This window comes from Emydura macquarii, unplaced genomic scaffold (genome assembly GCF_026122565.2).
Source record: "Emydura macquarii macquarii isolate MOO-44397 ecotype Brisbane River unplaced genomic scaffold, CSIRO-AGI_Emac_v2 contig_3671, whole genome shotgun sequence".
Classification (NCBI taxonomy): Eukaryota; Metazoa; Chordata; order Testudines; family Chelidae; genus Emydura; species Emydura macquarii.
In genome coordinates, this window is record NW_027133808.1 from 3,371,091 (window position 1) to 3,443,179 (window position 72,089).

At 39.2% G+C, this 72,089-nt stretch overlaps 1 long non-coding RNA gene across 3 annotated transcripts; it reads right to left on the bottom strand.

The window, feature by feature from the left end:
• Positions 1–12,190: 12,190 nt before the first annotated feature.
• Positions 12,191–49,427, bottom strand: LOC137145866 (uncharacterized). 3 transcript variants are annotated; one of them, XR_010917769.1, is made up of 4 exons: positions 49,289–49,427; positions 46,403–46,468; positions 21,874–22,100; positions 12,191–12,879 (listed from the first exon to the last, which is right to left on the bottom strand). It is a non-coding gene; the product is annotated as an uncharacterized lncRNA (long non-coding RNA). The 3 variants fall into 3 exon arrangements; XR_010917768.1 differs by lacking the exon at positions 49,289–49,427 and adding an exon at positions 16,842–16,891 and having other exon boundaries at positions 46,403–47,012; XR_010917767.1 differs by lacking the exon at positions 49,289–49,427 and having other exon boundaries at positions 46,403–47,012.
• Positions 49,428–72,089: the final 22,662 nt, after the last annotated feature.

The following is a 72,089-nucleotide window of genomic DNA, read 5'->3' on the forward strand; positions in this document are numbered from 1 at the left end:
GCTCTTTGGCAGCTTTTATTTATGCACTGGCCCTGCTTGAGTGAGAAATTCAGCCCATGCCTACGTAGATTCCACATACAAATTTTTTTCAGAAATGAAAAGACACAGAACCACCACCTTTAGCCACCATTACAAGTTTCTAGGACGTTCTAGATGAGTCTGGAGCTGTTCATTCTTTTACAGAAAATATTTCCTCTTCAAGGTCTTTAAATATGTTCACTTTAAGAAAACAAATACCGATGGATAGAAGCCAATGTTCTTATTTCCTTTCCAAATTCAAAACAATAAAATGTATTTCTCCTGATACCTTTATACAACTGGAATAAGATCAGTAACAAAACTGCTGTTGTCTATGTTGATTTTTTTTTTTAAGAGGCCCTTTTTATTTTAATTTTCACTTCTTTTTTAAGCTTTAAATTAAACCACAGATTGGTCCCTCCTATACCCCAAATCATCTTCCATCACCCAAAAGTCCATGACCATAAAACATTGGTCTCTTTTATTCTCAGCTAAACAGGTAGAGCCATATGCTCAATTGTTGTAAATTGTACTTAATGCTTTGGAGTCAATGGAGCAACACTGATTCACACCAGCTGAGGATCTGCCCATTGTTATTTTAATAGTCTTTTTATGAAAAACATAGGGCCAAAATTCTGCTGCTAACATGGAGCTATGACATGGAACTACCATATCAGCATTACAGCTACTACTGTACTCTGTACTCTGTACTACTACTGCTCATACTGTCCTGGGATTCCCCCATTTTCTCTGCTGTGAATTCCTCAGCTGTCTCTTTCCTATTGGCAAGGGATGAGACCACCCTGACTAATTACAAACTAAATACTGGTGTTGGGGGACAGACTGTTCTTACTTTCCCACTACTGGCACAGAGGGGAAGGGAAGTCTCACCCTGACCTTAAAAAAAATAGGATGGGAACAGAGAAGAGAGATACAGCTGTTAAATCTTTATTTAATTATATAGGTAGGAATTGTGATCCTTTTCACTTATTACTTAGAGTGTACTTTTACTTGTATTTGCAGAACCAATAGATCTGTTTCAAAGACAGATAAGCCAAATCAGTGGGGGATACTAATTTTGAGGGGAGGAATCGAACAAAGGTGTTTTCTACAGATAAGCCAAATTAGTATCTCAGTGGGGGATATTAATGGAGGAGGGAAATTAACAATGGAGTTTTCTACAGATCATTTAGGATGAGGGTCAGTATGACAGAAATGCATGAAAAACTCTCTGTTACAGGGAACTCCAAGGAGTAAAAAGTTGTTCCTTTGCTATTTTTTCCTTTAAATTTGAGAGTATGGATAGGCTAAAGCTAGCAGTAGATGGTCCCAGCATTTACCATATCTTTTCCTCAGCTGCTTTTTCGCTCTCTAGTCCCCTTTCTCCTTCTCTGATATAAACATATCTATTTCTCTGCGTCAGGAACTGGATTTGTTTGGAAGGAGGAAATCAACTTGAAGGATGGGCTTTTAATAAAATAAACTCCTCCTACCAAAAGGGTTAAGCCAATGATTAGTCAAGTAATATAGTTCTGTCCCTGTTAGCATTCTTTCTGAGCTAGTGCTTTTTGTCTCATGAAGTACAAAATGCATTCGAACACTACATAAAAAAAATTGTTCCTTTGTTTGCAATAGAACATATTCATATAAAGCCTAGATGATATTAGACTATTGGAGTATTGAGTATTAAATATTAGAGTTATCATGTTTTTATGTCAGAACAAAAAAGGAGTTTTAACATTTTTATTTTAAAAAATCATTAATTTCTAAGGCAATCACAGAACTTCAACAGTATTAAGAGCTATTGTTATTGGTTGCAAGTGATATATGTTATTAAAATGTCAACCAACTGAGAGAGCATGCACATGTGCTTTGTAATAACATGAAACTAGAATGTTAGATTTGATCTAGATATGAAAATTGAAGTGGAGAATAGAGATGAACAAATAATTGATTTTTCAGTTCTGAAAAAAATGAAAAATCTGTGCAAATATTTGGTTCTGTTCCAAAATATTTGGAATTTCTCAGCAAAATGGAAAAGTTCATTTAGGTCCAGCAAACCACATGTATGCACCTCTGTCCCCCTATGACCTTTTGTAAAGTGATTAAGGTACCTGCTGGACATGTGAGAGACCCAGATTTGAAACCCTACTCTGGAGCAAGCATGAAACTCAGATCTCCCGCCTCCAGGGGAGCAGGATATAGTCCATTCTGTGGGGTTGCCCTCAAACTCTGTGGAATTGTAGTTCACATTGTGTAAATATTCATTGGACCAAAGAGAGAGAGAACAACTCTATAGCCTGACAATAAAGTCACTCAACTGGCAAGTAGAAGATGTAGCTTCAAATCTTCTTGCTGCCTGATTCAGAAGAGTGACTTGACTCTACATATCCAGCTGAGTGCCTTAATCACCAGGCTATAGAGTAGTTCTCATTCTTTGGCCTGATTAATATTTAAGTATTTATACAAAGTGGAACAGCTTCAACTGGAGCAACTGAGAGCAGACTGCCCCTTGAATGGCCTATAGCTTGGTGGTAAGGCTGATTCCATACGAAGAGAGGGATGCTCTGAGTTCAATGCCTAGCTTTAGATTTGAGTCTCCATCCTGGGTCTCCATCCAAGGAAAGTTACCTTGCCACTGAGATAAAGGAGGCATGGTTTTCAAAACTAACCCTGAAAATCTTTTCCTCAGCCAAAACTATTGGGTCAAATTTGTGAATAGTTTCAGTTCAGTCAAAATTGCATTTTCCAGTGAATAAACAGTTTATTCAAAAAATTCACCCAGCTCTAGTGGAGAACTCCTTATCTTCCTTTGGTGTAGGAATAGCTATATCTATCTTCCACATTGGGGAAGATTCTAGGCCTAAACAGGGGAAGATTGTTAACCTAAATTTCCCTTAGTGGTTTTAACCGCCATTGCTATTTCCAGATACAAAAACCACCTGCCCTCTGGTTCCAGCAGCAGAAAGCAAGAGATAGGGATATAGATTTTGAAAAATCAGCTCAGACCACTAGTTCATCTAAATCTAGTCCATCATGTCTTCAGCAGTAGCCAAGACCAGTTGCATCTGAAGAAGGTGCAGAAAAATTGGAACTATGGAAAAACCTGCCCATTGTGTAAGTTTCTTCCTAAAAATCACTAGACAGAGGTTGATTGCATTGTGCTTTGAAGCATAATGGTTCATATGACATGTTTTATGTGTTTTCTAGCATGCAGAGAAATTAAAAAATAGGCAAAAGTCTGAGATACATCCTAGTGAATCACAAACAACGTAATATAAACAAACACATTAAGCCAATATTTTCTTTTGGTAAATGAAAAAATAAAAACTGTCAATCCATATAATACTCAGACAATATTGTATAAATTAGATTTTCTGCTCCCAAAGAAATGAGTAAATTAGCTATGAAGGGTCCCATAGCAAACATAACTAATCCCTCTTGTGCATATACAGTAGTTTGTATTACTGTACATATTATAGTATTAATTTTTTAATCCCTTAATATGCTCCACATAGTGTATGCAATAGAACTGAGTGAATAACTCACAACTAATAATGTATTCAATGAATTTCATTTTTTTATCTGCTCACAGAATATTTATGAGCAGAATGTGATTTTCCGGTAATTCACCGCTTATGTTAATACCTTTTCAACTTTGCTGTTCTATGAAATAACTGAATTTTCTAAATTTGAGTTGTGTTGCTTGGTTTTGATTCTTTAGAGAAATAGCATGAGATTGTTTCTATTCCCTGTTCAGATTAGCATGCAGTCTTTTCAGGGGCAAGTTCTTGCATCTCCATATGCAAAATTTTGTTGTTGCAAGTAATTGCATAGATTTGTTTGAAATACGTTTTCCATGATTTCTTTTTCCAGCAAAACTCAATTGTTCAAATGTTTGAGGAAAGTAGAATTTGACTGTTTTGCCCATTTCCCAATATCTGAACTAATATGAATACAAATAGCCATGTTCTACTCTCATTTACACAGAAGTAAATCTGAACTAACTCAGATAAATCAACAGGGATACTTCACATTTATACCAATGTAAATAGGAATAGAATTTGGGCTTACTCATTTCAGTTTTCTTGAGATACAAATTTTTTTTAAGTATACAACTGCATACAGTTATGGAAAAGAAAATTCCCAAGAACACACATGGTATCATTGAACAAATGCATTAGCTTGATGAAAGGTTTTCTGGAAACCACAATCTGTGGTACCTGGTGATGGGTGAACTTCAAAAGGTTTGTTTTGTTTTAGCTAAATATCAAATGCTTACATGAAGCTTTTCTACATTTATTTTAATGCCTCTAATCTGAAAACTGGAGAGGAAATCTAACAAGATTAATACACCCTGATTTCAAGTGGACCAAGAAGCACAAAAACGAATAGTCTCTCATTCAAAAACAGGATTGTCTTTTATTACACTTATATTTCATCCTCGTTATATTACCCTTAGCCTCTTGTTCACCTCAATTTTTAGTTCTCATGGCTCTTCCCGTTGGAACTATTGTAGTGTTCACCTTCTCAATGACATTTCAGCAGTGATGTCCCCATTTGCCAGTGTTTCTCCCTCCACTGCCCTCATGACTGACACTTGTGAGGTAAATGGTGCATTCAGCTGAACTCAGCTAGCTCCAAACATATTTACAGGTTAACTGTAAAAAGCTGTCATGCTGCTGATTTCTTTATCAATCCTCATACCACTAATGGCTGGTTAATAATAGGGATATGGCTTAAAAGTAACTCTCGATTTTTCTGGACTTCTGGGAGCAGGACATGGAGTGTGAGTAAAGGGGGTAGGGGGTTTTCCCTCTGTTTTGTTTTTATTGTTGCTAGTGGCTTTTTTGTTTGTTTGTTTGTTCTGTGTATCCTATTTCATATTTCCATGACTGAGAGCTACTTGGATTCTGTTTCTGAATATGATAGTTTGTGCTATGTGTGAGAAATATTATGCAATGGGTTAATTTGCAAAAGACAGCATCTACCAGTAGCATGGTACAAAATTCCAGACTACTGGTGAAAAGTAAAAAGTTGATAATGTTGCTCAGATTATTTGCTGTGGTGAAAACAGGTTGTTGTTTCCAGATGAACTTTAGATATTTAAATTTTAAATCTTCTAAATATGGCCCCAGTCTTAAATAGCCATGTTTGGCATAGGAACACACAGAGGAACACGAAAGTGAATTATTTTACATATCTTGCTGTTTATTCTTTGGGGCCAGCTCTAGTGCTGCAGGCTGGAAGGTTGCAAGCCTTCCCTCACCTCTGTACACTTTGCACAGGGGCAAGCACAATAGCAGTCCCTGTGCTCAGCTGCTCCCTCTGGACACACTCAGGGCACCAATCACCCTTCCCTCCACAATGGCCATAGAATTGGCAGGCCACACACTGTGGAGCCCAGCCTGCTCTTAGGTGAATGCCCAGCATACGCTTTTCTCCCACAGATCCTGGAGCTCTGAGGATTGTGCCTTTTAAGATACAATCCTTCCCAGAGCTCCTCATGATGCATTGCAGCTCTGTACTGCCCTTCTACCTGGGGCTGTCGCTAAATATCTAGCCCTAGTTGTTTCATTATTTGTAAGTTTACAACAGGTTTTCAGTCTATCGTTAGTTACTTACTTTGAAAACAAGAATAAATGAGAGCTGGCTTTGGTGTTGTTTAGTACAAATGAGTTCATAGGTTGGTGGCCAGTATTGGCACTGCTGTTCCTAGAGAAAATGGCTGGATTATGAAAAAATGGCACTGGCATAGCAGTGTTTGCTCAGCAGGCAGAGCAACTCCGTGTGAAACCACAAACAGAAACATTTTATCTTTAAATCACTATAGGCATACTACTTTGACATCAGTGTATTTTGTGAGATTGAGTTTGTTCCAAATCTGTCCATAACCCCAGTAAAGATAGTAATGCTGAGCTACCATCTATAAGTCAGAATCTCAAGAGACTCATCCACACAATCTGAATGCTACCATTATGAACACACCTGTAAAATGCACTGAAGGACAGCTGGCTTGACAATGTTCCAAAAGCAACATTTGGTACCATGTACTTTTTTGTCATAGATTTTCTATTGCTATTTTTTAAGAAGTGCATGAGCCAAAGCACAATACAGGAACCAGATGATATATTAACCCAGCAGTACAGTAAAATATACAGCACTTTCAATCGATTCAAATGTTAGGTAGTAAAATAAAGAAAAGAAAGAAAAATAAGAAGAAACAGGGAAGGATAGGAGAAGTTACAGAGTAGGAACCTGAGGAAGGGAAGGGATATTTCTCAAATAACTATATAAATATTAGCAAAAATATTGGGCCTTGATATCAGTACAGTATACAATGTTATGATGCTGTAGTGAAATGAAATCCATGTAGACATTAAAGAAGTGTGAAGTGGATCAAGTATTCTTCCTTTTATTCTGAGCTTGAACCCAGTCAAATATTTTACCAGAAAAATTTACCACTAAGGCCTTGACTATATGAGATAAGTTGCCTTGGTGTAGCAAAATCCATCTAGTTAAACTGGTGTCAGCCTCCTAGATAGGCACAGATTAACCCTTTCTTAAAGTAGTTTACAGCAGTACAGTTCTGAATTACATTAAACAGATTTAAAAAATTTTAGGTTCAGATTGGCTGTGGTCTAGTTGGATTTAGGTCGGGCTTCAAAATTAGGCCCAAGCAAATCTCTATCCTTCACTTGCTTGAGTTGATTGATCTAATAAAACCAGTACAACTCTTCTCACTGAGACAAACCCAGGAGTGGTAAACTAGGTCCAGTAATACAAGTACCCAAACTAATGCATCTCACAAACTGAATCCAAAGAGATCTTTTTTGGTGGGCTGAATGCATTCAGTCACCTTCTTTAGTTACCTTCATTTTCACTCAACTTTGCCCTTCTTGGTGCCAGTCAGACCTGAAAAATGAAGAGGAAAAAATATAACAATAAAAGCTGTGCCATGGTATTCTGGCCAAATACGAAATAGTGAAAATCAACTACAGAGAGCTAAGAAGTTAGGACATTTTAAACAAGCATGAACAATTGAGGTGTTCATTTGAACTGTCCTATCTAACCTTTGCAGGTATATCAATCAAACATAAGCATACAAATGTCATCTTTCAGTTCCCTCAACGTCCCAAAGGAAATTTTCTAAACTCAACTAAAAAAGAATGTTTAAAAAAATATATTATATATATGCCGATAAGTTATTTATCGTGCAGAATCGCTGCATCAAATTATGGTATGTCATGATATATCTGAAATCAGCAATTCATTTCAGAAGTACAATGATTAGGGAGAATGACGTGCTTGCAGTCACTGTTGTTTATCTTTTGAGTGCTTGTTGAATAAAGGTCTGCACTATGGACTTAACATAGACTTAAATGCAGCATGTAGAGACCACAATGCCCAGATATACCAGGCCCAAAATATACATAAAAAAGCTGAATGCTTAAAAAGATAATATTAACTTTATTTATTCTTCATGCGTTCCATTTTCCTTCCTCATGGTCCTACCACAAGGATAGGACATCTGTGGCTTAAGAGCAGAGTACAGCTCATTTGTTATGATGTTGCAGCTCTCCGCACTTCTATATGGATATAGGACCATTGCTACAGGAAACATTCAGGGCACATTCAAAGAGCTCTCAGTGTAGGCATTATATCCTGGCACAGGGTATAATGAAGCAGTACAGTCCCCTCCCCCTTATAGACCCAAATACAGCAAACCACATAAGCACAGGCTTAAGTCATCATAATAAAGCATGTGCTTAAGTGTTTTTACTAAAAGGGGTGGACTATACAATAGTAAACGTACTAGCAATACAAACAAGGCTGCAAGCCTACAAAGACTTAATGCATATACTTAACTTCACACACAAGCGCAGTGGAATTACATGCAATGGGATTATTCACGTGTGTAAAGTTAAGCACATGTGTAAATCTTCACAAGACTGGGGCCAAAGATCTGTCTCAAGGATATCTATTGTAATATTTCTGCATCCATGTTCATCTTTTATAATGGAATGTTATGACATCTTCCTGGCCATAACATAAGCTTTTGAAGACAATGTTGGGTTCAGATGAAATGCAGGCCTAAGGATCCCATGAATAAAAAACCTCATATCTAGAGAGTCAAATCCAGGAAAACTAAAAGAATTTATTTGATTTTTTTTTAAATGTCATTGCATTCTAGAAGAAGAATTACATGGGAATCAGTACATACAAAATTATATATCAGATAACAGGTACACATTATACATGAAAATTTCATTTCACACATTAAAAATATCCACTGTGATAATTAAAAAGGTCTAACTAATACACTTTCCCTTAAAGCCATCCAGCATTCATTATAAATCTAAATACTATATAGTAGTAATATTATGAGCACCAGTTTGACTGTCTTGAAAATAATTTGGGCATCTCCAGCATCTAAAATGATGCAACACTGATTTATCATTTATTAAAATTCCAGGATATTTATATTTACACTATATAGTATAGTTAGGCTTCAAAGGATAAAAATTTTATTGACATAAACATTGATTTCACCAGATACATGCAAACCAGTGAAAAAATATGTATATAGATAATTGAAATTTACAAATAAGCTAAGTAAGAAAATGCTGTTTGAGAACTTATTAGAGTTTGATTTAAGGCTGTTTACTTAGTATGTTTTGACATATGATAACAATTTGTGTTTTAATGGATATAAAACTTTAATGTTTTGAATCTCAGTGTTTACTGTCATTTAGTAATTATTGTCTGACCCCTTATGTTTTGACTCCCCCATAATTTCCTGCAACTGTGAACATTTAAATCAATAAAAATTAAAAAAATATCTTTAAAATGAACATTGAATTTAGCCATCAAAATTATAAAAAAATAAAAATTGAATTCTGCCAAGCTTATTTATAGAAGTTTTCTGTTGTGTTATTAATCTGATGTGGTGTTTTCTGTAGGTTAAGGATTATTTCGAGTTCAAATTGCTACATGTGTAATGTGTGCTTTGTTGGTACAACAGGCTTTTTGTTCACAAAAGAGATTATGTTCCATACCCTTAAATTTGAGCTAGAGTCCTGTTACTATGTGGATTCCCAAAATGTATAATAAAGCGTTAAACACTTGAGTCAGACAGCCAGCAAAGAAAGTATGAAATGGGGAATCAGTACCCCAAATTAGTGCATGTAATGGTATTACCGTAAACAATACATGAGTAAGGGTGAAGAATAACTGCAATTAGAGCATCTAAAATGTCGTTTTTGATTCATTCTGTTAGAAATGGGATAAAAATAGCAAAGTCTATATGGCACAAAGTACTGCATTTGCTTTCAATGGGACATTCATGTGCTTCCTGCCATTGATTATCCTTAAGTAGTATTTTAAGATGTCGAGTCCAGACTACAAAACTTGGAGTATACATTTGCAACATTTTCTTAGCAAAGAAATTGCTCAGGAGATGTAAGCTCATTTATTTCGGTTAGGCAGTCTCTGGTTCCTCTCATTTGTTTTTCCCCAGTCATGGACTTTTCTCCTTTTGTAACTATCTAGGAAATATATACAGACACATACAGAAATCCAAATAAGGCACTATGACCCTCAGAGCATGCCAGTGTCAGTTGGCACACTGTTGTCATATTTACCCAAAATATGTCATGTAATGTATCATAACTCACTGATCATTAATGTTTCTCTGTAGTGTATGTATAGGTAACATATGCAAAATTACAAACAATATGTGGCAGGCAGTACACAAGCTTCCTGATTATGAGGCTGGGTCTACATCAGCCCCAGAATTGCTCTAATTTACACCAGATAGCTGGCAAATAACTGCAGAAGGCAATAGCCAAGGATCATAGAAGTACAGAGTAGTCTGGCCATGCCCATTTTTCTTCCTTCCATGTCTCCTATGCCAGGGTGCTGCAGAAGCTGTCACTATCACCTCTATGTCAAATGGGGCCATGGGGACTTCCCCATGGCTTGAGAATCTTCCTCTGGGAGATACAGTAGCTTTTTGGCCCCTTTGTGCTACCAGAACATGCTGAAAAGTTGGTCCATCATGACGAGGGCCTCTCATACTTCTTTAAGATATTGCATCCCACTAAGATAAAGCAGGATGTACATCTGCAAAAAGAGCTGTTTTACATTCTTTATCGTGAATTTTGATTCCCTGAAGAATCTGATAGTTATTGCAAGCCATTGAATGGATAAAGCAAACAGACAAGGTGATAAAAGACAACCTGGCCTTTTGCTGTTCTTTAACAAAAAAGGCTGTGCGAGCTCTGTTCAAATAAAAGAATGCACCTGGAGAATGGGGAACAGTGTGACTGGAAAAAATAAACTGATATCTGAAATTATTTTTTTCTAGTATTGTGAAAAGATAGTCCCAAAAAATCCTACTGGATGACTTCCACTACTATTAGAAGATCACACTTAATAGTTTCCTTAATTAATGTGATTAATATTAGTGGGTGTCCCTGGCATAAAGTGAGATTGGTCAGTTAGTATGAATTAGAAGTGCTAAAGCTGGAGATAGTTGGTTTGCCAGTATTTCATTGTCTAGGTTAATTAATTACATTTGTCAGCATGATCTGCAGTCTTCCAGATTTTTATCTCATTTATTTATTTCGGGAGAATGGCTATCCTGGCTTCCAAATAAGATCTGGGCAATTTTTCCTATTCTAGAGAGTGATAGAAAATTCTGAATTATTTGAGACACTAGAATCTCTGACAAGTTCCAGAGGGTGGATACTTCTTTTTCTTTCTTTTTTTTTGTTTTTTTTTTTAATAACTAAAAAAGTGTGTCTATTGTTTATTAATCATATGTCCCTTTATTTTTTCTTCTGTTTCAGTTTGTGAGTAATGGTTGGGGCATTAGTTGGATGGCATATTTTTGAAAGCATAGAGCTGGCTTAAAAAACATTATTAGGCTTGAGAGGGCAGCTTGTGCCCTATAAGTGTTAGATTTGCTAAGCTGCAAATGAACCTTTTCAGTTCAAACTTTTCATTTCTGGTGTACACCTAATAATTAAACCAACCTGCTACATCATTCAGGACTGTGAAAAATTTTCCACCCTATGTGACATAGTTAGGTTGACCTAACCCTCACTGGAGACACAGCTAGGTAGAAAGAAGAATATTGTACACTGTACTCAATGTAGTGTCAGACGTACCCTCATAGTTTACTTAGGTTGCAAGCCCTTTGAGCAGAGATTGTCTTTCTATTTGCACCTAGAACACTGGGGCCTCAGACCATGACTGGAGCTCCTACGCACAGGCACAATAAGAATAAATAAATAAATAATGAAAATAATAATTGTTAAAGAGATTTAGTTTCTTTCCCAATTTCAGACTCTGTTGAAAGGGCTCTTTGGTTTGCATCACATATGTAATTTTCATCTATTTAATGTATGTCTTAAATTCCTGTCACAAAACCTGTAGAAAGACTGCCTCCTTCTATTTATTAATAAACTCTAAACTGAAGCAACACTTTAATTCTTTTAAAGAATATAAAGTGGAATCTCAAGCCAGGTCTGATCTTAGACACCCATGTTTGCAGCCAGATTTATACTGCTTAGGATAACCATACATCCCATTTTCACCAGGGCAGTCCCTTTTTTAAGCCCTGTCACGACTGTCCGATTTTTTTTTTTTTTTTAGTAAAACTAGGCATTTGCCCTGTTTGCCAAAAAAGTGGGATGTGACCCCTAAAGGGGCATGGAGGAATAAACAGGGGAGGGGGCACAAGCAGCAACACTAGCCTTATGAGGGAGGGAGGTCTTGGATGAGTGGCTCAGACTGGGCCAGCCCTGTGCAGGTGGCAGGGTCAAGCAGCTTGGGGGACTTGGGCTGGGCTAGTCCTGTGAGGGCAGGTGGCTTAGGGACGTCAGGCAGGCAGGCTCCATGCGGGAGGGTGGCTTGGCTAGGCCCCGCACAGGCAGGCAGCTTGGGCCAGCCACACGCGGTGTCCTGTTTTCCTTTTGGGAAAATACAGTCACCTTTATACTGCTGTATTACTTGAGAGGAGTACTGTGCCTATCTCAAGAGCTACATACTTCAAGGCTGTTTCAGCTTTAATGGAAATCAAATCTATTGTAGATGAGGAAGCATAAACATTGGACTAGAAAAATAATGTCCTTACATTTATGCATGGAATGACATCTCTAAACTAGTCCTTAAAAATGTCCACCTTCCAATCTTTCCACAAGATCCACTAGTGTGATGCCTATGATACTGAAAACTGATAATGACTAGGCAAGTGACAAATAAGGATTAGTGTATTATTAATACTTTATTTTATCTTTAAAAAATGAACAATTAGACATTCTCTAATTGTTGCACCTAACTAGTTTATTTAACTATGTTATGTTCAACCTCCTTCCACCTTCCTTCAGTTGATTCATACACCTATTTGTGTCTTGTTTTTAATATAGCCCCAATCTGACACATGCACATAAACTTAATTTTAAGTGCAAGTAGTCTTGTTAGGAATGTTCCTGCCAGTCCTTCTCCTTTCTCAAAGAAAAAGATTGTTCCTTCCTCCCAGTGGCAGGAGAAGGGGGCAGCTGGCAGATGCCATCAGTTGCTGCAGAGCACTCTCTTCAGCTCCTGCTTCCTTTAAAACAGGATATGGCTCCTATGTTATGGTCCCAGTGGGGCCATCTAGATGGGGGAAAGGATTGGGGCCAATGATCTGTTGCAAGGATGTCTGTTGTACTATATCTTCATCCATGCTCATCTTTTATGATGGAATTCACATCTTCCTGGCCATAATGTATACTTCTGAAGGAAATGATGGGTTCAGATGAAACGCAGGTCTAAGGATCCCATGAATGAAAATGTATATATGGAGAGTGAAACCTAGGAAAACAAAAAGAATGAACTTTTTTTTTAAAAATGTCATTGCATTCAGGAAGAAGAGGTACATGGGACTCAATGCATACAAAATGGTATATCAGATAACATGTACTCAGTATACATGAAAGTTTCATTTCACACATTAAAAATATCCACTGTGATAATTAAAAAGGTCTAAATAACACACTTTCCATTATAGTCATCTAAATACCATATATTAATAATATTTTGAGCAAGTGATTGACTGTCTTGAAAATGTTTGGCCATCTCCAGCATCTATACTGAGATGACACTGATTTATCATTTATTAAAATTACATTGTTTGTAGATAGGCTTGGATGGATTACATTTTTATTATAAATATCAATTTCACCATATACGCACAAATTGATGACAAAATATTTATATTATTGTGACGGATTTTGCCTGGGTACAACTTGGAATGTGGGACTACTCAGCCCTCTGGCCCACCAAACTGGACTCCCTCTCATACCGTGATGCTGTGTCAAACCACAAACCTCTGGCAGGTACTGCACTTACACAGACATCCACAGGCAGGAACACACTCAACTGAGATACATGAATACTTTCCCCAACCAATCATGAACCAATAATAGAAAAGCTCCAGCCAATTACCCCAGCTCCCAACCTTGCACCCCAGGATTATATTGTCTTGCCCTGGACAAAAGCCTAACCAGTATAAGTTTATTACATTGTCTGTCCCTCCTTTAATGTGGAGAGGACATACACAAGCCTTTGTAAACTGAACTGAGATTTCCCAAGCATTTCAAGCAAAACACACTGTTTTAGGTAAGGTATAAAACACATTTATTAACTACAGAAAGATTGATTTTAAATTATTATAAGTGGTAGGCATAAAAAATCAGAGACCATTACCAAAGAAAATAAAAGATAAATACACAATCTAAATAAACCTCAGAACACTAGGCAGTATTTAGATTAAGCGGTTTTATCACCCCATTGGATGTCACAGTTTTCAATACACAGGCTTCTCCCTGAAACCTGGGCCCAATCTCCACAGTTCTTTGTCTACTCCGTGTCCTTATTGCATCCAGTGTAGGTGGGGAAGGAGAAAGGAAAAAGCATGAAGTCCCTGTCCCTTTAGTCCATGTGCCTGGAAGACACTAACCCAGACATAACCTGGCGGGCTGTGCTGAGTCACAGGGTTGAGCAATCCCCCTGGTGTTGTCTTGTGCAACTGAGTTATAGAGTTTAGGAATCCGCACTGTATGACCATGTGCAACTGTCATTGAATTGTAAATCCTTTATTTATATTCCCCTGCAGGTTAATGGTCGCTTAACACCCTCCTGCATGCGGATTGCCTCCTTTGTTGTCACTAGCGAATTTATAATGTAGTTCAGTAACAACTATACAGCAAGATCTCATAACTTCATACACTCTAATGATATATATATTTGGACTGAACAATGGGTTTCAGCAGATCATGACTTTTCCTATGATATCCTACATGGCATGCTTTGTATGAAATATCATAACCATATATAAATTAATGATGAATATGGGAGTTACAGGGTGCTGATTTGACTACAGTGTGTCACAATTATATTAAGAAAAAATAAAATATTTTATCTTTTTCTCTAAGTGTTAGGAAAAAAAGATCCAGCTGTCCAGGAACAGCACAAATTTTAAAAGTGCTCTTTAGGGTCACAAACTACCCAGAATAAAGCCAAATTCTGAAAAAGGGCCCCACCATAACTTTTGAAATTCTTACTGGCTTCAACAAGAATTGCAGGTTTTCAGTATCTCTCAGGATCTGATCCACTGATCAAATGTTATGGCTACCCTCCCTGACTCTAAGATCAAAACAGAATCTAGCTACTTATAACTAAGCACTTCCTGCCAGCCAGACATTTTCCTTATCCATTTACTGATCATTTGTTAACAAAATATTTTGCCTTTATTAGTTTTTTTCTTCAGTTTAGAAGTCAACCAACTTTAATGAAAACAGGCCCAGTCATGTTTACATGATAGGTGACCAAGAGAAGTGGTCCACACAAAGAATAGTCAGCATCTCTCTGATGTGGCAGGGTATTTTAGGTTTGGTTTGGTTTGGTTTGGTTTTTTTTTCTGCTGATGTGTGACTAATGCATAATGGAGGTTTCAACATATGAAGAATCTATCAAAGCCATATTGAAATTAGTAAAAAGATTGCCATTAATTTCACTGGATGATGTATGGGGTCTGATCCGGGAATGACTTCAGTGCAGGGTAATCACCCTCCAGTGTCTGGGTTCATTAGGTTTAAGGTAATTTAAGTGCATTAGTGAAAAACTGCTCTCATGCAGCTCAATGTTGAATTTTCATACTAGATGCAATGCTGTAATGTAAGCTCAGAAAATTACGTGGGGCCTTAATCCTGTGAAGTCTTGTGCACATGCTTAACATTATGTGAGAAGTTCCACTGACTTAAAAAAATACTCATGTTTGTAACGATTAATTTATTTTAAAACCCCTTACTAGCTGCCTGAAAAATCACAGTCCCACAATTGAGGAAGAAGGCAGTGCTGGATTTAAAAAATAAATAAAAAAGAACTTGATTTGGAGGGGAAAGGAAGGCAACTATAAATATATATATATATATATATATATAACAAATGGAGCAAGGGGAAGTTGATAGTAATGAGTATAAATTAGAAGTTAGGTATTGTAGAAAAGTGATAAAGGAAGCAAAGGGACACAAGATTAAATCTATGGCTAGCAAAGCTGAGGCCAATAAGAGGATTTTTTAAAAACTATATTAGGAACAAAAAGTATCCTGATGATGGTATTGGTCCAGTACTACATGGAAATGGTAGAATTTTCAATAATAATGCAGAAAAGGCAGAAGTGCTTAATAAATATATCTGTTCTGCATGGGAAAAAACAGATGATCAAATCTCATCACTCTCTTTCCGTTCCACTAGTATTTCTGGAGCATGTTAAACAGAAGCTACTGAAATCAGATATTTTTAAATCATTTAAATAGTTAAATCAGACATTTTTGAAGGTCCACATAACTTTCATCTGAGAATTTTAAAACAGCTGGCTGAGGAGCTCATGGAACTATTAATGCAGATTTTCAATAAGTCTTAGACCACTGGGGGAGAAAGCTAATGCTTTTCAAATTTTTGAAATGGGTAAATGAGATGACCTGGGTAAACATAGGCCTGTCAGCCTGACATTGATCCCAGGTAAGATAATGAAGTAGCTGATATGGGACTCAAAAGGAGGTTAATGTAATTAATGCAAATTAACATGGGTTTATGGAACTAACTAACATGGTATTTTTTATGAGATTACAAGTTTGGTTGCCAAAGGTAATAGTGCTGATGTAATGTACTAAGACTTCTGTAAGGCATTTGACTTGATTCAGCAAAACATTTTGATTAAAAAACTAGAACAATATAAAATTAATATGGCACACATTAAATGGATTAAAAACTGGCTAACTGATTGGTCTCAAAATATAATTGTAAATGAGGAATTGTCATTGAGTAGGTGTGTTGCCAGTGGGATCCTGAAGTGACCAGTTCTTGGTTCTACACTATTTAACATTTTTATGAATGACCTGGAAGAAATCATAAAATTGTCACTGATAAAGTTTGCTGGTGACACAGAAATTGGGGAAGTGGTAAATAATGAAGAGGACAGGTCACTGATGCGGAGCAATCTAGATCACTTGGTAAACTGGACACAGGCAAATAATATGCATTTTAATATGGGTATATGTAAATATATACTTCGAGGAACAAAGAATGTAGGCCATATTTACATGATTGGGGACTTTCTCCAGGGAAGCAGTGACTCTGAAAAGATTTGGACGTTGTGGTGGATAACCAGCTGAAAATTAGCTCCTAATGTGACACTGCAACCAAAAGAGTTAATGCGATCCCAGGATGCATAAACAGGAGAATCTGGGGTAGGAGTACAAAGGTTACTTTACCTTTGTATTTGGCACTGGTGGGACTTCTGCTGGATTACTGTGTCCAATTGCTATGTCCAATTCAAGAAGGATGTTGATAAATTGGAGGGGGTTCAGAGAAGAGCCATGAAAATGAATAAAGGATTAGAAATCATGCCTTTTAGTGATAAACTCCAAGAGCTGAATCTATTTATCTTAACAAAGAAAGAATAAAGGGTGACTTGATTACAGTCTATAAGTATCTACCTGGGGAACAAATATTTAATAATGAGGTCATCCATCTAGATCAGAAAGGTATAACAATGACTGGAAGTTGAAACTAGAGAAATTCAGACTGGAAATGAGGTATAATTTTTGACAGTGAGGATAATTTACCAAACAATTTACCAAACATTGTGGTTAATTCTCCATCACAGACAAATTTTAAATCAAAATTGGATATTTTATTTTTTACCTTTGCAACTGGAGCATTGGGCAGCTTAGTGATTCTTGGCTAGTCGCTTCCCAAACTTCCTGCTTCAGGCCACATGATCAGGAGTAGGAAGTTCGGGTAGCGACTGGCCAAAAGCTGGATGACGCTCCAGTGTAGCACTCCTGCAAGACGGGCTGGACAGAAAAGTTAGATGGGCTGGATTCAGCCTGCGGGCTGTATTTTGCCCATCCCTGGACTAGATGATCACACAATGGTTCCTTCTGGCTTTGGAATCTATTAATCTAAGTATGTGCATAAGTTGAGGAAAATACTGACCATCTTAGCCATACGTGTGCACTGGCAAAAATGATGATATCCTTGTTTGAGGATACCATGCTAGATTGAGCATTAAAAATTTCCCATGAGAAAAAAATCTTTCTTTCCATAGGAAATGTCTGTTTCATCCTCAGGTCCACTGTCACATGGCAGACACACATCTGCTATGTTTCTTTGTAGAGCAAACACAGATATTTTTCTAATGAGAACTGACCATGGAAGAAAATCCACTGTTTGTAAGTGTATGGGAAGCAAGTGGCTACAGATCACAATAAAATACTTTGTTGTGGAAGTACAGGTTTATTTGAGAAACTGTCTGGGCTGTCATTAATGCAATTTATAACTGCTAACATAGAGAGACTATGTATGTGAGCTAACGCAAACAATTTAAAGTCACTTTTCCTGTCTTACATAAATAAACGATGGTGTAGTGCAGTCAGAGACCTCATGCTGTTCTTGTGTACTACAGCAAATTTTCATAATCCAGTGTGCATGGCTTTGCATTGCCTTTGGGAACTTTTTTTTATTGATGTAAGCCTTTTACAAAACTAGCAATGAGCTGAAAAGGCTTCAGAGATTAAAAAAGGAAACAAAGCTGCCACCTCCCAGATAGAGAGTGAACAGCATGGGTGAGCAGCCACATCAGCATGAACCAACCCACATTCAAGTCTGTTGAAACAAACTTTAAAATGTTGCAGATAAGTGTTAACCCACTTCCATGTTTGTGTAGCCCTGCTATACATTGGTGAAGCACTGCTGACATCATGCATTATCGTGCACAAGGAGGAGAAGGTTGACTGTTGGGAACTAGCCATCCAAGAAGAGTATTGATCCTCTGGAGCCACATCCAAAGGCAAGTGGATGCAGGGAGGCAGAATGGAAGCTACATCTGGTAATGAGTTGATACAGTATATTTCCTTTCCTGCAGAACAGGGGAGTTCCAGAAAATTGTGCCTTAACAGGGTGAGCCTAGGAGCCTTGGAGCTGCTACTGCTGGGGCTCTGTGCTGTCCATCACCACCAAACTACTGCCACTGCCTTGAAATTGCCAGCTTTCTGAACTGTCCACCAGCATTAGCTCTGAGAGACAAATCATGCCCAAGGATAGCTTTTAAGATGGTCACATGAACACTTTCTGTTTGAGGCCACAAGAGTATGCAGAAATTCTCTCAAGGACAGTTCTCCTGGCTCCAGTCCTGGCTAGAAACCAGAATTGAAAAACTTTAGCAAAACATGCTAAACCAAACAGTTCAGTTTCAATTTGTCTAGAAATTGGCAATTTTTTGTTAAATGGGAGGGATTGCTTTTTTCCCTCAAGATGATTCTTCCACGACTAATTATTACTGATTATTTTTCAAAAACAATGTACACAAGGGAGTTAGTTATTGACTGATCAATAAAAAAGACTCAAAATTTCTCCATGCCTTTGTGGTGGTGGAAAGGTGTAAAGATGCCACAATGATGGGCAAATCTAATTGCTTGGAATAGATATGTCAAAGCCAAAAAAACCCTCCAAAACCCAGGCATGTCGTGTTTTTTGTGTATTTAAATTCTGCAATCATTTCTTGAGGAACTTAATTTCTTCATGAAAGAAAACATGAAGAGTCAGCAGAAGTGTTTCAATCTGTAATCATCAACCTTTTCACCAGATGTAATTTTCTGGTGAAAAGTTTGTACAAACACACTGTGGAACATCACTTTCCACTGCAGTCCTACTCTTCCAACAAAAACATACTTATGCTTCAGAAAAGGCTGGGCCTGATTCTCCAGTTGCAGTCATTTACACCTGTGTTTGCAAAGTGGGTGTTTGGTGGATGCTACCAAATCAGAATTTTACTCCCATTTTGTACTCACATATGTTAGGACTACAGAAGGGAAGACTCTGGACCATTTGTTCCACTTAAAAGGATGCTCTGTCTGTGTGTTGTCATTTCCGGTGGGAGAATAAGTGAGGAACATATGTGTTTGGCAGCTGAAATAGTATCTTTGATCCAACACCACAAATTTAAATGTGGACCTGTATATGAGTCGAGAAAGTAGATAAATGCTGACTATGCATACAGTGGGGATGTTTAGATACCACAGTGATGAGAACATGATAAATGACCGGAGAGATTAGATTAGCTAGGTCTGGTAACTCATAGTCAAAATCACATGTCAAGATCCACTTTACAGGCTGGGAAGGTTTAGCATTGATTCCCACGACCCTATATTCAGGCAATCATAAGATATCCTTGTGGACTTCTCCAACAGTAGAATTTGTTCCTAAGACTCTTGATTTAAGACTACAGCGTATTCATTAAGTAGGGTACAGTAATCTATAGCAGTGCTTTCAGCTTAGCAGCACCAGAGAGAACAAAAGCAATGAGCTGTTACAATATCTAATTCACATAATATTGAGAGTAGCTGCCTAGAAAGAGTGAACATGAGTTGACGGTAAGTTATATGAGCTCATCCTTGTCAAGGCACCCATTAAAAGACTAAGCCTGGGATGCAATTGGATTAGTGAGATCTTTTGTATAACATCACAGCTAATAAAATAATGACACAAATGCACTACATAATCAAAAGTAAATTGAATTCTGTCAATTTTCTGCTCACTCTCTATTTGCTCTTTATGTACTCTCTTCTAGTAATAGTAGAGATCATATTTTCTTTCTAAGTATCCTTGAGGCAGGAACTTGCAAAGCAATTTCAATATAACTGGGATTTTAGATCCTGAGGCTTTAAATAAGGATGACCTTATGAAAAATAGGGTTATAAAATGTTTAATTAACTACAATTAATTTCAAGTTTAAGGGAAACCCATCTATGAAATGGTCATATTTAAAAAACTGAATAAAGTGAATTTGCATTGTTTTAAAAGGACATAGCCCACAATGGTAGATAGAAAAAGTAGAGCTGGTTAACACTTATTCTATCATTAAATCCAGTCTTCTTTCAGTGAAGGATTCTTCCCTGCAATAGAATTTCTAGGGTGAAATCCTGGCCCTATTGAAGTCAATGGGAGCTTTTCCATTGATTTCAGTGGAGTGAGGATTTCACCCCTACTGCTTCATCCACTCTAGTTTAAGAGTCCAGAATTATAGAATTGGCACCATTTCCATTCAGAGGCAGTTCTAATAAATCTCACAGTGGCGTTGTTTATCCACATACTGGGTCTGATTCACCCAGTTTGAGTTTAACACTGGTGCAACGTCATTGATTTCTAGCACTCTATTCCTAGGGCTATAGCTATACCGACGGCGGCAAATTCGCCACCGTCAGATCGATTTCTCTGGATTGACTGAGCGGTCAGTGCAGACCCGCTCAGTCAATCTAGAAATCAACATACTAAGACGAGCTACAAAAGTAGCATAGCGCTGTGCAGACAGAGCGCAGAAGAAAAGTTCAGCAGTTGACGGGAGTTACGCAAGTTTTTTGCATACTTTGCGTAACTTCTGTCGACTGCTGCCAAATCTCACAGATAAGTGTAGATAGGGCCTGGGTCTGCTTTTTCAGTCTATGTTGCACTCACAAGTTTATTGGCATAATGTCCCTTGGGCAGTCAGTTGGGCATTTGTTCTCAACTTATTCCTCCCTGGGTAAGTGAGTCTTGTGAATCCAATGCAGATGGAATACAGAGGGCCAACTCCTCTCTGGTGTAAATCAATAGAGTTCCATTGAAATCAGTGGCATGCTGAAGTCAAGAGAGCTATACCAGGTGAGGATCTGGCCCAGCCCTTTAACCCTCAGGGCAGTTTGATCCTAGGCAGAGGCCGTCTGGGCACAGGCTCTGACAGTACATGTCTGACCTTGAAACCAAGGGCCCCTCCCAGAACCCCCAAACTGCCTTTTAAAAGCCGGCTGGGGCCCAACAATCAACACTTCCATAATAAACTGATAACTCATACATGTTCTATTGGGCAGGGTGTTTTCCCTTCTGCGCATGGATGCTCAGTGACCTTTTCCTTCCCTTGCTGGGCCTAGTTATGTACACTGTATTACTCTCTTATGCCCTATCATTAAAATATCTCAATTCACAGAATTACTGATAGGCACAATGCTTGCTATCTTGACTTCAATGGGACTATTATAGTAAGTATTATGCATAGCAGGGTTTGTAGGACTCAGCCTTTAGACTAAGCTTCTCTGGGCAAGAGTTATGCCATCATATTTATATAAAGAACCAGAAGTTTCTGGACAACACAGACTCCCTCCTTCTAAATTCTACTCCTGTAAGTAGCCTGCTGGTGACTGAATAGATTTATATCAGGACATGGATGGGATCAAAGCACATTCCCACCTCCAGAGACTGAAGGACTACCTGAATTTTTATCCGGGTACTTATCTGACTGTCAGTGTTCCCAGCTCCAACCCCAATCTTCACAGAACTCAGGACTGCTCGGGGATGTCATCAGAGGCCTGTTGGTCACGGCTGCCACCTTTGGAAACAACAGCATATAACAAATCTTCCAATTCCTCTTGTTCTGTGCTGCCATTTTCCATTGCACAAGCCTGACATTTATTTGGCGAGCTTCCCATGTAAAGAAACTGAAATAAAAAACGTAATAAAAACAACGTATTATTACTAAAATAATTTTGTTCTGATTTAACATTCAATATTTGAATAGAATTAGATATAGAGTTATACATTATTCTAATCGTGTATACAATAGAATAACAGTGCCTACCACAGAGACAGGAGTTTTAAAAACACATAAGAAAAATAAAATTCCACATGCTCTGAAAATACTATACTTACTATGAAACTTTTCTGAGCTTCAGAATGAGATACCTATCTGGAGGTATATAAAAGTTAAGTTGATCTTCGGTTATCTATCTCAGAGTAAAGAATATATTTGATATAGTTTCTGTTTTTCATATTATCTCTTTAATCTTTTGAATTTATACATATAAAGTCACTTCAAAATAATGTTGTTGTAAATCATGGCAACAATAAGCATCAGACTATTGCTTTAACAACACATCAGTAGTGAGACATTGCCTATTTTGGGAAGCAACACGATGACCTAATCCCTACAGTTTCTTTAGCTTAATACCTAAAAAGCTTCTTTAGAGCTTCTTTAGCATAACACCTTCTAAACATACATAGACTAGTTTTATATACCTTGTTTCTTGATACAACCTGCCTTCCCACATATCCTTAATGTGATTGCTTCTTTGTTCTCTTTCAAGGTAAGAGATTTAATTTTTATAGTTCTTTCCTGGGACTTTCAGAGTATGAATGTTCATGTGGTTGAAAAGGTACTCTCATTACTGCGTAAATCATAATTTGAGGTTACTTGCCTCTTATCACTCTTCTTTTGATGTACAGATTCTACTTTTCATTTCCACTGAGTTGTTTTATCAACTGACAGGTGGTCCTGATGTGGTTCACTTCAGCAACCTCGTTCAGGTTTCTAGCTGCCTCTCCAGATGTTTAATTTAATCATTTTGATATGCTTCAGTGACTTTCTAGGCTAGTTCTCCCTAGCTTTGGTACAGATCTCTGCCTCTTCTATCTCTCCTCCTTCCTTCCTTTAGAAAAAGTTTTTTCATCTCTCATCTATGGATTAATTCTCTATCATTAGTTTTAGGATTTTGGGGGATCCCTCACAAGGTTAGTGTGGCGGAGCATCTGCCCCACACTGGCCAGGAAGGGGTTGAGGCCATTGGAGAAGCATCCAATGGGAAGGAGCTGTGGGATAGCCAATCAGGGCCCGGGAGCCCAGTATAAAAGAGAGTTGCTAAGCAGAACAGGAGCAGTCAATCCCAGGAGCTTGGGGAGGAAAGGCTGGCTGCCTGGTAGGCGGAAGGAGGTCAGCACCTGGGACAGAGCGGCGGCTGACTGCTGGAGTTCAGCAGAGAAGATGCCCTGATACAAGTGGCCCAGAGAAGTCTGTCGAGGAGTTGGGGGGAGGCAGTGAAAGCTGGCCGCATGTAGGGTCCCTGAGCTGGGATCCGGAAGAGTGGGTGGGCCTGGGTCCCTCTCCACCTCCCACAAACCACCATTGAAATGGTGGTAGACTGCAGCACCCATTGACGTAAGTGGCAGAATCAGGACTGCAGAATCCCCTGCAGTGGGGGGAGGGGGGGGGATAGATTGTGGCTTGGCTGGAGGTTCGGATCAGGAAGAGGACGTGGTGGGTCCTGACGGTGGCAAGAAGCTACCAGTGAATCCTGAGGAAGTGTGATGGAGCACACCCGTGGATGTGGGCATCTGCCTGAGCTATTCCCCAGACTTCCAGCAGGAGGCACCAGTCTAGCGGTGAGTGCTGCTAATCCGTCACAATTAACTTGGTAAAGCATTCCAATTATTCTGACACGTGGTGTCATGACAACCTATTTCTTGCAATGCTACTTCAAAATATAATCCTACATTATGATCCCAAAAGTATTCATATATTCATAGGCTTTTCAGAATATGAGAGATACTTATGAAAATGGGGATTGGCTCATAAATTTTGGGATGGGACCTACATTGCAATTAGCATCTCTATGTATTGTAAGACTGTTCTTTCATTTGGTTAATCTGTAACCTAAAGGACAATATGTTCCAAACTGTCATTTTGTCATCATTGTGAAAGCTCTTGGGGGAGGGGGGGGAAGCATCATAATGGCTCTGCAACACCTTAATTTTAAGTAGCCTGTAAACTGGATTCTGATGCTAGCTTTTCTTTATTGGATTTCTCTGTTCCTCATGTTACGTATCTGTGAATGCACAACAGGATGTAAGCTGATGCTAACTTCTATTAGTATATTTCTGTACATTTGGCAGTCTTGGATTAAGCTGATTCACTTCCACCTCTTGTAGATGTTGGGTGCTATAGTTAGCCACAACTCTAGGATCAACTAATAACTAGAGTTAAGAATGTCGATGATGTAATTTACTGTATTTAGCACTTATGATGGATCTTTTTTCTTTGAAGTGTCATAAAAATAATAATAGTAATAATAATAAAAGGAGATGGGATATAGCCTGTAGTGACCATCATAATGCAGATGCTGCTGTGAAAATGTTGCTGATTGAAAGGCTATAGATGGGCAACATTTTCATCCTTCTTTTCCAACTCTACCCATATATTGAACCAGAGATACAACAGCATGGTGGTGGGGGGAAGCAGGTGACCTCGTGGCCATAGACACTACTAAAAATCATGGTACCTATGTCTCTGGTGGGAGGGAAGGGATAGAGAGGGGAGTGGAGGGGGCGGGGGAGACCTCATGGTCGGTCCCAGTCTATGCAGTAGGGGGGAAGGGTGGGAGAGAGGTCCTGGCCAATCCTGTTCTCTCTGGTGAGAAGGGATGATGGAGAGTTCCTGACTGGTTCCAGTCTTTCTGGCAATGGCTCCTCCTGGAGCTCTGACCCCCAGAATCCCTCAGACCCAGCTCCCCATTTCGCAGAACCCCAGCCCACCATCACATCCTTCACCTCTTCCTTCACCTCTTCCACTTCTGGGCCCACTCCAGAAGGAGAGCTGGTAGCTTGATGAGGACATACCTGTGCTGTAGGGCAATGTAGGGGAGGACCCCCATATACTTAATTCTCCTCTTAGGAAAATTCTGCTAGTGCCCCTAAGGAGAACTGAACTCAAGCCACATCATTTTTACTTAAACCAGCTGGGAACCCATAATGTCAAAATACCAGAAGAAAATCTGTTCTTATAGCCTGAATCATTAATATTTTGAGAAGTTCCATTGTCTACAATCCATTGTCTACAACCAAGCCCTAAGAAACAACCGCATTTGCTCTGATCCCTCAGACAGAGACAAACACCTACAGGATCTCAATAAAACATTCTTAAACTACAATACCACCTGGGGAGGTGAAGAAACAAATTGACAGAGCCAGACAGGCACCCAGAAGTCACCTACTACAGAACAGATCCAACAAAAACAACAGAACACCGCTCGCCATCACCTAGAGCCCCCAGCTAAAATTTTTCCAACACATCATTAAGGATCTACAATCTATCCTAGCAGATGATCCCTCACTCGCTCAAGCCGTGGGAGGCAGGCCTATCCTTGCTTACAGACAGCTCCACCAACCTGAAGCAAATACTCACCAGCAACCGTACACCATACAACAAGAACACTAACCCAGGAACCTATCCCTGCAACAAACTCCATTGCCAACTCTGCCCGCACATCGACTCTAGTGACACCATCGCGGGTCCTAACCACATCAGCCACACCATCAGGAGCTCATTCACCTGCACATCTACTAATGTAATATGCCATCATGTGGCAGCAATGCCCCTCTGCCATGTACATTGGCCAAACCGGACTGTCACTAAGCAAAAGAATAAATGGACACAAATCAGACATAAAAAAATGGTAACATCCATTTACCAGTCGGAGAGCACTTCAATCTCCGAGGACACTCTGTAGCTGACTTGAAAGTTGACATACTTCTACAAAAAACTTCAGAAACAGACTTCAGCGAGAAACTGCAGAGCTGGTACTCATATGCAAACTTGATACAATCAAACTGGGTCTGAATAGGGACTTGAAATGGTTATCTCATTACAAGAAGTAATTGTCACTGTTCACACATTCTCACCTTCTAATCAACAGTTGTGAACAGACCTCATCTACTCTAACTGAATTGACTTTGTTAGTACTTGCTCTCCCCATTGTTGTTTCTTACCCTTGGACATGCGTATATCTATACCTCCTATCTGTGATTTCCATTTCATGCATCTGACGAAGTGGGTTGCAGCCCACGAAAGCTTATGTCCGCAGACATTTGTTAGTCTTTGAGGTGCTACAGGACTCTGTTTGTTTTTGCAATATTTTGAGACTTTCCCATCACTGTCTATGCCCCACCTAAAACACTGCAGCTGAGAAGAAGAGAAAGTTGAGAACAAGTGTTAGAGGGTAAGTCTATTTTAAAAGCACCACCACCTTCACAGCTAAGAGGAAAGGCTCTCTCCTGCTGAGATAATTTCAGTTATTGAGGAGAAACATTAATAGAATTGAGGAGACAAAGATAAATTGAAAACCACATGCTTCCTGCAATGCTTCAGACATTACAGAGAGGAAGTCGATTTGTCATCTGGCAGCTCAGAATAATCTGAAGCTAGATCAGAGCTTTCCAAGGCATAAGCCACTCCGGAACTATGGCCATGCAAGTTTCCCTTATGCTGACTTGCCACATGCTGGGAGTATAGGTTTGGGGGAGGGAGAACTGTGTGTGTGAGAGAGGTTGCTTAAACTTTCCTGAGGAGTGCTCAGCTTTCAAAAGTTTGGAAAATGTTGAGCTAACAAAAATGGATCTGTAAGCTAGCCCTTCATTGATTAGTCCAAAGTTACTAGCTTCTCATTACTGAGGGAGTAAGAGGATTTTCATGCTTTGTTAAATACTATGTTAACCTCAATATTACACATACAGCTGGACATGAATCACCAAAATGGGAATGTACCAAATCATTGCTAGGATATGTCAATGACTTTCATAACTGACCTAACTATCTGAAAATGAGGGAAGAAAACACTGCAACTTTGTCACACCTTCTTGCTCCTCCTCATGAAATAAAGTGTCCAAATGGTGCGTGTTAAACCATATTCGCCTCCCTTAATTCTTTTCTATTTTAGGTGGTTTGTAGGGTGCTATAAACTGCGTATCTGAATCCCATTACTGGCTTTCTCTTATTACAATTTACTTACAATGTGTTAACCTGTCTTCAAAAGAAAGATTGGGTGAAATCCTGACTCCATTTGATGTCAATGGCAAAATTCCCTTTGAGTTCAATGGGCTCAGAATTTCAGCCATTAAGTGCTAGTTTGAGCACATAAGAGTGGTATAAAGGTGGAAGTGAAATTATTTATATTTTAGTCACAATATTGGTATGACTTTTGGGAAGAGTAGTGATTCTCAACTCATATTTTTCCATTTAACATACCTTGTTTATTTATAGTAATAATTAATAATAGAAGTATGAAGAACTTTTGTAACAAAATGTAAAACTACAAGAGAATCCAGGTATTTTATTCAAATTTCCAAAGTTATACAATGTATATTTTTTGCTAAGCAAAAAGAGGTCATTTTTCAGCATAAATAGATCACTGTGAGGGCAAACTGAGAGCCATTTCTGTGTGAAAACATGCCCATTTTTAAAGCAAAGATGGTGTTGACAGCAAAATCAGGCAAAAGTGAGTGGCTTTGCATATTATCAGTAAAAAGTAGCCATTTTTGTCAAAATGGCAGATAAAGTGAAAAGGAAAGGGGGTGTGAAATCACACAACATGGACATGCAGAGTTCTGTGAAAAATAACATTTAGTTTCTTAAAAAAAATTATTCAAACTGAACAATGAGAAAGAATTGAAGTAACATACATGTTTTTGTATCCAGAACCAAACTGCTCTCCATGATATAGAGTAAAGCATTCAACCAATGAAACATAAGACATCAACAGAATATGCTTTCATTGGTCAATCACTAGCACAGGCTCATTAAAAGAGAGCTCATTTAAAAACTTTTTTGGACATCACTTTTTACACAGCTAAAACTGAATAGGTTTCAAACATTCCATTAAAACATTAAATATGATTGTATTCTGTACCCTCGTATCTAAATATATCTATCAATGACTTTAACATAGAGATTCTACTCCCAAAACTTGGATCAATCCACATTTCTATGTACCCACCTCATGGATAGGGGAAAGTGATGGGGCCACTGGTGAAAGGAGACAGCTGCAGCAGGGAGGGAGGGAGACACTCCCTGATGGACACCAAGTTACTCCTCCCCCACATCCTTGGAGTCTCTGGCACTCAATAGTCAGTTTAGGGGGAGGGGTGCTGATTGGCCCACGTCCCTCAGGTCCAGGGATTTAACCGGGAGCGGGATCCCTGTGAAGCCTCTTTCACTCTGTTTCAGTTGCCCCACACTACCCACCTTGAAATAGCAATGGGAATCTGGCCTGGCAGATGCTGCAGGTCTAGCTGATCACTCATTTCAGGATCAGGAAGGAATTTTTTCTCACTTAGGCCAACTGGCAGAGGACTGGGAAGTTTTTCACTTTCCTCGCAGGACCTTCAAACATAGTGGGTTAAGCAGGAATGTGTTTGGTACTTAACTGAGGTGCTTGGTTTGAATTGTTAATTCATTGCAATTTGCAGCCAGATTCCAGGGCAGTTTAAATGATAACATGAAGTTTCCAGAGGTAAAAGACCTGGGATTTTGCTGATGGGCCTTGGACTCATGGAATAAGGTGAGACCTTGTGGCCTTTGCAGGCCGAGGTCAGACCTTGCAGCCTTCGCGGGCTGAGATCCCAACTCTGCTGCAACCTCCGTCCCTCTTGCAGAGTAGGGAGGTGGTAGAACTCAGAGAGATCTGAGTCCTGGGCGGTAGGCTGAGTTGCAGATTACATGGTAGGAGCCCTGTGACCCCTGCACTGGAACCAATTAAACACCTGGTATAGAAGAGTATGGGTGATGGGCAAGTAGTGACCCTCCCCGGTGCTTAAGTTTCATAAGTTATGACCTGTCATGTAAAATCCATCTGTGTCTGTATTCATTTTGCCACTCTGTACAGATCCGAGTGGTAATGCAAGACCTAAAGGGGGTGGGCAAAGGAGCATCTGTGCCACCTTTAGACTCCTCTAATCATACAGCAGCCCAAGATTGTTATTTTAATATTATTATTGTATGGAACATGTGTAGGGCTGTTCTTAATTGTGCATGGCTGCAAGGACCTCAAATGAGAAATTGCTGAAGTGCCGTGTGCTCCAATCACACCCCCTTTTTAACCACAGCCCTGGCATGGCCTTTATGCTGGGGGCTGTGAGAGGAGAAGGGCTCCACACCATCTAGGGATTCCTCTAGCCCAGAGTGCTGTCCTCTGGTTCATCCAGCTTTTCAGCATCTGCAACTGGCATTCTATTTTAACTAAAGCACAGGAGTTTAGCATTGATCAGAGGAACACACCAGGCAGCACAGTCCACAAATCGTCCTTAGTTCCCTGTGCTTTAATGCAGAGTGGAGCACCAATCACACAAGCTCTAAAATGGGTGAGCCAGATGGGGTCCACTTGAGGGTTCCCCTCAAACCAAAGAAGCAATTTAGAGTTTAGTTACCCAGATCAGCGAGGTTAAGGTTCCACACTACACAGGATTCATTTTATTCTTCTTCTGTTAGTTTTCACACTTCTCAGCTAGTAAGCTTTACATACAGAAAGGGCACTCACATGCTTTCAGTCTGAATGCCATTTTTATATTTATGGGAAACAACAACAAAATCAAAAAGAGGAGAAAAATAAAGTCTCTTTGGGAGTGCACACACTCTATCAAGTCTGCCTCACAAAATGGCACCTGCTTTTTATATTCAGCAGTCTTCTGGAAAATGTAAAGGTAAAGGACAGAGAAAACAAATCTATAACACAGTTACATCAGCTACATACACTAGGGTTCAAAAATTAAAAGAAAATGGAAAAAAAACCTTCAAACACGTCCAGGGACACCAAGAGGTAAATCCAACAATGCCCTAGACAGAAACGAACTATCAAAGTAAATGCAGTGCAAAATTGTCTAGACTCAGCAAACTTCTCCAAAAGTGCTGAGACTATAACTAACTGCTGTAGCTCTGCTTCTGGCTGAGTCAGGGCCACATGACCCTAAGAGCTATAGCTGAGAGAGAAGCTGAAACAGAGATGGCTGAAGCTGCAGCACATTTAAAAAATATTTGAAAGGTTGCAATGAAACACATAAAGTAGAATCATAGAAGATTAGGGTTGGAAGGGAACTCAGGAGGTTAGCTACTCCAGTGGTTCTCAACCAGGGCTACGTGTACCTCTGAGAGTTTGCAAAACCTTCTAGGGTGTACATCAACTCATCTAGATATTTGCACAGTTTTACAATAGGCTACATTAAAAAGCACTAGTGAAGTCAGTACAAACTAAAATTTCACACTGATAACAACGTGTTTATACTGCTCTATATACGATACCCTGAAATATAAGTGCAATATTTATATTCCAATTGATTTCTTTTTAATTATATAGTAAAAATGAGAGAGTAATTTTCAGTAACAATGTGATATGACACTTTTGAATTTTATGTCTGATTTTGTAAGCAAGTAGTTTTTTAAGTGAAGTGAAACTTGGGGGCACACGAGACAAATCAGGCTCCTGAAATGGGTAGAGTAGTCTGGAAAGTTTGAGCGCCACTGATCTAATCCAACCATCTGCTCAAAGCAGGACCAATCCCAACTAAATCATTCCAGCCAGGGCTTTGTTAACCTGAACCTTAAAAGCCTCTAAGGACGGAGATTCTACTGCCTTCCTAGGTAACCATTCCAGTGCTTCAACACCCTCCTACTGAAAAAGATTTTCCTAATATCCAACCTAGACCTCCCACACTGCAACTTTAGACCATTGCTCCTAGTTCTGTCATTTGCTACCACAGAGAACAGCCTAGCTCTATCCTCCCTGGAACCCCCTTTCTGGAACCTCCCTGGAACCCCCTATCAAATCCCCCCTCATTCTTCTTTTTTGCAGACTAAACAAGACTAGTTCCCTCAGCCTCTCCTCATAAGTCATGTGCTCCAGACACCTAATCATTTTTGTTGCCCTCCTCTGAACTCTCTCCAATTTGTCCACATCCCTTCTGTAGTGGGGGGGCCAAAACTGGACACACTCCTCCAAATGTGGCCTCACCAATGCCAAATAGAAGAGAATATTCACTTCCCTTGAGCTGCTGGCAATGCTCCTACTAATGCAGCCCTATATGCCATTAGCCTTCTTGGCAATAAGGGCACACTGACTCATATGCAGCTTCTTGGCCACTGTAAACCCCAGGTCCTTTTCTGCAGAACTGCTGCCTAGACAGTTGGTCCCCAGTCTGTAGAAGTGCATGGGATTCTTCCATCTTATGTGTAGGACTCTGCACTTGTCCTTGTTGAATCTCATCAGGGTTTGTTTTTGTTTTTTTGGCCCAATCTTCCAATTTGTCTAGGTCACTGTATCCTATCTCTACCCTCGAGCGTATCTACCACTCCCCCCAGTTTCATGTCATGTGCAATCCATCCCATCTTCCAGATCATTAATGAAGATGTTGAACAAAACTGGCTCCAGGACCAACCCCTAGGGCACTCTGTTTGTTACTGGCTGCCAACTAGACATTGAGCTGTTGATCATGACTCACTGAGCCCATTGATCTAGCCAGATTTCTATCTATCTCATAGTCCATTTATCCAACCCATACCTCTTTAACTTGCTGATAAGAATACCGTGAGAGACCGTATCAAAAGCTTTGCTAAAGTCAAGGCATATCACTTCCACTGCTTTCCCCACATCCACAGAGCCAGTCATCTCACCATAGACAGAAATCATGTTGGTCAGGCATGACTTGCCCTTGGTGAATCCTTGGTGACTGTTCCTGATCACTTTCCTTTCTTCCAAGTGCATCAAAATAGATTCCTTGAGGACCTGCTCCATGATCTTTCCGGGGACTGAGGTGAGGCTGATCGGTTTGTAATTTTCCAGTTCCTCCTTCTTCCCCTCTTTGATGGGCACTATATTTACCTTTTTCCAATCATCTGGGACCTCCCCTAAGTGCCACGAGTTTTCAAAGATAATGGCCAATGGCTCTGCAATTACATCAACCAACTCCCTCTGCAACCTCAGATGCATTGCATCCGGACCCATGGATTTGTGCATGTCCAGACTTTCTAAATAGTTCTGAACCTGTTCTTTCAGCACTGAGGGCTGCTCACCTCCTCCCCATTCTGTGCTGTCCAGTGCAGTAGTCTGGGAGCTGACCTTGTCTGTGAAGACAGCGGCAAAAAGAGCATTGAGTACTTCAGCTTTTTTCATATCATCTGTCACTAAGTTGCCTCCCCACTTTGTAAGAGGCCCACACTTTCCCTGATCATCTTCTTGTTGCTAACATACCAGTAGAAACCCTTCTTCATACCCTTCATGTCCCTTGCTAGTTGCAACTCCAATTATGCTTTGGCCTTCCTGATTTCACTCCTGCGTGTTCAAGCAGTATTTTTATACTCCTCCCTAGTTGTCTGTCCACGCTTCCACTTCTTGTAAGCTTCCTTTTTGTGCTTAAGCTCACTGAAGACTTCTTTTTAAAGCAAACTAGTCGCCTGCCATATTTGCTATTCTTTCTGCACATCAGGATGGCTTGTTCCTGCGCCTTCAATAAAGTTTCTTTAAAATACAGCCCGCTCTCTTGCCCTCCTTTCTCCCTCATATTAGCCTTCCAGGGGATCCTGCCCATCAGCTGCCTGAGGGAGTCAGTCTGTTTTTCTGAAGTCCAGGGTCTGTATTCTGCTGTTCTCTTTTCTTCCTTTTGTCAGTATCCTGAACTCTACCATCTCATGGTCACCCAGGTTACCACCCACTTCTACTCAGGTAGAGCCTGAGGTTATAGTTTATGAAGAAAACTGTCATTGGAGTTGATATATAGCTTCTGACGGGTTTTGCTCACCATTGCTAATGATTTCTAATCCACAGGGGAAAAGTTCTTGGACTAAATTTGAGCTCCAGTTCTCTAGTCCTCTAAACCCAGATTATTTCTTGTTCTAGCACTTGGCATCATGGAGGCAGTGGAAATGATGAATCTGGCTTTAACTAGCCAAGTGAGAATTCCTCTGTCCATAGGTTAGTTGGCCTAAAGAAGCATAGCTGGCTCCTCTACAACTGCCCTTCCAAACCATGGTACAGGGTGGGGGAGTGCTTGAAAAAGCAGAGTGCCCCAGTGCAACATCAATTCTCGGTTGGCATAATTTGGTTCCACAGAGACCATAGCCAGCCACTTTGATGGGCTTAGATCAGTGCAAAGGTTTCCCTGATTTTCATAGTATATAACTTGCTCTCCAATAACCCACTAATCTCTCCTGAACTGAATGCATCTCAATGCAGGGGAGTGTCTAGACTTTAGTCTGATAATACCATATACTTACCTGGATCTACCTCATTGTGTTTTCTTTGTATCTTGCCTATCAGGAAATTTCCCAAATGCTTGTATGTGGGAATGATATCCATAATCAATTTGAATAAACTAAATTATTAGTTGTATCATACAAAGCCATTTTTACTGGTGACCCTAGACTGACAGATAGCTCTTTGGTTGCTTTCAAAGACAGAGGCACCTATAAGGCAATTAAGAAACAATGGCTTGATCCTAGGTACATCCAAATCAGAGATTTTAGGTCCCATCAACTGCAATTGAAGTGTTCAGCCCCTTCAAAGATAAGACCTGAAGTGAAAATAATGGGAAGATTTTTCCCAGAGTTCTAGTTTGGAGTTGACTCTACCTTTGATATTAAAATCATTAAAGCATTTACAATGGCATCATTTTTATAATATAGTCCAATATAATGCAGACATTTAAAAAAGCTATTGACATATTTTTGTCAATATTGTGGATATTTGTTGATGCTACGAAGCTGAAAGGTTACCGTGTTATGTGAAATGGAGAAAAACTAATACTTCATTTCAGTGTGACAGATGTGCATGCCTTGAGCACTAACAAGGCATAGCTAATTACTGATACAGTTGCAGAAAAGGAGCTCTGACAGTCATGATATATGAACAAATTTGTCTTGCAAGTGACAAGTCAAACAGAGGTTACTGAGGAGTCTTGGGCACTGCCAGCACTGTGGGTGGGTTACAGAACATTTCTGCACGCTCTTTTTGTTTTTGTTTTTGTTTTTTTTGTTTGCTGCAAGGGAAATATTCCACCTTCACCTCAGACTGACACTTTTCTTCATGCTCTTACTGTTTCCGTTAAAGGCACCAATATTTCTTTTTAATATAAGTTGCCAAAATTATTTTAAATCCAACAGTTCTTAGAACTCTTAGTTTTCCTAAATTCTTCCAAGCTTTTGCACGGTCTATCACACAATATGTAGTTTATCTAGATCAAATGCACTTACTTCATGTTGAAGCGTTAAATCTCACACATCTGTAACCATGCTATAGGCAAATCATTAAATATAACCATCTTTGTGAAGCTTTATAAATCTCACCCTGCTTCATCATTTCAAGCACCTTCCTTTTTTTTTTTATTATTGTAACTTATGTTTCTGAGAATCTGAATACAAGTGCAAATAAATGGACATGCACAGATGGATATAATGGCCAAATATAATTTATAACAAAAATGAATATTTGAAATGCAGTAAAAATACTCCACAGTTTTGCCAAACAGCTTTGTTTCCATCCAGAGTCCTCTTTTTAATAGTGTTTTACCCTTGAGGTAAAGACATTCTCAGATCTCCCCACCCCACGCCAAATGAGTTCAGATAAAGCTCAGTAAAAGTAACTGTTCTTCATCAAGATGAAATAGTTATTTCTTCTTATGATGAATGGGAACAACTATACATAATGCTGAATCAGTGCTCCCAGTGCTATATGAAAGACATGATATGAGGACTGAAATATGTATGATATATTAAAATGCAGAATTCTTTTAAACAGTATTTATTCCCTTGCAGTAAACACTTTACAATAAGTAATTCTGGAAATAACAGAAAGTTACTGGAAAAGTCATCATAATGCCTCCAAGTGCAGTAAGATAAAGACATTTTATTCTTATATAAGATATATATTATTTATTTTAAAAGGGATTTATTTTAAATAATAGCTTCACTCTTTCATTTTCATATCAGATGCTTCAGAATTTTGTTTAACTATGTTGATAATTTAATCAATTTGCAGCAACTCTTTCATGCACTGAGTTGTCATAAGTTATTAAATAATTTCATCTAGCTTCAAGAATAACAGCAACGTTCATAGAATGTCCATGATTCTGAATCACAAATGTAAGAGTCAACTACTAATGTAAGTAGAGAAAGGGTGGGACCTCTTGCTTGCTCTCCACTGGGAGTAAACTCATTGCATAATGTTGTAATCTGCAGTATAATTTGAATCTAGAAATCAAGGTTAAAATGAACTCTCAGAAGTACTTTAAGGTCTGGAGGGAATGTCCTGGTTCACTGACATACGTGCTGGATCTAGGGGGGCTGGTATGGTCCTGCACCCCCTGGCTTGAAGTGGATTCCCTCATATACAGAGGTTTGCAGTTTGGTTCAATGGCTCTCAGCACCCCCACTATAAAAATTGTTTCAGCATCCCTGGTCACGGAGTCCAATCCCTTGATATAGCAGGCAACCCTGTCATATAATTCCATTCATAAATGTATCAAGCCCTATTTTAAAACCGGTTATGTTGCTTGCCACATTATTCCAAGCTGTAGGCTGTTCCAGAACCTCACGCCTCTGATGGTAAGAAACCTTCTAATTTTCAGCCTAAACTTATTCATACCCAATTTATACACAGCATTGGCCTTGAACTGAAATAGCTCTTCTCCTTTCCTGGTGTTTCCTCCTTTGAGCATAGATAGAGAGCAATCATATCCCCTCTCAGCCTTCATTTTGCTAGGCTAAGCGAGCCAAACTCTTTCAGTCTCCTCTCCAAAGGTCATGGACTTCTAAGTATTTAGGGGCCAATTTGCCAAGATGCTTGAAGGGACGGAGGTCCCAGTCCCATGAGGGGCTTAGCATTTTACAGGAACACCCCATTCCCATTCATGTTAATGGGAGCTGAGAATGCTCAGCACTTCAGAGAGATGCCCAGTACATCCCAGGGTCAGGCCGTGAGGGCCCAGCAAGCACTAGTGGGAGCCTGAGCTACGTTAGGTTTGGGGAGGAGGAGCACTGCCTGTGTGGTGATGCCTGGAAATATCAAGACTGATTGTCTGTTGCCCTGCATCTTGTGCATTTATTTGCACCAGAGTGCGAAGAGAGTGTAAAACGCTACCAGATCATAAAAGCAGCATTTTGCACTCACTCTGCATTGGCATAAAATGACTACATGAGGTGCAAGGCAACAAAAAATAAGGCCCTGTATGCCTTCCTACAGTGTTGTTGAGAGAAAACATGCAGGTCAGTGGAACTTGCTGTGTTGTCTACATTCTGCAGTCTAATGCCACCCAACACAGCTCACCAAATTATGGCTGCCCCCTGAATGGAAGCACTGTAGAAGAAAGGTTCCCCACACTCACTGCATGCACTTAACACATTAGTATTGGGCCATATATAATTTGTTAGCAGTTTGACAATCTATGACCTTTAGCACTTCCCTAGATTTTCTTTGAATACTAGATACTGGTGGAGATGGGACAATGAAGTAGATAGACCACAAGTCTGATCCAGTATAGCAATTCACCTATTTCCATATGCAAAATTATTTTACATTCTTAGTACTAAGCCACACTGGATGCATGTTATTTCTGACCATTCTACGGGTTCATTTATTATGAGTTAAAATATGCTTGGGCTAAATTCTAAAATTTTGAAAAGGGGCACATTGCAATTTTAAGTTACCATGTTATATCTCAATGAGAGTTAAATAAAGGGCTAGCTTCAGTATTGCTGTCAGCACAGCATCTGCACACATGATCTGTTTAGTCATGATAATGATGCTTAATCTCAATATATCAGAGCAGATTTAGAAACTAGCGCACAGTGCATCTTTTAAATATTCCCAATGAACTGTGCATGAGCAATCTGCATGGCAAGAATGTATTAGCTAAAGAAATGTATGAATAATTTTGGGGTAATGAATAAATCTGAGAATTTTGACATATGTTTGTGAACAACTGGTGAACAGAAAAGTTGTTGGCAAAATTCACCCAATACATTATTCATTACAAATTATGTGCCTGGCTCTGCTTGTAAAGCTGAAGAGTTAACTGGCTTCAAGCTTCTTTTTACATGTGTCACTGCCACCAGTTATTTCATTCATTCTGTGCTCCCACATCACCTCCGGTTACCATCAAAGGCATCACACCTAGCCAGGAGGGGAAGAGAGCAATCCCTTCTGAATAAAATGCTAACTCAGGTTACATCTTCTGTATGTTCCCATTTCAAAGACTGAGGCCATCACCTCAGTCTGAATGGGCAAGAGACTGAGATAGATCACAGGGATAAGATAATGCAGTGGGTTGACTGGTACTTTTCTTCACCTTCTGCCCCCTGCTTTGTAATCAGCCATTGTTGAGACATGGAAGAAAAATGACTAAAGCTAAAAAGTCAGTTGTAGTGAAAGTCAATGTCCTCCTCTCTCTCTTCCTCCCCCTCCCAACCCCTGTCCTCTGCAGAATCTTGTCTAATGCCTGCAAGAGTGAAAGTAAAAACAAAAAGGAAGATAGAAATAAACCTCTAGTCTAATGTTACCTAAACAAAGTACTTTGTAAATGTAATGTTTTTGACTTCACTATGCTGAAAGTTTTAGCAGCATCCTTCCTAGAAAGATTGACTTTAATGACCTATTTTTCTTAGAAGAAAGTAGTTAGCTCACATAAAAACAGAACAAAACTGAAAGCACAAAAAAGATTACTTGCTATATACACCAGCCAGCCATGGAATACACGGTGTGATGCGGTAAATTATCCTGGAAGATAAAGACTTAATTTATGTTTAAAATGCCAGCATTGCAAAAGAAAGATGCTGTGATTCATTATCTTGTGTATTACGGGAACATAACTAAAATGAACCACCACACCAGAAGAGTTTATTTAAGTACTGCCCACCTTGAGACTTAATCATGCAACACTTTTTCATGTATTTACCTGAATGGGACTACTCACCCGAATAAGGGCTGCAAGATCAGTCTGTGTGTGGATGCCAGACCCTGATTTTGAACTTGTTTGATATTGTATTGGCCCAAGGAAAGTGAACCAGGAAAAATATAGGATGAAACTCAGATTAATGCTTATCACTGAGCCATTCTTGCTCAGCTTACTACAGAAAAAAACTGGTGCACTTAAAACTGAGCTGTCAAGATCGTGCATTGTGACAAGCTAAAAAGTTCTGAGACAAGTCAGTTAAAGGGGTTATTTTCAATAAAAATGTGTTTCTATAGAACCTCCTCCATTACATGATTGAGCTGCAGTTAGACTGCAAAGTATTTATTTCAAGGTTTTTAATACACAAGTACAGGAACCATAGTTATTAATCTTTCATTTATACCTTGACCAGTTTCACTTTGTTTTGGTAGATACCAAGGGCCAGATCTTTAGGTGGTGTAAAGTAGATGAGGATCTGGCTCCAACTTTTGATAACAAGAGTAGCCAAATGATGCTTAACAACATCATGACAGCCATTGAAGAAGAGTTTTTAAACTAAGGGCTAGGGGAAAGCCGACAGATGTGAACGAGCACGTGGTTTGGATAGAAACATCCCATAGGGAAGGATCTATTAACTGTGATTCTCTATATCCTAGTAAAGAAGAAATGATAGAAATTGATAATGTACAGCTAGGAACTGAAAAGAAACAGTTGAATGAAAAAAAGATCCCCATTCAATTACATCACAAGAAAGCAGACAACTGAAAAGTAACAAATTTTATAACTGCTTGTATAAAAATGCTAGAAATCTAAATACTCAGATTGGTGAACTTGAGTGCTTGGCATTAAATGAGGATATTGTTATAATAGACATCACAGAAACTTGGTGAAATGATGACAATAAATATGAGACTGTAATACCAGAGTATAAAATATATAGGAATGACAGAATAGGTTGTGCTGGGGAGGAACTGGCACTATAAGTGAAAGAAAACATAGAGTCAAATATGATAAATATCTTAAATGAATAAAACTGCATCATAAAATCTCTACTAATAGCAATTCCATGCTTGAATAATAAGAATACACAGTTGGAATATATCACCAACCGCCTGACCAGAATGGTGATAGTGACTAAGACATGCTTAAGGAGATTAAAGAGGCTATAAAAATAGAAAACTCAATAATAAAGGGAGATTTCCCAATAATGACTGGGTACATGTCACCTCAGAATGGGATGCAGAAATAAAGTAATAGACACCATTAATGACTGCTTATTGGAGCAGTTAGTCCTGGAACCCACAAGGAGAGAAGTAATGCTTGATTTAAGTGCACAGTATCTGATCAAAGAGGTGACTAGAGCTGAACCCCTCAGTGACGTCAACCATGATATAATTAAATTTAACATCCTCGTGGTGGTGGTGGTGGGGAAATACCAAAGAAGACCACTTTAACTTCAGAAAGGGGAACTACACAAAAATGAGGAAGGTAGCTAAACGACAATTAAAAGGAACAGTCACATGAGTAAAATGCCTTCAAGCTGCATGGAAACTTTAAAAATACCATAATAGAGGCTCAAATTAAATGTATACCCCAAATTAAAAAGAATAAGAGGTCCAAAAAATGACAACATGACTAAACAACAGAGTAAAAGAAGTAGTTAGAGATAAAAAAGCATTCTTTAAAAATTGGAACTCAAATCCCAGTGAGGAAAATAGAAAAGTGTAAAAGTATAATTAAGCAGGCTAACAAAGATTATGGAGCGCAACTAACACCAACAAAAATGTTAAGTACATCAAAAGCAGAAAGCCATCCAAAAAATCAGTGAGGCCACTGGACAAGCAAGTTGTTGAAAGAGCACTCAAGGAAGACAATCCCATTGTGGAGAAGCTAAATGGATTCTTATCAGTCTTCTCTGCAGCGGATGTGAGGGAGATTCCCACATATGAGCCATTTTTTTAGGTGATAAATCTGAGGAACTGAGGTGTCAGTAGAGGAGGTTTTGGAACAAATTGATTAATTAAACTAATCAGTCTCCAGGACCTGATAGTATTCACACAAGAGTTCTGAAGGAACTCAAATATGAAATTACAGAACTATCAACTGTAGTATGTAACCTATCATTTAAATCAGTTTCTGTACCAGATGACTTGAGGATAGCTAATGTGATGCCTATTTTTTAAAAAGACTGCAGAGGCGATCCTGGCAATTATACTCTGAATAACCTAACTTCAGTACAAGGCAAATTGATTGAAATTATAGTAAAGAACAGAATTATTAGACACAGAAAAACACAATTTGTTGGGGAAGAGTTAAAACAGCTTTTGTAAAAGGAAGTCGTGATTCACCAATCTGTTAGAATTCTTTGAGGGGATCAACAAACGTGAATAAGGGTGCTTCAGTGGATATAGTGTAGTTGAACTTTCAGAAAGCCTTTGACAAGGCCTTCACCAAAGGCTCTTAAGCAAAGTAAGGAGTCATGGGGTAAGTGGGAAGATCCTCTCATGGATCAGTAACTGATTAAAAGACAGGAAACAAAGGGTAAGAGTAAATGGTCAGTTTTTGAAATGGAAAGAGGTAAATAGTGGGGTCCCACAAGGATCTGTCCTAGGACCAGTGCTATTCAGCATATTCATAGATGATCTGGAAACAGTGAGGTGACAATTTGCAAATGATACAAAATTACTCAGGATAGTTAAGTCCAAAGCAGACTTCAAAGAGTTACAAAGGAATCTCTCAAAACTGAATGACTCATGCAACAAAATGGCAGATGAAATTTAATGCTGATAAACACAAATTAGTGCATAGTGCAAAACATAAACCTAAGTACACATTCATAATGGTGCAGTCTAAAATAGCTGTTACCACTCAAGAGAGAGACCTTGAACTCCTTGTGGATATTTCTTTGAAAACATCCACTCAATGTGCAGTGGCAATCAAAAAAGCTAATAGAATATTAGGAGCCATTAGGAAAGGGATAGATAATAAGACAGTAAATATTACAATTCCACTATGTACATCCATGGTATGCCTGCACCATGAATACTGTGTGCAGTTCTGGTCACCCCCATCTTTAAAAAGACATATTAGCAATGAAAAAGGTACAGGAAGGGCAAAAAAATGATTAAGTGTATGAACCAGCTTCCATATGAGGAGAGATTAAAAGGACTGGGACTATTTGTGTTGGAAAAGAGATGACTCAGGGGGGATATGATAGAGGTCTATAAAATCATTAATGATGTGAAGAAAGTGAATAAGGACATGTTATTTACCCCTTCGTATAACATAAGAACCAGGGTCACCAATGAAATTAATAGGCAACAGGTTTACAACAAACAAGAGGAAGTACTTCTTTACACAATGCACAGTCAATCTGTGGAATTCGTTGCCATGGAATATTGTAAAGGCGAAAACTATAACTGGATTCAAAAAAGAATTAGGTAAATTCATGGAGGATAGGTCCCTCAATGGCTAAGGCTAATGGTTAGCTAAAACGGTCAGGGATGCATCACTATGCTCTGGTGAACCTGAGCTTCTGAGTGCCAGATGCTAGGATTGGACAACTGGGGATGGATCATTTGATGATTGTCTGTTCTGTTCATTCCCTTTGAAGCATCTGTCATTGCCCACTGTCTGAAGACAGGATACTGGGCTAAATGGACCATTTCTGTAACCCAGTATGGCCATTCTTATGTTCTTATATTCAGGAAAAGTAAATGTTAAAGTCATTTTTACCATAACCTTTCACTCATAATTACTTTTTCCTTTGGGACTTGGAAAGTCTTCAAAGCATCATAGATATGTAGGGCTGGAAGGGACCTCAAGAGGTCATCAAGTCCCACTCCCTGCACTGAGACAGGATCAAGTAAACCTTAGACCATCCCTGACAGTTATTTGTGCAACCTGTTCTTAAAAATCTGTAATGATGGGGATTCTACAACCTCCCTGGGAAGTCTATTCCAAAGCTTATCTACCTTTATAATTAATTAGTTTTTCCTACCTAATTTAACCTCTCTTTCTGCAGATTAAGCCCATTTTTTTTCTTGTCCTAGCTTCGGTAAACATGGAGAACAATTGATCACGGTCCTCATTTCTAGCAGTCCTTAATATATTTGAAGACTGTTGTCAGGTCCCGCTTCAGTCTTCCTTTCTCAAGACAAAACATGCACAGGTTTTTTAAACTTTCCTCATAAGTCAGGTTTTCTAAACTTACCATTTTTGTTGCTTTCCTCTGGCACTATTTTGCTACTAAGTGAGAAGAATTAAGTGTGATCATGGGAGTAAGGGACATTTCTTTAAAAGGAGCACCTTGAGTATAGAAACAAATTTCAGGAAAACTTTGTTAAAATCCATTGAAATTCTGAGTCTTAACAATTTGCCAAATCTTTCCTAAAATGTGGCTCCCAGAATTGGACATACTACTCCAGGTAAGACCTCACCAATGCCAAGTATAGCAGGAAAATTACCTCCTATGCCTTACATACTACACCACAGAATGATATTAACCTTTTTCACAACTACAACACATTGTTGACTCGGATTCAATTTGTGATCCACTATGCCCCCAGATACTTTTCAAACTTACTACCACCTACCCAGTTATTCCCCATTTTGTAGTTTTGTATTTGATTTTTTCCTTAAGTGAAGTGCTTGTCTTTATTGAATTTCAACTTGTTGATTTCAGACCAATTCTCCAATTTGACAAAGTCATTTCAAATTCCAAGCCTGTCATCCAAAGTGCTTGCAACCCCTCCCACCATGGAGTCAGCCATCAGTTTTATAGGCATATTCTCCACTCCATGTTCCAAGTCATTCATGAAAATATTAAATAGTACCAGAACTGATGCCTGCAGGAACCCAAAAAATATATCCTCCTGGTTTGACAGCGAACCATTGATAACTATTCTTTGAGTAATGTCTTTCAACCAGTTGTGCCCTTATCTTATTGTAAATTCATCTAGACCATGTCTCACTAGTTTGCCCTGACTCCCTGAATACGTGTAACTTATCTAAAGAAAGTTTAATCTGTTCTTTCCCTGTTTTGGCTTGTTTTCCTTCCCCTTTGTTGTTAACATTAGTTGTGTTGAGTACCTAGTCACCATTAACCTTTTAGTAAAGACTGAAGCAAAATAGGTATTAAACACCTCAGCTTTCTTGATGTCATCGGTTATTAGCTATTCTTCCCCACTAAGTAGAGGATATACACTTTCCTTCATCTTTCTCCTGTTCCTAATGTATTTAAAGAACATTTTCTTGTTTCCTTTTATCTCCCTTGCTATGTGTAACTCATTTTGTGCCTTAGCCTTTCTGATTTTGTCCCTAACTACTTGTACTATTATTTGGACTCTTTCTTAGCAATTTGTTGATGTTTTCACTTTTTCTAGGGTTCTTTTTTGGTTTCCAGCTTATTAAAGAGCTCACAATGGAGCCATATTGGCCTCTTATTATTTTTCCTATTTTTCTTTTGAATCAGAGTAATTTGCAGTTTTACATATAATGTGTCCTTGAGACACTGCCAGCTGTCCTGAACGCCTTTATCCCATAGATTTTCTTCCCAGATACCAGCTTAGATACCAGCTCTCTGTGTTTGTTAAAAGTCTGGCTTTTTTGAAGTTCATTGTGCTTATTCTACTGTTCTCACTCCTTCCTTTCCTTAGAATCATTAAATCTATCATTCAATTATCACTTTCTCCCAAGTTGCCTTCCACCTTCAGATATATAACCACTTGTTGGTCAGAATGAAGACTAACATAGCTGTCCGCCTGGTTACTTTCTTCACTTTCTGAAACAAAAGTTTGTTTCTGAAACAAAAAGTTGTCCCCAATCTATTTGAAGAACTTATTGGAAATTTTGTGTTTTGATACATTATTTTCCCAACAGATGTCTGGGTAGTTAAAGTCCCTCATTACTACAAGATCTTGTGTTTAGAATATTTCTGTTATCCATTCAAGAAATGCCTCAGCCACCTCCTCTTCCTGATTTGGTGGTCTATAGTAGACCCCTACCATTATGTCACTCCTATTTTTTCCCTTTTTATCTTTCATGGTGGGTCTCAATATAAAAGGGATTTTTTTCTAAAAGGTTTGAGGAAATTGTCCAACTGCTATTGAACTGGGAAGTCTGAGTGGGAAAAACACTACTCTAGTAACAAATTATATCTTGCTACATTTTCACTCAAGCCTTTTAACAGACAACTTTGAAAAAACCAATTAAGGTCCAGTTTGTCCCACATGCACACACACACACATGCTACAAACATAAAGAAAATAAGTCATGAAAAAAGGAAATGCAAAAATGTAGGTTCTCACAGCACTAGTAGTTTCCTATTTTGTCCATATTGCATATAGAAAGGGGTACTCTTTATAGTTCAGGTAATAATGAAAAGATTAATGCTTGTATCTCTGACTTTTCATATTGAAATCTGCAACTTTAATGTTTCATTAAAAAAGACAGTTGTATTTAACATATTTTTGTGTGGAAAAACTAAAGTTAACAATTGCAAACTTGGGACCCTAAATTAATATACAGATACTTAGAGGGAGCTGGATTTTCTGATGCCAGATATGCACAGTTCTCATTGAAACTCTCCATCAAAATTTGCAATATAGCGTGCAGTTGGGGGTTATAAGGCACCCACATTTGAAAACAATAGCCTGACTCTTGATGCACTTTATGCAAGATCCTTCCTTTTCAGTTTTCACTTTGTTTCAAATTGCAGGGAATTTATCAATGTTTATTGTAAATATTAAAAAATGGGTGAAAATAAGTGCAAAAATAAAATTTCTGGGTAAATACAGGGGGGCAGGAGGACAGAAGAAAGCAACAAATAAAGGAAGAGTAATGAAAGGAAAATCAGTTTTATACTTTGGTTTATTTTCATGAATTGTACATTAACAGCACATACACATGCATGTGTGTGTGTATCTTCCACCACATTGCCTCACTTTAACTAACAAACAGCCTCAGATTTACATTTAAACTACCTTATTATTAACATAAATACATCTATCTAATGTGAGGGATTGGATTTTCTTAACAGACTCAGTTTCTTCATGTACCTGAGCAGTCCAAATTTCAGGTGAAAATAAGTAGAAACAGAATAATAGCTTTTGTAAAACATAGGAATTTTTCAGTCAAATACAGTAAACACTGAAAATGAAGGTTCTTAATTTTATGTAGCCATGCTCATGTTTCCAGATAAACAATTAACAAGGGTCCAGCTGTACGTGGAACAGGATGTTTAATATTCTTAAAACATTTTTTTTTTAATTTTAGCATTTTTAACTTTTTCTTTTAAATATTTATTAGGCTTTTCCTAGGAAGTTTGTAGCATAATAAAGGTGCATAACTAATAGGATAATAGGATATTTTGGAAAATACTGACTTATTTGGGATAATCAGGAGTTCACAAAATCAGAAAGCAATATAAAGAGAAGATAGATATAATGGCAGTTCATGAGATAGAGAGAGTTGTCCACTCTAAATTTAGTAAAATGGGATCCAACTGTAAACACATGTACTCTGTAAAGATAGGAACTCAGAGAAATTACATTGCAAAGCCAAATATTTCTCCCAGTCCCTGGGGTTCTATGGTACTAGCTCAGGGGAAAATTTGGCCCATAAACATATTGTAAAAGTAATGGCACCTTGAATGTAAACTTTAAGATTACACATGCATTTTCCTTACTACAAATGCTGAAGGCAATATATATGACGTAATAACAATAATCCTAATATTCATCACCTATAGTTTTTCTCCTTGGATACAAAAGGACAAATATTGACACATATTATAGGCACCTAAATGGATACTATAAAATACGTACATTGGCTTATAAAAATATGCAGTTACATATAGTCTCCCATTTGTTGTGTAGATGTGAATATTTTTATACAATTACTTGATCTGCTTATGAATTTTTTTAAAATTGACAATATGGCAGAACAAAGATTGATTTTTATTTAAGCAAAAGAAAAATAGGTTGTAAAGTTAATCTCCTGAAAACTTGATGAAGTAGAATATATCCTCTCCTTTCTGAGTTTAGTTCCTGATCCACTATCCACTGATTTCAATAAGGATTGGGTCAGGTCTCAAGTCTTGAACCTTCCTAACATTGAACCTATTTGTAAGTCTTTTCTTCTCAGTGTGATATAAAGCCTGTTCTCTTGACTTTTAAAATTTAATCTTTTTTTCTCGTCTTTTTCATCTAAATCTAATCACACATAATGTCTCATATTTGAAAATTATCCAAGCTGAAATGCTTACCCTTTCTGATCCAGTTGATAATGACTTGGGAGTTGTACTTTGGAGTTGTTAGATCAGCACTGGTTTCTAAAAGCATAAGCATGTTTAGGGGGAGTTAAATATTTATTTCTTTTTCAGATCACCCAGAATATAGTTAATACTAGTCTTGAAGCTTGGGAAAATATTTCCAGTAATCAGAACACGTTCTGTCTCTTTTCTGTTTCCTTCTCTCTTTGAAGTGATCAGTCCCACATGTTATGGAAATAAATTTTAACTCTGATCAGCAGTAACGGAGGTCAGGCTTTGGCAGCTATATAAATCCAGTGAGGTTAACTAACCCATAAAAATAAGTGCTGAAGTGTTTGTTTCTCTGTGGGTTATCCCACTAGGTGACTTGCTTTTCCTGTTTTACCCATTTTATTACAAGTTTCTTCAGACAAGTCAAATGCTAAGTGATTCTGGAGAAGAAATGAACAATAAAAGTCAGTTGCAGCCTTTATATAAAGTATATTTGTGCATATCATTATAAGACAAATTGAGTTATAACATTTTTCTACCATGGAAAAGTAAAAAATAAACTGATTGTCATGCTACTAAATATAGTGACAGAATATAAAAATGACAAGTAAGACTTACACATTTTCCTAGAATTAAATTTGTTATTGCAAATACAATAACTTACCAAAACTGTGCTGGGAAGTTTTCTCCGTGATGTGTTTCTACATAAAAGAATAACTTGTACTTATCTAATCTAAAGCCTAAATTTGTGCCATCAGATCCTACCTATAGAGAGTGAGCTATTTAAATTCCCGTCCCTTGTCTTACTTTGCATGGGACACCTTCCATTTTCCTAAATACATAAACTTTCAATTCCAAAGTGACACTCTTGTAACATGTTTGGGGGAAAAGAGGAAGGAATTAGCTAAATGTTTAAATTAGAAATCATTCTATCACCTTTATAAACAAAAAACTTGATCCAGTATCAAGCATATGTTTTATGGGGGAACAGCTGTGAAGGTAATGACCAGGTACCTGTTCCTGAAAAATCACTTAAGTATGTTCTTAACTTTAATCACATGGGTAGACTTATTGAAGACAATGGGATTATTCACATACTTAATATTAAGACCATGTTTAAGAGCTTGCTGGATCAAGTCTCTTATCCACAGTAGCTATAAATTGGCATATTTCTGCTGAAATCAATGAACCAGCTGAGGATCTGGCCCAGATCCTCTGTTGCTCTTTTGAATTTTGTCCTACATGTTTCTAATAACAGCTCTCTGTGTTACTTGAGAGTTTGAAATGTCTGACCCTATGCCATCATGCTTTGGGAGTTGAGTGATAATGCACCCAAAGGATGTTATGGAACTTACTATATTCTCTACGTGGAACTGAATTTAAACTACAAGGCAGAAGTGCTAGGTTCTATTCCCACTTCTGCCCCCGACCTTGTGGGTGACCTTGGAGAAGTTACTTGGCCTTTCTGTGTTTCTCTCTCCCTTTCATTTTTATCTGTCTTGTCTTCCAGGACAGGGACGGTGGTCTCTTACTATTTGTGTAAACAGTGCCTACCACAATGGGGTTCTCATCTTGGTTGGAGTCTCCAGGTGCTATCGTAATACAAATAATAAATAACAACATTATCACCATCTTGGACTGCAATCAGTCTTTGTAGACACCTGCATGTTTACCCAAGGTTTACTGATAACTAAGGATAAGATTTTGTTACAGAGACCATGGATTCCATGACTTTCAGAGACTTCCGTGACATTTTCCGCTTCAGCTTCAGGCGCTGGAGCTGTCAGCTGCCACTGGCAGAGGCCCAGGAGCTGCCAGCTGCCATGGGTGGTGGGGGCCCTAAAGGTCTCTTCCCCACATTTTTAAGTTACAGTCACAGACAGATCATCAGCTTTGTGAATTTTTGTTTATTGCCCATGACCTGTCCATGAGTTTTATTAAAAATAACTATGACAAAATCTTAACCTTATATCTCTATAAAACCAAAGGACCATCTGCAAAGGCATACAGTGCTACCTTCATTTCACAGGGGGATACTAGGAACATCAATACAAACAAAATTAAACAAGAATACAAAGCATTTATCTACGAAACAGGAGATATTCTCAAACACAAATCGTGATAATCACTGTTCAACTGAAACTATTACTCTGCAGAAAAAGCATTGATTTTTAAGCAGCACTCCCCACTGACATCAAAGGGACTGCTGCTTAAAAATTAATGGTGCCGTTGTTATCAAGAGTTTATATTTTTTCACTCTACGAGATTTCAGCTGACTGTCTTTTGGATTAGCTGTCAGAATCCTTGAACTGCTGCCCAAATTTGATCTTTTGTTGAATAATACTTCTCAAGTCTGGGGGAAGTGAGGTACTGCTCAAAATAAGGGCAACAGAATGTGACCTGCTCCCACAACCCCCACATTTATTTTCCTATTACTAGGTACCTTGTTTTCTATATATATATATATAACAGTAATTACTTACCACAAAGTCCTTTATCTGCAGTAGCACTGGAAATGCTTAATAAGGGCTAGATTTTTCATCCCAGGATTGTTTATGAGCACATATTTACCTGGGTAGGCCCATCCAGGGCACATCTGGACTGTGAGTCCAGGCACTGAGGGGTGGAGAAACATCAGGCACTGTATGACCAGTATTCCTACATATGAGCACATAAGTGAGGAACTGGTATGTGAGAGTGGAATTGGTGGAGCCATGGCTTCACTTGCCTCCACCCATACCTCCAACACACATTACTGTGGACAGCTCAGTGAAGCTATCTGCTCAATATAAGGCAATAAACAAAAGGAAACAAAATATTAGGTTACATAAGGAAAGAGCCAGATGATGATAATACAAAAAAATATTCTAATATATAGCAATGTCTCACCTGGAATATTGTATTCAGTTCTGGTCATCCCATCTCAAAAAGGATATAGCAGAGGCAAAGGGTATTCAGACATATGTGTTGCAAATTATTAGAGACATGAAAACTCTAATGATGAGAGTTTATAAAGCTTGGGGTTCTTTACCTTAGAGAGAAAACAAATAAGAAGGGACATGATAAAAGTATATCAAATAAAAAAATGGCATAGAGAAGGTAGATCTATTAACCCCACTTACAATACAAGAACAAGGTGATATTTAAACAAATATAAAGTTACAAATTCAAAATTAATAAAAAGATACACCTTTTCCACATAGTTAGCAATTTTGGAAGCAGCTGGTATAGGCCACTTCTGGACACCTAATGTTGTACTGCATGGACCATTGGTCTGATCCATTATTGACATTCCGGTGTTTCTATATTCCTAAAGGACTGGGGAGGGTGGTTGCTGTATCTAGTAATGAGCTGGGGGTGTGACAACATACATCTCTCCTACCACTTCCCTGCTTAGAAGAGCATTTTTAGAGGAAATGTGACCCAGAAGGATATATGTGAGTCATCATTCCTTTCCGGACCTCTTTGTGGGGTCATGCACAACTTAAACAGGGCTGAAAGTAAACTTTCATCCTAGTTTTTAGTTTGTATAGGAAAGTATGGCAAGAAAGGAAACCTGCCCAGAAAGGTTCTTTAAGGAAAAAAATGGCAGCATATTAAGTACATTCTGCATACCTTAAGCTACTCATACACATGGTAAGGAAAAATATGCTTATTCATGTATATCTGAAAACCAGCAGAATTTGTCTCACTGGTTTTTTAGAGCGTTTCAACTGATTTAAAAAGAAACTCTAGGCTTTCTCTAAATTCCAGTAGGCATTAAAAGGAATTCAGTGCAGCTGTTTACACTGCAATTCACTCTCACTCAAACATACTGGTGAAATTGGGTCTACAAGCATTTTGAAGAAGGGATTTCCTGCTACTCTCCTGTGCCTTTTCTTCTCTAGTGATTCCAAATATCTCCTAGACTGATTCTTAGGTGCTTTAGGGAAAGTGAAGCAATATTTTCATAGTGAGATCGTATTAATGGGTTATAAGTACAAAGGCATTTTTAAAAGAATAAAATCAGAGAGCAAGTACATTTTTCTACCCTTTCTGAGAACCCTTTGTCCTACTTGTCAACTTACTGTAAGTCTCTCACCCTCACAAAAAACCTCTAACGCTATGCTAAGTCTGATTTGTAAAAGGCGGGGTGAAGAGTTCAGATAGGCATCTAAACACGCCCCAAACAAAATAGCTCTGATTCCCATACAGTACATGAACAAATGCATCCCCTCGGACTCTTGACAGAATTGTCATTGTTTACTATTAGCACTCTCATATTCGTATGCTTTGTCATTCTATACAGCAGGGCATTGGTTGGTACACTGCCAAATTGCCGATTTGCAGAAGAACTGCTTGTGTCTTTGACTCTCTGTGGCTATTACAGGCAGCATAATTCCTGATGAAAGTGTGCTCCCTAGTGTTTCAGTTCTACAAAAGCCAGTGAGCTTCGGTTAGAAAACTATAAAGCAAAAGAAATCTTGGAGAGTTATTTCAACAGATTCCACTGCTCAGTTTGTGCAAGGTTAACTCTGGCAGAATGTCTCTGCTTCTACTTTGAACTACCATATGTATTTCATTCAAAAAGAAGGATTAAAACTATTTCCATATTTTTTCCACAAAATGGTAAAAAAGGTACCTTGTTGTCTGATGATTTATGACCAGAATTTCAGGCTGGCCAAAGCAAATAATATTACATGGACATCTGAGCACATTAGTGGCCTAATATGCAGGGGATCTGAGCATCAGCAGTTCCCCTCACTTCAGTTGGAATTATGAGTGATCAGCACTTTTGAAAATAAAGCCAGTGAATTTAGACATCACGGTGACATTAATTATCCCTGCAAATTTTTGCACCTGTTCTGATCTTTGGGGTTCAAAAAGGGTGCACTTTTAAAAAAAAACCTCATCCTTAAACAATTTAGAGAAAATTCTGAAAGTGTCTCCTTCTCCATTGCCTTGTCCCTAATGTAGTCATTGACCCCTGAACAAAGTGAGTATGCATGGGAAGTTAAAGGATATCATTTTTACTTTATTTTGTTCTGCACCCACTTTGCACTCACCTTTCAATAGGTCTAAATGGCTGCACAAAGTACATGAATCTGAAGAACAAGACCCATTATATTTTGTGATGCAATCAAAAAAAATCACAAAATATTTTGTGATGAAATTCTGAAATCCATTAAACCGATGTAAATCCAAAGTAACACCACTGAAATCAGCTACAGAGGTGTTATTTTGGATTTGCAACATTGTAACATAGATCAAAAGCTGGCTTTTTTAACATATGTTTGAATATCAGAGAGCTGATCTTGCATCTCTTGTGCACCTCAAGCTCCCAGGTATTCGTTTTTATGACATCACAGTCATTTCTCCAGCAACAGAGCACTATGTACTAGTGCCACAAAAATAAAATAATTATTTTAGGTAGGAAATTGTCAGCAGAAGAACTCTTAAAAGCAAAGATATTTTTCTACAGAGTTCTTTGTAATTTAACTCTAGAAACAGAAAAGAGCTAAATCCTGCTTCTCTTCATCTGATCTCCATAGGAGTTTGAAATGAACAAGAGATGTGAGATCTGTTGCACTATATATAAATGAACAGGTGTGAACTGGTGCTCATTGGGAAGTATTTTACCCACCACAGGAAGATTTTTGTGATCCTTTTCCACCAAAACTTTCAGGTTCGATGAATTGCCATTTTTTGACAGAAAAATGTTTTATTGAAAAATACCTGATCAGCTCTAGTGCTTACTATATCAGATATCATTAATATCTGATGGATGTCAAAGAGCCTGTCCTGTAAGCACATTCAGTTACTTAGTAATTCAAATGAAATGCAAAACAGTGTCCTGGATGAAGCTGAGATAAAAATTTCACCCTAAATTATCAAGATGCAATATAATAGTCCGAATTTTGATATCCCTGCTCATGCTGAGTTGTATCTTACTCTTCAAATAGTCCTACTGGATGTTATGGGCTTTCTCACAGCGTAAAGTACTAATCAATATAAGTTATCACAGTCTGCCCCAAATATGTGAATGGATGCATATCAGATACAGGACTGGGCCCTATATTTTCTGTACTATTCTTTACAAAAAAAATTACATTACTAAGGACTTTTGGTCAAAATATCTTTGTTTTAAGAAATCTTCTGCTGACTATTTCCTTCTAGAAATAATCTATTTTTGTCCTGACATCACAGTCAGTTGCTGGAGAAATGATTGCAAGGTCACAAGCAAAGGATAATATTATTTCATGTGGGAAATATACAATAGAACCAGATGAAAATTTAAAATACTCACTTGAATCTTTATACAAAAAAGGTGGGAAGAAAAACCCTCTGAAAATGCATTACAAATAACTTCATTCCTGCCTAACACGGCAAAAAACCTAAAAGTTCCTTAATGTATCTGAGTGGAGTTCAACTATTCCATAGTAGACATGAAGAAAAAAACTATTTATTTTTAGATAAATAAAAACTAATGTATTCATCCGAACTTTCCCTATCTTGCTTCAGAAAATACCCTTTTTTAGATTGAAAGCTCCTTATGGTAGGAACTGTCTTCATTTTGTGTCTGTCACAGCACTGGCAATATTGTCATCCTTTAACCAATAATAAACAGCAATATTCTCTTAGGAAAAACTGTCATTCAAGGCCCAGATCCTGCAATGTGATCCACAGAGATGACTCTTATGTCTGCATATCACCCTTCTGAAGTCAGAGGGGCTCTGCACAGCCCCCAGGCTTCTAGAGACAGAGATCAGATAGGAGGATTACAGCCCAAAGCCATTGCAATTTCCTTCTGTCGGGTTTCGAGGAGCTGTTCCTTAAATCATGTGGCATACTTGTTAAACCAGAAAAAAAAAAAGACTGGTCCTGAAGCCTGCTCCCATTGGAGTCAATGAGAGTTTTGTCATTGACTTCAGTGGGAAAATGAGACGCAGACTGTGTAGTGGCACAACCCAAAGCAACTGTGCATTTTCTTCTGTGAGGGCCCTCCCCTGGCAGTTAGAGTCTATGGTGGCAACACCCATCTCTTGGTCAAATTCTGTGGCAACAACCCCACCTGATGGTCAAAGTCTGTGGCAGTGGATGTGCCTAGAGATGAAAGTCTGAGGCCGTAGCCCTGCCTAATAGTTAAGAGGGTAGGAGAACCCAGTCTTCCCAGGCCACCAGATTCCAACCAAGGGGCCCTTTTAAGTTCTGTAAGGAAGGTGTCTGCTACCTTCATTCCAGTTTACATCCTCCCCTGGGTCTCTTCCTATCACTCTGCACCTCCTCGTGGTATGTCATGGTTTGTGGTTGTTCCTTGCAATCTGGCCCACATGCTTCAGCAGGCTGGGATCTCAGATCTCATGCACCAGTCCTCCTCTTCTGGCTCCTCTTCTGTTGCAGTGAGTGAAGGCCTGCCTCTTCTCCACCCACGACATTACTGTACCTCCTCCAGCTGAATCATGTCCAGCAGGCCTGCCAGGGTGGGGTTTCTTGAGACCACAGTTGTTCCTGCACCCTTTCCTCTACAGTGGCGGTTTAACCACCCCACCACACCTTCACTAATAAGAAAGACTGGAAAGTTGGAAGTGATCTATCTGCATGTCATTAATTACTGTCTTAAATACTAGACAAGAAATATTCCTAATCTCCTACAACAAATAGTCATTGAGGTACGGCATTTCAAACATTATTGTGTTATTCAGTTCATCAAAAAGCAACAGCATATTTTTCACTTGTCTTACTATCTGACTAGAGAAAAGTGCCTGCATTGACATGGAATAATATAAAATCCAGTATCTGACTTTCTTTCATATGGTAATTATGAATTTTAAATTAAACAATTGTTTACCTTTTAATTTGTGATTTATAAAAATCAAAACACAATGTGATAGTATAGCACTAATTACATTATTCTAAGAGATAATTTTAAGTATTTTGGGGTGGCTGAGAGAAAGAAAATATAATCAACCAGTGACATAAATCCATTCAGCACCAAAATTTCTTGAAAACTAAGTATTCTAGATGTACTTGGTTTTGGTTTGTTTACTGATTATTTGACATACATTCTACATATTCTTCAAAACAAGAGTTATGCTTTGGTTAGCGATTATAGCTTATGACATTATTTTGGTCTTGCTGAATGACTTGCACATATCTTAGGGTTTTGTTCATACTGCATCTGTGAGGTTCACCAAGTGCAGTCTTTGCCCAGAGTGCTGCAATGTTTGTTTAAAAATGTACAATTGTAGATCAGCTGATAGGAAAAATTTTGTAAACTTCAAATTTCACATCTACTGTAACAGCATCCTGATATTAAAATCATGTGAAGACTTTTTGCATGGTTCCATGATACAACTCTGAAAGCATATATCATTCTACCCACATATAAAGTCTGCATGAAGTTCAGAATCCCGCAATGAGCTATAGATGGACAAGGGGTTCAGCCCAAACAGCACTTGGCCCAGAAATAGGTCTCAGAGTCAATCTCTTTCTGTATTCCATTGACAATCTGGCACAGTACTGCAGAGCCCCAGTAATTCCTTATTTTAAATTTTTAAAAATTGAAAGTTTTTTTTTTTTTTAAATCTAAGCACAGCACATGTAAAGTAGTTTGACATATAGGATGTATGGTATATATTTTGTTGAAAAAAATATTACTTTCACTCATTGTCTTCAGTGGGAAACTGAAATATATTATATTGTACACTGTATGTAACTTTAAAAGAAGTCAGCTGACAATCATTGTGAATAGACTGTTGTAATTGAAGGTATAGATGGTTTTCATGAAAAGTGGCATGATGATTAAATTATATATAATTATAGTCATTTTGAAACAGTTTATGTGTTTTAAGTTTATCATATTAATGCCTTGGACGTATGCTTTAGATGTAATTTCTATGATTTTCAAATAATTTATGATCTGCATTAGGGAATGAGACATAACTTCCTCATTATTTCAGAGAAAGGTTCACATAATTTTATGTAATCTTTTTTCCACCAATTATACCCTCTTCTCTACCCCCAGCCATTAAGTAGCAAGCTCACAATAACTTTTAGACCAGGCAACAACATTTCAGACCAGAGAATTGCCTGTGTGAGAAAGCCACCTCAAAGGTAATAAATGTGGCAAGAATGTAGGGCACTTGTTGATAGACAGAAGGGAACTTCTGAAGAAGGGAAGAACCTTTTGAAATAGTACGGAGGCAGGAGGATGCGAGGCCAATCCTAAAACTCATGTTCTGCTCTTGGATTAAATTCATTGGCTCTGCATCAAGGATGGCCTGCAGTAATGCAGTGTAGAGGAGCGAGACCTTAGCAACCTTATGTCTCTGCAGTGCACGCTTCTGCTTTGTGCAAGGATGGATGAGTTTCAGCACTTGGTCGTATTCCATGTGCCCTATACTTCTGTACAGTCATTTCTTAATATGTTTTATAGATATCCTAGATTTGGTTTCTATAGTATCCATTTCTTTGGCCATTTCTGCTATGTGCCACTCTTCCAGCCTCATCACTGGAGTAGCTTCTGCATAACTTTCATCCTGGCCATGTAGAGAAGAATGACTGGTGGATATACCTCCTGTCCCCACATCCCTATTGCACAGTGATGCCTAGGGAGCACCTATGAAGCCAAGTGTGAGATGTACATCCTGTTTTCAGGATTCCCAAATTCTGATCGATCCTGTGTGTAAAGGGCCTTCGGTCTCAAAATTGGTAGGATTTGCTCCTAAGAGATGTGCGAACTGCTTCTGTTCATCTCAGGAGGTGCTAATACTGACACCTCTCTGTCTTTGTCTCTGTCTTACCACTTGGAAGTGCAATATAGATGAAATTACCAGGTAACACCAATTGTCCACCTGCTGCTTATCCCAAACAATCTATCTACTTACCTGAAGTACTGAGAGCAAGTAGGTTCTAGAGTACATCATTCTGTTTTCATCATATAAGTCCTATACAAATCTTATTGGACTTCTTCAAATAAAATTATATGAGTAGATATTGTGCTTCTTCATTTATTTGGTTGATAACTCCAGCACCTTACAAATTTCAATGCACAAACATAATTTTATCTCATAAGAGGGACTTTACAAATTATTCCTCAATAAGTCGGTCTTATGACAAGAAAAATTGCCTCTTAATTGTAAATGGACAATGCTTACTTTGAAGATTTATTAATCATGGGAGTGTATTATAAACAGGAATAGCACTATTACTAAAAAAAGGTGACCGAAATCCAAAAAAGTGGAGATTCTTGTCTGAACTAGAGATAGATGCAGCCTAATCTCTGAATCAAAAGGACGCAAAGTTTGGGGAAGTTTGTATCTGGATCCTGACTTACAATTTGGACCCAGGTCTAGAATGAACACAACCAGATGAAGTAAAATGAAAACCCAGGAGAAGTCTATAGTCGTAGCCTGTCGTAAAATATCAACCTTACAGCCTCGAACATAACTAAAATTACACTGTGCTTCACTAAATTCTAGGTCTTGTGGTTACAAAATATTCTAGATCTCATAGTTACAAAAAAGTTGTAACTCCATTTGTGCAAAATTCAACATTTTCAACTGGAAGTCATGTGAACATTCTTTTTAGGTATGAGATTTATCCTCTGAATTTCACTTTGGGTTTTGGGGATCAAATAAATGTACAGTGAAGGATTGTCTAATTATATGGTTTGTACAGTAAAATAACACTCTGGGAACCACTTCAAACTAAGTGTTAAATCAATAAATAATAAATAATGAAACTCAACTGAAACTGGCCCATTTTGATGGGTTTTGATCTGAAACAATCCCACAAGAACCCTCTCCAGGGTCCCAGGATTCCATCTTGTCTCTTTGTGAGGGTGGAGCAGTCAGTTGAGGCATTCCTTTCTTCCTGCTAGTTAGTCCCTTCCTCCACCTGCAAATTTGAGATCATGTGGTTTTCTCCCACTCTCCCCTTCCACAGGATTGGGGGACGCAGCAAGATCAATTCATTCTCACATAGGGCACAGACATTGTCATAAGAGTTGCAGACAGCCTTTCTGTACACTTCTTCCCCCATTTGGTAGCGGCAGGATTCTCAGTGATAAAGTTTGACTGCCATCATGGGGCAAGGATGCAACCTGTTCCCCCTGGCATTAACCTATTGTAACTGCTACACCTCCTCAGTCTCATATGTTCTTCTGCTCTACCTTGTTGATACCTTTGTGTCTACCCCTTTACCAGCTTAAATGTCATCTGATTCATTAGATGAAACAGTACGGTCACCAGAATCAGCATCAGCAGTTCTGTCGAACCTCTGCCTTGGTAAGAGCTTGGTCCCTCCTAGGAATTTTAAGATCAAATAAAATTGTAATGTTGCATCTGACGAAATTTCAATAGTTGTAAAGTTGCATCTGACGAAGTGGGTTTCTGCCCACAAAACCTTATGCCCAAATAAATTTGTTAGTCTAAGGTGCCACAGAACTCTCATTGTTTTGCTAAAATTGTAATGTTTCTGACATTTGGAATTGGACCTACTTGGACACTTATGAGAAAACTATGCTGACTTAGTGGATAGTTTCCCAAAGCCAACCTCCCTTTTCCCCCAACTCATAACCATCTCTAAAAATAATCCCTGCCTATATCCCAGGCCAGCCTGCTTAGCTATACAAAAGAGGCGATCTGTGAATTAAGATGTTTTTGTAGGGGACAGGAAAGAGAGAGAATTAGGGAAAGGAATTTAGGATAGGATAAGTGGTTATATCTGGAAGTAACAGGTCCAACAAACAGAAGGAAACAACAGGGTTAATATCAGGAAAATCGTCCATGAACTCTGCAAGGCTGTGAAAGTCACCTAACAGAAGTGCTGGGAACCTCCCTGCTTGGGACATTTAAAACTAGACTGGACAAAACAATAATATGCGTGAAGTAGAAAACTGTTCTTCACTGACAATGAGATGACCTAATAGTTCTTTTCCAGCTTCTTGGATTCTTTTGTAAACTGCAACTACACAGTTCAGCAAAGCATAACTTTTCTTTATAAATACTGGTTGGCTAGCCCTCCTGATCACAGGAACCCAAACGATTTATCTTTTGAATTACAAGGGACTTTTCACAACAAATCAGAAACACATCTATCCACAAAAGGAATGATTTTCAGAGGCGCTGAGCACCTGCAGCTAACACTCATTAAGGTGGAGATTTGAGTACTCAGCAATTCTATACATCAGATCCATAGAAGCAAAATCCTGCTTCCCTCCAGTTGATGCAATTCTAGTGTAGGAGAAAAAGAAGGAGACAAACTGTAAGAGAATTTACTGGGAATTTGAACCCCCTGAATGCTGAAGAGAAAGGTTCAGTGTGGGCTCCCTGTGCCTCTTGAATGGACAAGAAGATGGGGTCTGTGGATCTGAGAATCTAAATTTATAAGCCATTACTTCTCCATCCACCTTGTAGATAAGACTTTTTAATGTGGAGCCTACTTCAGCTCTGAGCTACAGAGTGAAGAGAAGAGCTCATCTGCCATCCCAGTGGAGCATTTGCATGCATAGGCCATATACCTGAGTAGCGCACAGGATCTCAACAGTTTTGCCGAAAGGACTGAACTGTTCAAGTGAAAACCACATACTTTGAGTTTTCTGTGCAAAACTGAGGTTTGCATAGTTTGGGGAGTTGTAGAAGCAGTTCACTCAGCTCTTGTACCAGCTCAGCTTTCATTGTAACCTTCTGTTTTCACTGAAAAATTCTTTTTAAAGAAACTTCTCTTCTTGGTCTCTGCTCAGTTATGAACCATTCTGGAAAGTCTGAGCAAAGCCCAGGAGATGGGCAGAGGAATAAAATTAACCCTTTTGAGGTTACACAGCCCCAAACTTTTCCTTACCAAATGTCTCTTTTTTTAGTGACTAAACTGTATCACTTCAAAATCCGCACAAGTACGGTCCTCAGTGAGGAATAGCTGCTTACTTAATAAATACATATTTAAAGTATTATACATTTGATTTTGCACATACAGCAATACCTGAATGTGATGCTGCAAAACTTACTCATGCCAACAACTTGCTGAAGCTCTCAGAGACAGGGTAACACCCATGAAAGAAATTTCCCTCAAGATTTTCCCCATATTGTTATTGGGCCAGGATTTGCCATCCTTCAGAACAAGCCACAGATTAGGCTTCAAATGCCCTGGGATTCTTAGGGAGACAAGTTGTTTTGGGTGGATGCCCTGTGGGCTGCCTCTGGGTCACCAGGGAGAGTCCCACAGAAAAAGTGAAACCACCTCTGGTAAATGCCATAGTAAACTGCTTCCCATCACTGCCCTATCTCCTACCTAGGCATGAGCCATGACCTCACAGAGCTCCATGAAAGGAATAATGCCACAGAGGAGGCTGAGACCTCTCCTCTCTCCCCTCTCCCCAGTGTAAATGACAAGATAGTGTACAAAGCAACAAAGCATCAGGCCCCACATGTGTTTGCTATGAAAACTAACACCCCCCTCCCCCCAGGTTTCAGTTTGCCACCTTGAAATACATGTGAAAGTAACATTAAAAACTCAGTCACCCTTAGGTTTGGCTTTAAGAAACCTGACACTGATGCAGCTTTTTCACTTTCTGGTTAATGTAATTTGCATCTCACAGCCACCTATGGTGTTGAATAACTATGTGCAGTCAGACCTATTACTGTATTTGCTTTTATCCCTTGATAGGATATTTACCAGGAGTGCAAGAAAGTGCTTTTTCATGTTACTAGTTCAACAGTGTTCTCAAAATGTTTAAAATACGAGTTTTAAGCAATTTTAATTTACATAAATCATGGTGCAGCTGGACCTGAAACCCATTTTTTCTGTGATAAACAGTAATGTTCCTAAAAGACCAATGTAAAGATGTGCAACATGTCACTGGGACAAACCTGGCTTTCTGCTCTAGAAGGGAATACAGAGATTCAGAACTGGACTTGAAGAGATGCAGGCCAAAACACAGTGCAAGAGCACCCACTGCCTGTTAGTCAAAGCACAGTTCCAGCATTAATTATAGAGTCTTGTCTGTTTATTGACCTGAGCAAAAAATGCTCTACAAATCAGGACAAATAAGATTTAAAGTGGGTGTTTACAGAAATCCTTAAGGGAAACATTGTGTGTGTGGGGGAGGAGGGCAGAGAGAGGGAAGGGGGAAGAAACAACATTTGTTTGGAGAGTATCACTGAAAATTGGTCTGAACATATTGTCAGTGTCATAGGCACAACTGTCTGTACACTTTCCACAATTTCTTCCTATGAATGAGTTTTGCCGATTTATGCATATTGTCCCTTCAAAGCTGCATGCAATACATCAAAATATTCAACAGAACAAAACAGAGCCTGTGGTAGATGCTTGTAAGAAGGGGAGCCTGTAGGAAAGTAGATAAAATTGCTCTGGAAAAAACAAACATTTCTCCAGAGGGTCATTGGGGAGTTTCAAAATCATCCTTGTGGTTATTAAAATAATTCCAACCAGCCATACAGGATGTCTCCATTTGCAACTGTCTGTTATTGATCTAAGCTGCTGAATTTATTTTTAATTTTTCCCTTTTGCAGTTTGGAGGGCAGGAAATAAACTCTCAGATGCTTTCAAAGCACAATGGCTGAGAACTAAAAAAAAAACCCCACCCGTATAATACAATACGAGGGTAATTACAAATTCTGACAGGGAGATAAAAATTGTCTTTTTAAAACAGCATATATTGTAAAATCAAAGACAGAAAGAAATGTGATGTGGAGGAGCCATTAAGGACCTAATTCTTAATTGCTTCATCGGATTAGTTTGTTACATTTTTTATTTCCAGGAATGTTCTAATTAGCACAAAGGGGCAATTTGAGTCATGTGGCATTTAGCAGCCTATTGTTGTGGTCAGGTAACTTCAATCATTTTGCTCAGCAATTATCAACATCAGTATTTTTATATGCCTCTAACAAGAATAATGGCAACAATTAATTAAGTAAATCGAACCTTTGTAGCTTTTCCAAGGAAAAACATCAGTAGTTGTGAAAGTGAAGGGCATCAAGGAATCTTTTCACTTCACTCCTGATGGTAAGGGATGAGTGTTACTCATATCTATTTCTCACAAAAAAAAAAAAAAAAAAAAAAAAAAGTCTGAGAGAGGTAGGAGGCAGGAACCAATCCAGCGAAGATAGCAGCCACAAAGGAAAAACATCTCTCTGAGCACAGAGACTTGTGGGGGATTCCAATATCTGGTTATTTTTATTTATTTATTTATTTTAGAGAGAATAGGGGCAAATTCTCTGCTGGCATAACTATTGATTTCAGCAGAGTTATGGCAGTGGAGAATGTGGCCTTTTGCTATGCTTTCATTTTGCTAATGACCTTTCATATGATAGACTCTTTTGTACAGAACAGATGTTGTGTCGCTCTAAATTACCCTATTATTTTACAAAGGGTTTACTTCTTAAGGCTATGCAGTTATTGAAGAATATTGAAAGAATCAGTCTTTTTTCTTTAAAAAGTCTCCAGTTAGTAACGGTGAAATCATCCACAAAGAATAAGTGTCTAGACCAATGTTTAGATACATTGCTTAATTTTTGTGTTTGTAGTCCTGGAGGGCCCTTCACTTTCAGCTTCCCTTAAGCAAAAATAATCATTTTGTGCAAGTGGAGAAGATAACGTCTGTCAGACAATTCAGACAACCACAACTGAGAGCACCAATGATATTTGGGTTTTTTTGTTTGTTTTTGTTTTTTTAGTTTGATAACATTTTCAGCTAGATAATAAAAAAAAGAGGATTCCATTGTCTTAGGGAAAAAGTCATGTTGTGTTGCCTTAAGTATTCAATGAGCCTCTATAGTTTTGAAAGAATTTACTCTTGTTCTTTAACTCCTTTCTTAAATTTGCTGAAGGGAATTTTGTTCTTCCTCTTGCACATCTGGTATAAGAATTTCCAACACAATTTTCTCTTAGCTTAGTGCTGGAAATGATTTTCATTTGCTGATTGCTTGGACAAAATTGAAGACAGACTCTTTAACAGCGCATCCTCCACACTGTCCCTGAGTAGCAATTAGAAATGAATAATTTCAGTTAGCAAGCCAGACTATCTTCCCATCAAATTAGGATGTGTCTTGTGGTGCTATATGTCTTTTATCAGCTTGAAATCCAAACCAAAAATGTATACACTGCCAGCTTGGCTGGTTAGATACAGTTGGCAAAAACCTTTTGAGTAACAGTTGATGACAATGAAGACAAATAAAATGGTAAATTTGAATGTAAATGTCAATGGTCAGGATCAGTTTTCGAGCCCAAACAAGGCACATGATCTCTGTATATGTATTGGCCACACTTACATACATACACCCTGGGAAACCAACGACTATAAACTGAGATAGGGAGTGTGTGCTATCTAGTGATTAGAGTGACAAGCCAGCTGGCACTGGGTTACAATTCCCATTGCTACCAGTGACTTATTGTGTGATCTGGGTGCGTCATCTAACTGCTGTCTCAATTTCCACATCTGCAAAATGGAGATAAATGTACTTATCTTCCTCACAGCATTTTGGTGAGGGTTAAATATGTTTGTAACACACTTTGTAGATGCCCAGAATTAATATTACATATTCTTTGAGCCAATTTCTGGTTTCAGCATTCACCCCTATGAATATGTTATACATCCAGGAACAGTCAGTGGGGATAGTTCAGATTCATATGTGTGTAACTAAGATCCAGATTTGGCCTTTAGTGGTGAACTTTACACTATGTTTATAAAAAGAATCATAACTAACATCACATTTGTCATAGCTCTGAATGTGGGAATCTGTTGAAGGTGTCACCTCATGAAGAATAACCCTACATGGCATGAATTCATTATTTGCTATGTTTATTGTTTTATACATATGGAGGGGGGTATTTGATTTGTTTTAATTCAAGGCAAAGCTGTAGGAGATGTCATTACTTCAGCAAGTCCATTAGAAGTTACTCTCAGACATTTTTATTTCTTCAAACCAAAACTTCCAAGTAACCTTTTTGAATTAACTCAGCATTGTAGTATTTGCAAGAGACCTGTCATGTAAGACCTGTCATAAATTTGCTTGTTGTGAATGTGGATTTTTGTGAATCAAAAAAATCAAGGACTCTCAAGACAATACATGCACAGATGGATAGTTGTAACTTAAGGTGGGAATCAGAAAACCTGCCACCGAGCTAGCCACTCAAAGTTAAGAATAAGCATCTGGTAAGTATGTACAAGATATTAAACAGGCTGTGGAGTTTTAAGGGAAAGCTACTGTGCTCTCCTAGCCTTTTGTGGTAAAAGCATATGGATGTAAGCAGGGGGCCTCAAGTGGGACAGGGAAAACTGAAAGTAAATTAAAAACAGAACTTGAATGGACTTCTGATGAATTAAAAACTGCCAACAACGTCTGATGTCTAAAACTGATAATGGATTTGTATTTCCTTTATTCTTCTGAATTCTTTATCACTACATTTCCCTGTAAAATATCAGTGATACATTTGGCATAGTGGAACTTCTGTATCACATATCCTTGCAAATTACTGAAGGCACTGCAAACAGAAAAATACAGTGATTCTTTTTTTTAGGATTCAATACCCTATCTGCCTTCTAGAATACCCTACCCCTACAGGTGCCCAGATCCTGTCACCGCACATTTTATACATAATGTCATATTAGAGAGAAATTTTACTTTACTTCATAATATAATCCGATATTTGATTTGAGAATCATGGTTCATCCAAAGACACAAAAAAGTGATCACATCGAACAACCAAATCAGGTTGCTTTAAGTTTACCATCAATTTGTTTGCTTAAAGGGAGCCTTCAACTCTAAAATAAAATATCTGTCTTTTTATTTATTTATTTTTTCCTAGTATTCTAACCTACAGTTATTGTAAATGAAAGAAATTAGAAAAAAATATATCTTTCTCTGCTTTTGCTTTGTTGGCTTTCTCTATTTAATTGTACTTTGGATACAGTCAGTTTCCCAGTTTCCCCTCAATGGTCTCTTTCTCCTGTTTGTGTTTGCAAACTGTCAGTACCTGGCCGAGAAAAAAACATTTTTAAAAAGGGGAAAATGGGACTTTAAAATCAGAACAATTGCTAGGAGAACACAGAACAGGTGCACTACTCGAAAATGCTTTTTATTTATTTGTTGTTTGACTACACGTCATGTGGATGGTATAGTGTATTTTTAAAGGATTATTTTAAATCATTCTTAATCTTTGGCATTCAGGAAACCAATATTAACATAGCTATTTCCATCTTTTTTGCATTTATGGTCCTTGTCACTGCAGTGTCTGAGGACCTCCCAATATCCTTGTGAGGTGAGGAAATATTTCCATTTGACAGATGGAAAAATGAGAGATTAAAGTCTGATTCAAAACTTATTGAGGCAATGTGAGTTTTTCCATTGACTTTAATTGGGTTTGGATAAGGCTCAGATCTAATGGGAGTTAGGTGCATAAATATCTTTAACGATCTGGGCCTAACTGACTTGACCCAAGTTCACGTAGGTATGGGGCAGAGGACATCTATTGAGTTCCAGTCAAATGTCCTAGATGTTAGACTGGCCTTCCACTGACCTTCCCTGCCCTCAACTGATTCTATAACTCCCACTGACACTGAAGGTAGTGTTGAGTTAATTCTGGTGCAGCAAGTGGGTTTTGACAAGCAAAGGGGTTAACATGAGCTTGTCACTATACAGTTAGCACTAAATAGTTACACATGGTTTGGGGTTTCAGATATGGAGACCTCAGGCTGCTTAGCTCCGTAGAAAAGATACTAGAAAATATACACCAAACTTGGGAAATGTATTGGTTAAAATAAACAAGAGAAAAATAACCAAAAATAAAACAAAGCATTTCCAAATTAAAATTGAGTGGTTATGAAACAACAACAACAACAAAAACACCCAATCAAAACTAATCAAAGACCCTTGGGATATCTGTTAGAGTATCTTATTTTGTTGTCCAATCCTTCTTAGTGGGTAAGCAAGGCTGAGTTCCGCTGTTTAATTTTGAGTTGACCATTATGGAAGGTGGTTACTTTTCCTTTGATAAAATAGACACAAGGGGGAAGAGGAGATAGGAAAGTAAAGGTGAGGAAAATATGACTTTTTGTTGATATTCTCAGGATACAAGGTAATCAGCAGGGACCGATGCTCTTGGCTGCTAAGTCAGCCACAACTGCTGTTGTTGTGGACCTTGGCTCATTTCTCCCATCTGGAACATCATCTGGCTGATCTGGTCAGTTCCCTGACCTTTACTGGTCTTCCAAGGTGGAGCCGAGCAGGATGAGCCATCTCATCTTGTCAAGCTGATATTGTGCAGTGTGGTTGATCTCAGGATTCAGTGAAAAGCCAACAGAGAAAAGAGATATGACTGGGGTAATTGAGGGGAGCAGTAAGGAACACATAAAGGAGGGGAAGACAGAGCAGAATCGCATATATATTTAGACTCAGGTCCTCACTGATCCAGTGTGGTAGTATAGCTGACTCAATGATCAAGGCTGACTAATGAAGGACAGACTGTCTGAGGTGAGGCAAAGCAAAGGCCTGTCATCCTTTGTTTGAGGGAATTGCCAGGATCTGTTCCTCGGAAACCATTTTAATCCTCAAAACCCTCTTTTTAAAATGACCCCAAAGTGGGGGTATTAGTTGGGCAAGGCCTTTCCTTTTCATTGTTTTGTTCCTCTTCATAGGCATCATTTCTGATATACCCATTTTTGTGCACGGATTCCCAATTTCTTATTTTGTCTGTTTAGAAGTCATGTCCTTAAAACAGTCTTCAGGTTGCATGAGTAGCTCTTTTTGTTTAGACTAATCCAGTCTGTCTTCTTTTCATCCCTTTTCTATCAACATTCATTGTTACAGGTTACTATAACATTTTATAAACTTTTACCCACTTCCAACAGTTGACCTCAGAACCAGAGTAGACCTGCTAGACCTCTAGACCTCTACTATTATACCAATAGTATAATTTCATTCTCAAGTAGAGAAAAAGAGATAAAGCTTTCAGTAATTTTATGTTTACACAGGTTCAAGTGAGAGTAGAATTGGGCCCAGTATGTTCAGCTGCTGGATGGGAAGTGAGGAGAGGTGAGGCATACACTTTGGTGAGCATTGCCTCCCACTAACACAGGACCAGTATTGGTGAGTTCTAAGGAGATATTGTTATCTGAGTGCAGGGCTTTTTAGAACAGAAAGTATACCAGACAGAAGCCAAATATAAAGAAACACAGATGGAAGTCAGAGAAGGAAAAGTTTTATTGAATCTTTAAGTCCATCTCCCTGCCACTTTATGATAATTTCACACAAACAAATGTCTCACTGTCTGAAATTTTTGCCAGATATTCAGCTGACATTTCCCTTTTCTCAGTTTTGTTTAATTAATGTTTTTGCTGCTCTTCCCTGAACTCCCTTCACTCTTTTAATATTTTTTCTGGCAACATAGGGTGAAATTGTGTTCCCTCTGCCTCCAAGGTTGGAGGGGATGAACAATCCTATTGATCTATGAGTCTGGCAGGCTAGGAAAGGAGAATGACATCTAGTAAAATGTCATTTCCCTCTTTTCCAAAACCCTGTGAAAACACTTCCATCAGATTGAGAAACTGCACGTGGAATCCTACAGCAAAGTTAATACTGACCAAGTCAGTCTCCATGTTTATGGACACAGAAATAGAGGAATGAGGAACTTCTACCTTTACAGGAATTCTGAGGGGAATGGCTGTCTGGAAAGCCCCTGACACCGCAGTACCAACACAGCTGTGTTGCCATGGACCAAGAAATGGAACTCTCCAAGGCATGGCTGAGGTAGTGGTCCTCCAGACGACTTCAGGGAATTTGTAGCTTTTGGAGCTGAACCTCTTGCTTATTCTACAGAGGCCACCATCAATATGGAGGAATTTCCCCCACACATCCGCTATAGTGGATGCGCTGAGCCATGGTGCCTGGAACTGAATGTAGCATTCCACGTATGGTTACAGAGGAAGACAGTTACCTCTCTGCTCCATGATGTTCATATATACATCCCTGGAAAAATCAGGGAGCAGGTCCTCAAGGAATCCATTTTAAGGCACTTGGAAGAGAGGAAGGTGATCAGGAACAGTGAACATGGATTCACCAAGGGCAAGTCATGCCTGACCAACCTGATTGCTTTCTATGAAGAGGTGACTGGCTCTGTGGATGTGGGAAAAGTGGTGGATGTGATATACCTTGACTTTAGCAAAGCTTTTGATACAGTCTCCCACAGTATCCTTATCAGCAAGTTAAAGTAGTATTGGTTGGATGAATGGACTATATAATGGATAGCGAGCCGGCTAGATCATCAGGCTCAACGGGTAGTGATCAATGGCTCCATGTCTAGCTGGCAGCCGGACACAAGCGGAGTGTCCCAGTGGTCGGTCCTGGGGCTGGTTTTGTTCAACATCTTCATTAATGATCTAGAGGATGGGGTAGATTGCATCCTCAGCAAGTTTGCAGATGATACTAAGCTAGGGGGAGTGGCAGATACCCTAGAAAGATACAGAGTGACCTAGACAGATTGGAGGATTGGGCAAAAAGAAATCTGATGAGGTTCAACAAGGACAAGTGCAGAATCCTCCACTTAGGACGGAAGAATCCCATGCACAGCTACAGACTGGGGACAAACAGGCTAGGCAGCAATTCTGCAGAAAAGGACCTGGAGGTTACAGTGGATAAGAAGCTGGATATGAGTCAGCAGTGTGCCCTGGTTGCCAAGAAGTCTAATAGCATATTGGGCTACATTAGTAAGAGCATTGCCAGCAGATCGAGGGAAGTGATTATTCCCCTCTATTCGGCACTGGTGAGGTCGCATTTGGAATATTGTGTCCAGTTTTGTGCCCCCCACTACAGAAAGGATGTGGACAAATTGGAAAGAGTGCAGCAGAAGGCAACAAAAATGATTAGGGGGCTGGAGCACAAGACTTATGAGACAAGATTGAGGGAACTAGTCTTGTTTAGTCTGCAAAAGAGAAGAATGAGGGGGATTTGATAGCAGACTTCAAGTACCTGAAGGGGGGTTCCAGGGAGGATGGAGCTAGGCTGTTCTTAGTGATGGAAGATGACAGAACTAGAAACAATGGTCTCAAGTTGCAGTGGGGGAGGTTTAGGTTGGATATTAGGAAAATGTTTTTCACTATGAGGGTGGTGAAGCACTGGAATGGGTTACCTAGGGAAGTGGTGGAATCTCCATATTTAGAGGTTTTTAAGCTGTAGTTTGACAAAGCCCTGGCTGGGATGATTTAGCTGAGGTTAGTCCTGCTTTGAGCAGGGAGTTGGACTAGATGACCTCCTGAGGTCCCTTCCAACTCTAAAATTCTATGATTCTATGATCCCCAAATTGTCAGCCTTGTATGCTGTCATGTTTCATTGCAAACTCTAATGGTTCCAAATGCGTTCCAATTTAATATCTGTGATGTTAATCAGCCTGCCCTCTGTCATCCCTTCCTAGGCCTGATCTTTTTTCATTGAAGTCAATGGCAGTTTTGTCATTTTCCACAGTTGGAACAGAATCAGGGCTCTTAATATCTTAAATTGTATTCCCTCTACTCAAAAAGATATTTAAAACAGCAATACTGGGGCTAAATCCACATTTCTTTCTCTTTTCCCCTCAGAAGACAGGTGCCTAGATACAAACACAATGTTCAGAATTAGTCCAAGATACAGTGACCAACAGCTGAAGCTGCCTTTTTGTTCACTAGATCTTTTGGCTCCTGGGCTTGAGGCAGTTTTAAAATTTCCCAGTAGCTCAGCATTGAACAAATGTCAGTAAAATTGTGAACTATATGGGGCACGCTAGCAGCAGTTCAGCTCTCTAGCAGATATCTCTATTGCAGTCATGCCCACTTGGAGGCTATTTTTTTTTTAAATAATGCAAATAGGCTCATAGGGACAAAACAGAGCATCAGAATTAGGTCCAATTTCCTATATTTTTGCTCTGCATGGCTCAATGCATCTGCCGAAGCAGTAGAAAGAGAACTGAAATGGCATGTCTGAGGATACTCTGCAGTTGTTTCCTTGTTTCACCCCCAGCAAGAATTAACTCAGAGCCTGTTACATTGCATTCTTTGTACTAGAATCATCAGATGGACAAATTCTGTCCAACGGAGTGATTAACTGTAGCCTATTTGGCTTGATTAAGGGGGTTTGGAAGGAGAAAAAAAGGTGTATTATAATAAATAACAGAAATGGAAGAATGAAAATGCATTTAAAATATTTAGGGACATCAAACACCAGTTTATGAAATGCAGCAAGCACCTCTGAAAACTGAGTACAATATCTGGATTTAGGTTTAAATTTTAGAAGAATAACCATTTTGACATTTTACTCAGGGGGAAGAAATGATTTAGGAAAAAAACCAAAACAAACAACTAACAATTTACTAACAGTAAATACTGCACACACACAAGCCCAGAAGCAGCAAGGTACTTGAGTATTTGCCTGACTAAGTATGTCAAGTACCCCCTTTAAAATCAAATCTTTAATCTGAGAATTATGTGCACTTTGAAGTGATTTTTCAAAAGTCACATGGCAAGTCACTGAGTGACACAAAACTTGCATCTCCACTCATTCTTTGATTTTATGTAGGACAACCAAAATTATAGAAGTTCACATAATATCAGGTGATATTTAGATGCGTTATGTACTGTGACAGGGCCAAACCACATGGCTATGAAAGAGTGCTCCTATTTGCAAACTAGGGTGGGTGGGCGGGCGTCAGCCCGCCCACCGCTCAAAGCCCCTGCCCCAGCCTAAGGGGAGGAGCCACCGGACCTAGAAGCAACTGATTCCGGGGGACAACAAATGTAAAAACAGGAAGGGGCATGAGGGTCAAAGGTATAAAAGAAGGGAGACGGAAGGGGACACCGAGCAGAGAGCCCCGGACAGCGCCCACCGCTCCCGGAATGTGTCAACAGAGCCGGTGGACGCTGCCCAGAAGAACTCTGCCCGGAGACGTGAACGGAGAAGGGAACGGAAATAGGCCCCACAGTCGCAGGGCGCCTCCCCAGCCAACCTCCCCTCCCTGGTATTATAGATGGCGACTTTGGCCAGGGCCAAGAGGAGGTTGACGAGGAGGTCCCGCGACTTCGTGGGGCCACGGACGGGGTGTGCATAGATAAACAAGTGTGGGGAAAAGTGCAGCCAGAACCTCAGCAGGAGGTTCTGGAGGAGCCGGAAGAGGGGCTGCAGCCTGGCGCACTCCAGGTACGCGTGCGCCAGGGTCTCCCTCGTGCCGCAGAAGGGGCAGGTGTCGGGGCGGGGGGTGAACCGCGCCAAGTACACGCCCGTGCTCACGGCTCCATGAAGGAGCCGCCAACTGATGTCCCCGGTGGGCCGTGGGGTCAATGTGGCATACAGGCTGGCCCACCGGGGGTCCCCGCCCTCCAAAGGTGGCAACAGGTCCCGCCATTTGGTATCAGGGCGGGACGCGAGGGCGGGGAAGTGAAGGGTGTGGAGCACGAGCGTGTAATATGAAAGAGTGCTGGAGGGCATGTATATTAGCCCCAGGCTCCATAAAGCCCTTTTCCCTGGGTAACCCAGCTGGGGCTAATGCAAGACAATTGGGCCAATTAGGCCACCTGGAGCCTATCAAAGAAGCTGCCCCAGCAGATAAAAGCCTCCACTTCAGGCAGGCTAGGAGGGCTGAAGGGAGTTAACAGCCAGAGGAGAGGAGGCAGAGAAAAGCGAAGCAACACAGAGCACAGTGAAGCGAAGCGGAGAAGAGCCCTGCCCTGCCCTGCCCTGCCCTGCCCTGCCCTGCTGCAGTGATAGCCGCAGGGCTTGGGACTATCATCCGCTGCTGCTACCACACCGAGGCGGAGAGGCTCCAGTCGGGGAAGGCTGAACAACCCCTCACGCCGGTACAAGGGAGCAGGCTACAGGCCGGGAGGGGCCACGGACAGGCGACCCAGAGAAGGTAGTCGGTCTCAGGGACTGAGCAGGGTGAGACCACTCCTCACAGGGTCCCTAGGTCGGGGGCCCAGGGCAGAGGGTGGGACCGGGTCCCCCCCCCCCTTCACTCCCCTCCCAGCTGCACCACTGGTGTAGCCGGTGAAGCGCAGGATCCACAGGGCGGAGCAGGCACACACTGCCACAGTACATATATCTGAGGGGAGAATTTGTTCCATATATTTTTCCTCCATATATTTAGTTTGGACTAAAGCAATATTAAAAAGCATATGCTCAAGGGATATCTGCCTGGCCTGAAACCAAGAAGTACTGGTTGATTTTTGGCAATCTCTCACTGGTGGGGGCTAGGAATAACCTATAGGTAGGTTATTATATAGCTGCCTATTTCAGGGGCTTTTCCACCTTCTCTGTACCAAGTGGTAATAGCCGTGGTTAGATTCTGGACTAGACAAATCACTGGTTTGTTCTTGTTTAGCAATTCCTGCCTTTTTATGATGTTCTACATAAACTGCCATTCCAGAGAAGCAGAGAGAGGGGGAGATGTTCTGTATTGAGGATTGTGATTGCATCAAATCAATGACATATGACTATGTAGGCAGTTTGAAAAAGAGCCAGGCAACCCCATCATCTGTTTAGTTTGTTGTTGTTATGTAACAATGCCCAAAGCAAGCTACGTGTCTCAAAAATGCACATAGGAAGACACAGCAAGTGCCCGAAGAATTTGCAATCCAATTAGAAATGAAATCAAACAGATGCTAACAAACCCTCCCAATGGGTTAGAAGGAGGCTGGAGAATGGCGCTTGTGAAGGGGTGAGAGGTAGTTTGA